General features: G+C 33.7%; 1 pseudogene; it reads left to right on the top strand.

The window, feature by feature from the left end:
• The first annotated feature begins 42,892 nt into the window (after positions 1-42,892).
• Positions 42,893-68,850, top strand: LOC120597842 (methyltransferase-like protein 9; annotated as a pseudogene).
• The last annotated feature ends 3,239 nt before the right edge of the window (positions 68,851-72,089 follow it).

The following is a 72,089-nucleotide window of genomic DNA, read 5'->3' as shown; positions in this document are numbered from 1 at the left end:
TAACATGTATTGCATGAAGTTATTTTTTCATGTTAAGTACATAGCACTGAAGTTGTAATAAAGATAAAATATCTGGTAATTTAAATTAAAGAATAATTTCAGTTGTTCATGAGTATTTCTTCCCTCAATAATTTGCATATGATCATATACAAGGAATTTTTTCCATAAGTCTCCCTAAAAACTCACTTTTACTTCATTTTGGGTTATCTAGCTTATGCAGGCCAAAGAAATATCAATAGATAAGTACTTCCAAAAAATTACTTTAGAAATGTGATGAGAGATAATTTTGCATTTTGCATGTATACTAGGCCTGGCCACTTCCAGACTAAATAGAAAGATAAAAAATCACACAAACGCTCTTACCTATGAGGAAAGTATTTTTCACTTTATTAATCCAAAAATAGGCCCTGTGTCAAAAACACTCCGTGATCAACCTACTAAGAAAAATTTTTAAGTTTTTTACATTCCCTGAACATGTTTATAAAGAGATCTTTTCACCTTATAATTTGATGGTACTCAGTTAAATCTTGAGATCTTTTGCTAAAAATGTCACTACATTTACATGAGAGCATAACAGGAATCTACTCTAAGAATATAAAACATTTTCCTAAGCACCATTGCTACTTTGTTACAGATGAAGTGATAGCCAGAATCCATTCTTAAACTAATATATACAAACAAATTGGAAGATTGTGAAATGACTGTGCTTATATATTGAAAAGATATTTTTTTCCAGAATAATAATGGAATAGTTTCTTTCTAAAACTTTATTTCTTTCTAAAACTTTAGAAAATTTGGAGAGAATTTCAAACAAAATAAATTCTACTATTCATTAAACAGAAGCAAAGAATGGGAAAGTTCTATTTTCCTTATTTTCTGTGAAAATGTGCTTAAAAGCTTATCCAGGAGTTTCTGGTAGACAATAGATTAGTGTGTGTGTGTGTGTGTGTGTGTGTGTGGGTGTAGGTGGTTTGGTTAGGCTGTTAAACAGATGGCTACTGCAACGCACCACGGCTCATACTACAGGCATGGCATATGGCGACTGAAAGATCTTTTCCTGTTATTGAATAGTTCTTATGTTGCATTTTAACCTAAAGTGGTTCTTCTGATAGTGTTATTGATATTTGTATAAAATTTTGAATTAGCATCAGTACACATTTTTGTAATGACCCAGAAAGTAAATATTTTTGGATTTGCAGGCCTCTTATGCTGTTATATATTACTCTTTGTTTTCTTAAAACCCCTTTCAAAAAGTGAAAAATGCCCTTAGCTCCTCAGCCACTCAAAAATAGGACACAAGCTGAATTAGACTCACAGGATAGAGTTTGCTGACCCACCTCCAGCCCATCCTTCCCATCCTTCTTTGAATTATCAATAGCCAGTAAAGCATGTCACAAGTTAAATAATAAGTGTCAGTAAATGTTTACCAAATACAAAATCTCTGTCTTTATGATTTTGAAACTGAGTAAAATCAGCAGACCTGGTGTTGCCTTAGGAAGGGTTTTCAAATTCTTCAGTGAGCTTCACTTTATTAGGTAGTCAGACATGAGCGATGTGGAAACAAAGGAACAAAGAAACAAAGTCCCAACTGGAGACCACCTAAAGAACACTCCATTTGTAGTGAAAGAATCACTCCTACATCCTGAAAAACAAAAGACTAGAGGGCTATAAACCTATAGCTGCTTGCACAGAAAGTACTACCCTGACCAGACTACAACCTTAATTTCATTATACCATTATTATAGTATCGTGCCTATGCCTAGAAGTTCATGAATCTAATTTTAACAGACTGAATTCTGGGTAAGCACATGTGCACTACACAGGGCATTATATAACAGTCAAATGTCAATCAAAATGACCTTACATGCCAATCACTTAGGAACGCCTTTATAATCACGCATCACGGCCCTGATATAATACAGAACTCCTCCTTCCACAGAGTTCAGCCCTCAAGTGGAATGCATTTTCATTTCCACAGGGTTAGCCAGTTTAGGCATGACCCATTTCTACCTCAAAATATGCCTTTAATAAATCTTATCTCTCATAACTCTTGCCGTGTTGGAATTATCTCTACGTCAGCAAAAAGAACCAAGAATCTCCACTGTAACCAGGGCAGCACCAGAATTTATATTGCCCCATATGATAACAATTTTTTTTTCATTTTTTTTTTAATTAAATTAGTGGAGTAACATTGGTTAATAAAATTATATAGGTTTCAAGTGTACAATTCAATAACATATTATGTGTATATTGCATTGTGTGTTCACCACCCAAAGTTAAATTTCCTTCCACCTCCATATATTTGACTCCTTTTACCTTTACCTAGCTCCTGCCTCTCCAGTTTTCCCCTGGTAATCACTAAACTGTTGTCTGTGTCTATGAATTTTTGCTTATCTTGTTCACTTGTTGATTTCAGTTTTATATTCCATACATGAGTGAAATCACATGGTTCTCAACTTTTTACATCTGACTTATTTTGCTTAGCATGATAATCTCAAGATCCATCCCCTTCAGATACTACTTACCCAATCACTTGTGAGCTGCTCCACAGTGCTCAGGTATCAGTTGAAGTTTAATCTATGCATATTTCAAAAGCTCATTAACTATATTTACTCTTCTCCCTCCTTCTCTCTTTCTCTCTCCCTCCATCCCCATCTCTCTCTGACACACCTGCATCATATAGACACAGAGCAACTGGATAGAAATTGTCCTCTACATGAGCAAAAAGCCTTCTCAGTTTGGTGGTACTTTTAAGTTGTGTCTTTCTGAATACATCACTCCAGTCTTAAGGCAATCTATCCCGTTTTCTCTCTCCTAACTGGATTATTTTAGTAGATAGGGGTTTTCTATTTCATTAAATAAATATTTATCAGGTTTCTAATATGACCACACCAAGATTCCCAATTTTAATGTGGATACAATCACTGTGGGATGTTGTTAAAATTCAAATTCTGACTTAGTGAGTTTAAAGTGGAGCCTAAGATTCTGTATTTCTAAGGAGCTCCCAGGAGATGTTGATGCTATGGGTATGCAAGCCATAATGTGAGGAGCAAGATACTGAGGAACACAGGTGAGTATACCGATGATTACATTACTATAGTTGTGAGTGGCATTTCAGGAAAATGTGCTATGGAAACATATAAATTTGAACATAACATATATTTCAAATTCAGGGAATATCTTGAGAGTACAGGAACAAAACTGATCTTAGGAAGAGTAGGGTTTATGCAGATAAAGGGGAGAGTGCAGGTAGGAAGACAAAAAAGGGGGAGGGGCTGGACTTCCTAGCAGAAGAAGAAGAGCCAATGCAAATGTTTAGTAGCTATCAGAAAACTTTGTGAAATACCAGGAGAGTGGATAATCTCGAAGACAAAGTAATATTTAAAGGAGAGAGTAAACAACATTGGTTTATTTCAGAAAAGAATTGAAAAATACCCATTTAATGTAACAAAGATGTATTTGGTGATCTTGGCAAAAATAATTTCAGTAACTGAGTGGACACAAAAGCCAGAATACAGAAGATTAAAGAGTGTTTAGGGGTAAGGAAAGCAGAGTTAACTATGTTGTGTTTTTATGATGTAAGAGAGTTGAAGAAGGAAGTAGGAAGAAATTGAAGAAAAAGGATAGGAAATAAATCAAGCTCCCTGAGGAGTCGGGAGAGGAGATCTAGAGCAAAACCGGGAAGATTATTTTAAGAGATTACTAGGTATATTTCACTGCATCAGGAAGGAAAAATTAAAATAAAAATAAAAAATAAAAAATCAGTGCAGATTTTGCCAAATCTGCCTTTGTTTATAGAAAGTTAAGAGTCCCTCCTGTGGCTTCTATAATCATTGGAAATTAGAAATTATATTTATATTCTGAGGGGAAAGGCAATAAAACCAGGAGTTTCAAAAGCATGGAAAAGGGTGTCAGTTAAGGAAATGGAAAAGAAATTCAGCTGATGAAAGGGTAAAGAATTTCCATTCTTATTTGATCCCTTAACTGTTTTGTGTTTTTTATGATGGTAAAGACCATGAATGTGACAGTAGTCTTAGTCTGACACAAGGAATACTGTTTTCCTTGTGTCAACATTTAACTTCTGAAACTCAGCCAGGTCCCGGGTGTCCCAGATGGATTTTATGCTACCTCACCTGTTCCAAATCCTGAGGCCTTACATTAGCATACTATTCTTTCAGCCTAGACTCCTAGGTTATTGCTACAGATCACATTTAACTCAGAGTTTATTGTATTCCATAGAACTTGTTTCTTATGTCTTCTCATTACTTTATGCTTATTCAGTTCTATATCTCTACACAAGAGCATGCAAGTGTGCGTACATTCAAACAAACTTGTCTGGGCTCAAAACTCTCCACTTAGATATCTACTAAATACTAACAGCTATCTATTACTATGCTAAATGTCTCCTAGAAGAATCTCTGAGAGTCATACTTCTAAATATGTTAAATATCCCTAGATGTCCTTGACATTTATATAAGGTCATACTTCTTATGTGCAGAATCCACATGTTTCCATTTACTCATTGGTGTTTGACTAGTGCAATCTCTAACCACCAACCTAACTCTGGAGAAGAATTACATAACATTGTATTTTCTTTACAATGCTTGCTTTTGATTTAAGACCACATCTGACAACGATCTAATAAAATCATTCAAAGACATATGAATGACTTTTCTTTCTGAAAATAAAAATCTGGAGCTTAATTCCTGTTCACAAATGCTGTTATAAAGCTACACAGGATGGAAAATTTTCTAGAACAAGGTTATCTGAAGGAAATTAACTTATGGAATGATCAGATTTCCTCTACCTAGATTAGCAGGAAAGGGTGGGAGAAGGGGAAAGTCGATATAGTTTAATATCCAAACTGTTTTGGAAAACAATATGGCATATTGATTAAAAGTGGTTCTTTGTAGCACCACCCTGACTAATTCTACTACCTAAGCAAATCAACTTCCGTAAGACTCAGATTCTTCCTCTGTAAAATGGAGAAATTAATAATATTTATCTCATAGCCTTATTGCAAGAATTAAATGAGATATCCTATAAACAGAAGCCTGAAAGCAGTCTACCCTGGAGGGAGGTGTATTTTATCATGGGCATTTAAAATTGCCCAAGTTCTTGGTGATAATAAATAGGAGACTGACTTTCACTTAATTTTGTAATTGTTTTTAAATTCTCTACAGACAAATCATACCCTTGCTGTTTGTTCCTTAGAGCAAACCACTCCCATGTCCTGTGTTTATAGGCCTTTATCTAGAAACAGTATTTGTTACCGACTTTGTTAATGACCTCCTTTTTCTTATCCAAAAAAATTAAATTTCTCAGGGCCATTAACTAAGTATAACGTCTACTGTCTACAGATGATGGTTGTTTTATTTTAATGAAATGTGTACAAATCCTAAAGTTGCATTCATAGAAGAATTAAAAGAATAAATAACATTAATGACATCACATTTTAAAATATAAATTTCTGAAAATTTCTGAAAAATACCTATATTTTATACTGCAATTTGTTTTACTTAATAATGAGTTAACTTAGGCCAGAAAAATGTGCTGCTATGAAATAGAATTGTGTTTATACCCTAAAGTACAAATATAACCTAATTCAAACTCAGATAATTTATTCATGTGGATCAAGGTCAATGTTACCTGGGGATAGGGAGAAAGCTTCTTACATTTTATACAAAATTGTAAAATCTCGACATCTCTTTCATCTGCATGTCTGTTTTGCATCTGGGCATTTCCCACATTCTAGGACACATAGATATCCAAAGTAAACAGTTGAGCCCATGCACAAGCTTCTCAATTCTACTCTTTCAGCAAAGGAATGTGAAACATCCCTTCTGACTATGAAATCATCACTCAAAAATCTGTGAGTCCTAAGCTTTTGCTCACCAAGATGGGCTTCTGCTTTCGGAGTAACATTTTTAAACCAAACTTTCTGGAAAGAAATCAATTTTTCTCTTCTCTCCTTCTCTCCTTCTCTTTCTTCCTTCCTTCATTTCTCTCTCCCTCTCTCCCTTTTCTTTTCTCGCTTCATTCACACACATAGGAACACACATAGACATACTTGTGAATGCAGTTTCTTTTCTTCTACTAAATATAAATTTCTTTAGCAAGTATCCAAGTTTAACAAGTAAAACATGAGAATAGTCCTCTGAAGTAACTTGTGGATAGTTGTGCTTTGCTTTTTTTTTTAACATGTGTTTTCTTGACATATCTATTGTTTTAGAAATCTATAATTAGCAAAACATAAACCCACTATTTTTATTTTCCATCTGCCAGATGCCAAGTTGTCTCTAGAGTCTCTCACAGAACAGAAGCCAACATGGCTCTTTTCATTTGCACTCTTGTTTACCAAAGTAGGTGACGATGACAGCTGAAATGAATAGCCACAGCTTAGGGAAATGGTTATGTTTCTTAATTGTTACTTGGCTGTAATCAGAAAAAGTCTATGGATAAAACATAAACCAGTTTCAAAATAACAGTGGCTCGCTATTCATTTTTTTTTTCAGACTCCACTATGATGAATTTTAATAGTGTTTTCTTCAGCAACTGAAGCAAACTCACCTGATCTTAAGCTATTTTCGGGCTACAACTGAGATGACTCTAAAGTTGAATATGCCCTTTCAACAATTAGAATTCCCTTTAATAAAAGAAGGTATTTGAAATGATAACTTGAAAAAAAATTATTCCTACAAGAGTTACTGAATGGACAGCAGTGTAACTGAAGTACAGGTAGAAGTGACGGAATTTTCTAATTTGGTAACTTATGCCTATATTGTAGAGGGTCAGCTAATCATTTAATTTTACCCGCTACCTCAGCTACCTGGAATGTTCTTGCACTTACCACCTAGGACAAGAATATTGTGAAGCAAAGTAAATTATTTTAAAATATATCTCTCATCAGTTAAAGATGGTAATATTAGAATACTAATCCAATATATTCTCTGGTTAACTTACCCACAATTCCTTCTGTCTTAATCCCTTCAGATAAGCTGCTGGATGGCAGTGAGGCATAGGGAAAACAACCAAGACAAGTTGTCAATAATAGCACAAGCTCACAAAAGCCACTATCTTCCAGGCTTGATTTCTAAGTGAAGCCTGCAGCTAAGCCATACCTCCAAAATTCATGAACTCACAGTTCAATATAATCTCTTTTATTTGTAAGATAGTCTCTTTTATTTATGCACCAATCTTTTTTTTATTTATTTATAGCCCTTGGGACCTCATTCTTTGCCCACAATAAAAGACCCTCCCAAACTTCCCTCTTTAATCATCCTCCATATATAAGCCAGCTGAAACACTTATTAGTCCACCCCTAATTACATTATTTGCTTGTCAAGTAGATTATTAGAACATCATTAATGTGATAACAATATCCTTTAGACAAATTATAAGAGCTTCCTCAGACCACTCTTAAGTGGACTATCTATCTCCTCCAATAGGTTAAAATCCCACAATACTCTTGGCTTTCTTTACTGCTGTAGTGGCGAGAATATAAACTACACATTCTATTCATTCAACATATATTTATTGAATCGAGTGCTATTTTAGATTCTTTGGATAAGACATTGATCAAGAGAGTAAAAATTATACCATTCCTTGAGAAGCTTACATGCTTTTTGGGAGCAGACAAATAATAAATATCAAAAATAATAAGTGAGAAAATTATATATACTATGAGAGAAGTAATAAATGCTCCAGAGGGGAATAAAAGCAGAGACTGATAATGGGGAGAAGAAATGGATAGAGCAGGGCACAGAAGAGAGCACTTGAATTTCACCTGTGGTGGTCAGATTAGGCTTCATTGAGAAAGTGACATTGAAGTAAAACGTCTATGTTTATCCTCAGTTTCTCCTGGTTCTCACAATATTATACCATGATTCACTAAATAAGCATGTACATTTGCTATTAACAAACTAACACATTTTCCTCTTTCAATATAGATTTTACTCTGATCTCCTTCTACAAAAGCAGATTATTTTAGCATGTAGGGTTTACCTCTAAAACAAGAACTAATCAGATACAGCATTATCTCTAAAACCTATCCTTAAAATACACATTGCATTACCACATTATGTGTAAAATGAAATGATAACACTTTCTTCAGTGCTCCTAGCAATAAATCAGCTGCAACAACTTTAAGAAAGACCTGTGCCTTACATACCGGTGGTTCTCAAACTTTATCCTACAACATAATCACCTAGAGAATTTATTAAAAAACAGATGGCTCGGCATCTACCCCAGAGTTTCTAATTGAATAGGCCTGGGGTTGAGCCTGAGAATTTGCATTTCTTACAATTTCTCAGATGATGCTGATCAGAACACATTGAGAACCACTGTTTTGCATTAATCTTAGTAAAATTATAATGATTTTCCAACTCTATTGTTGGATGTCAATAAAACTAATATTTTTGGTTCTAATTTCATATAACTGATGGAAAGAGAATTATTTAAACTTTATCATTTGAATACTTTCTTTCTGCCAGGCAAGAAACAGAAGAAATTGTATCTTTCCTAACTCTACTATCTGTCGGATATAATATCATTTATCAAAACAGATGAAACAAATCCTTTTTTCTAGGACCCAAACAATACTCCATTTGCCTGAAGATTACATCACATTCCTAAACTTGCAGTGTATATTTCTAAGATTCTTACAGTCACTCAAGCAGCTTAGCTCTAAGCTCAGCAAAAATTCACACTTCTCCTCACGTTTCTTATCAACTGTGGAAAATCCATTCTAAGTGCATCAAAAACTAAAATACTCTAAATGAATACAAATTGAGAGTTTATGGGTAGGAAATCACAAAGAACTCCTTCCTAAGCACAAAGACCCTGATTTCAAATCCTTCTGTTTTGATCTTTAACCAATCTGGTGTTCCATAAAAAAAAAAATTGTATCCCAAATTGATGGATGAATTGAGGAGATAACTAGAAGCAACAAGTGGTTCAGTGCTGCTTTCAGAAATGCAGTGAAATGAAGCAAGGACAGCAAGTTATGTTTTGAACAAGCTGTAAGATTGTCTCAGTTCATTTTTGTGGAACGGAAGACTTGCCTGTAAAGGTTTCTTAGGCAGAAGTGAAGCACCACTCCTATTACTACAGAAATAAACTTGATGTGCTGTACTTGTCAAGGTCTGCTGGATATGTCAGGAAGATAGCAACAGTGACAGAGAAAATGCTTTGCTTCCTTATAAATGAACATGGGCAGTTGTTGACCAGGTGGAACTAAAGTTTCTTTTTCCTTGGTAAAGTGATCATGCATACTTCATAAAGTCATCTGTATTCTCCAAGGATATAATAAGATATTCATTAAAATGTGTTAATTCATCATCCTCTTTACATCAGAAAAGATATTGGAACGAAGGCCAAAGGCCTATGTCAAAAGACACAGAAATCTACTTGCTAGTTAAATAAAATCATTAAGTGAATTACTCTACATTCTAATGCTCTGTAACCTAGATTATCTAAGCCACACTTGGATGTGTAAAAGGAGGTCATAATAAGAGTAATGGCTGATTTCACCGGCTTTGCTATTCAGTTGCTAACCCAGAGGATCTCCAATTTTCTGTAAAAAAATCTCAAATTATTTCAGAGACATTGGGAATGGTCTCACCTGTATTCCTGGACAGGTCCTGTCTGTTACCACTTGAATCTGCCATTTTCCTCCTCTTCCAGGCTGTCTACTTCTGTGACAGCTTGCCTCTTGACACTTCTGCCAAAGCCTCTGCTGCTGACTAAGTTGCATGAGATCGCTTCAATACTGCCTGTAGTGTCCATGTCAGTAAAGTTTAGGCTTAAATTGAGTCCCTCACTGTATGTAAAATACTTTTGTATGTGTAAACTTTGTGTATAACTGACACCAAAAATGATGGCTTGCCTGATGCATTTTATCATTTCACTTAAAAAGGATAAATAAGATTTATTATAAGCTGGGAAGTAGGAAAGAAACCAAACAAATTTCAGTGTGACACAGGGGTTCTGGGAAGTTATTGCCCAACTATACGTCTTTGCTCTCTTCCCCTCATTGGGAGCTAATGCTAATTAATTTTCCTTATTTTTGCATTAGAAAGAGAAAGAGAAAGAAAGGGAGAAAGAAGCCTGTATTCAATCTCTTGCGCATTATATTTGACCACAGTCGGAGGACAGAAAGTAGAGGGCCTTAGGGCAAATATAGAAGCTCTGTTCTAATGGCGAAAGCTTGGTTAGGGAACCCTACCCCTGAATAGATGGACTGTTTTCTTTCCACTCTTCCTATCTCAGAGTTTAAGAGAACTCTAGAGTTTGCAGCTTAGGAGACCTAGGAATGGGTGGTTTGAAAAAAGACTGACAACCTGCCATCTCTTACCCCTACTCTCCAAAAGTGTAAAAATTACCGTACAAGAATCGAATATTCAGCCAAGATATCATTCACTTAGGAGAGGGAATCAAAGATATTTGCATACTGGCAAAAATAAAAAATAAAAAAACCTCAGCAAAATATTAACAAACTGAATCCATCAATGTATAAAAAGAGCTATAAATCATGATGAAAATAGATTTATTACAGGTATGCAAGGCTAGTTCAACATTTGAAAATCAACTAATGTAATTTACCACATTAACAAGCTAAAGAAGAAAATGGATTTGATAGAATCCTACACATAGTCATGATAAAAATTCTCAGCAAATTAGGATAGAGGGGACCTTCCTCAGCTTAATAAGAACATCCATTAAAAACCTACAGTAACATTATACTTAATAGTGAGAAATTGAATATCCCCTTCCCAGGATAGGAAACAAGAGATATTTTACTGAAAGTCTTATCTAGTGCCATTTTTTAAAAAGTATACATATTGGGAAGGAAGAAATAAAATGGTTTTAGTTCACAGATGATATAATTGTCTACATAAAAAATTCCAAAGAATTAACAACAATAACAAAATTCTATAATAAGTGATTGTAGCAAGGTTTCAGGTTACAAAGTTAAAAACAAAAGTCAACTGATTGTTATATACTGGCAATCAGTAATTAGAATTTGAAATTTAAAATATAACACCATTTACATTAGCACCAAGAAAAAAATGAAGTACTTAAGTATAAATCTAACAAAATATGTATAAAATATACATGAGAAAATTTACAAAATTTTAATGAAATAAATAAAAGAAAATCTAAATAAATGGAGAGATCTAAATGAATAGCTCATGTTCATATATAGAAATCAAGTGTTAAGATGTGATTTCTTCCCAATTTGATCTATAGATTCAACACAATCCCCCCACCCCAAATCCTAGCAAGTTATTTTGTAGCTATCAGAAATCTGATTCTAAGGTTTACATAGAAAGGCAAAAGGCCCACAATAGCCAGAATAGTACTAAAGAAGAATAAAATTAGAGAACAGATACTATCTACTTTAAGATTTACTATATCAAGACAGTATAGTATTGGCAAAAGAATATACAAATAGATCAATGGAACACATTAGAAAGCTCAGAAATCAATTTACACAAATATTGTCAACTGGGCTTTAACAAAGGACAAAAGGCAAAATACAATGAAGAAAGAATAATCTTTTCAACAAACTGTGCTGTAACAATTGGATATCCATATGTAATAAATAATTCTAGACATAGACCTTATATCTTTCACAAAAATTAACTCAAAATGCTTTATAGAATTAAATATAAAATTCAATACTATAAATTATTGAGAAGGCAACATAGAAGAAAATTTATGTGACCTTGGGTTTAAAGAGATTATAAATACAATATCAAAAGCATCATCCATGAAATTTAAAAATTGATGTCAGACTTTATTAAAATTAAAAACTTCTGCTCTGTTCTCCAGAGTACATTGTTAAGAATATTAAAGACAATCCACAGACTCGGAGAAAATGTTTTCAAAAGAGATATCTGATAAAACCCTGGTATCCAAAATATACAAAAAACACTTAAAACTCAAGCATAATAAAAGCAAATGACCTAATTTTTAAATGCAAAAGATCTGAACAGATATCTCACCAGAGAAGATATACATATGAAAAATAAACACATGAAAAGATGGTTTTTTATCATTTGTCATTTGTCGTCAAGTAATTGCAATGTAAAACAACGAGATAATACTACACACCTACCCCCATGGGGCAAGCCTATGCTGCTTGTCCCAGTGTAAAAGTTTTTAAAGGCAGAGAACAAGTTTAACTGAGACACCCAATGGATAGCAGACATCTGCTTTGATAGCAGTGGCAAGTCTATTGGTTGCATTGTAATGGCCAGTGGTGTGACAGATGCGGGAGCTGTGCCATAGACTAAAGGAGCCCCAGAAAAAGTAGATCCTTGTTAGTGAATGACTAACCAAGATAACATCACTGTGAATTTGAATCCCTGGTTTCTTTTTATTGGGAAGGGAGCCTTTCTGAGCCCCAAAGAGGAAAGAGGATGGCATGGGATGAAACGAAGAGATGAAAACAGGAAGTGCTCCCCTCCAAGTCTCCGGTTTAGCGTTGACTTTTGAATACCCCAGAGATGACAGCTCTCAATACTTTTATTGTAGTCATTGAGGCAGCTGACCCCTTTTAATTTAAAACCCATTATTTTCATTGTGTTACAGGATGGTCGGAGGTACAGCAGTATAGAAACAAGAACTAGGCTCCCTCTAAGACTGCTGTCATTAGCATCTGCAGAAGAATATTTGAGGCTTGGTATTTGTTTGCATGATGAAGGGGCACTGTTGATATTATTTAATAAAAGAAAGTGGCAAGCATTAGAGGCAATATATATGACCCCATTTGACATAGTGGGTTCTATACATTGACTAATAATCCAGGAATTCCTCTCCCATTCTCAGACAGGATGTATGGTATATTTTACCACCAGAACAGAAATATGAAAAAGAATATCACCATTATGACTGTAGCCTCTTGAGATGGCTTGCTGTGTTTGCATGATTTTATGAAAAACTAAGTGTCAGGAAAGAACTTTTAATAACATTTTTATCTAGTAGACAGCCAAATATAAGCAGCTATCATTTCTATTGTAATCCATTGGATCCATGTTTTAGAGCTCCACTTATAATGGAACCATTATAAAAGACTGAGATGTCCAAGCAAAAAAAAATTTGGCACTCATAGAAGCCAATAGTAACCCACAAAACCTGTACTATTTGCCAACTTGCCAATCTCTTCTGTACAAACCTAGAGATGGCTAGCTGGTCTAGTAGTCTTAGGTAATTTACAAGTAGCATAGCCCATACTATTGTATTTTCCTCTGTCTTGGCTAAGCTGCTAGGTATCTATAAATCAGGGAAGTGGAACATGTGGAATTTAAGAAAGTTTTCAAATGATACAAATTTGAGGTTGAATAGTACAATACCCTCATTTGCCAATTTTCATTTGACCCTAGCAGATGGATAAACAGGTTAAACTGCTTAGAACAAGGACTTCTAAATGGATGCAAACTTGGAAACTGACTTGGTCTCTGATGGTTCTACAGTCATTCTTTTCTATTCCCAGAGATAACCATGATGACAAAATAGCAATTCCTGGCTCCTTCCTGAAAAAGGAAAGACAGTCTGCCTCATCCTCAAGGGGGAATGACAGACCTTGATTGCTTGTGCAGGAAACAATTCAAGTTCATAAAGTATGTTGATGGTTGAGGAGGAATTAATAACTCAGTCTCCTATTGTATCTCAGATTTAGACCAATCATTTTAGCAAAGCTTAGACTCTCCCAACCAGAAGCTTGCAGTGCAATTCATTTTCATGTTAGATCTGTCATTTATATCCCTCTTCCAAAGATTTTCACTAACAATCTCACCACTCCAACAAAAGAAAAATGCAGATTTTTTTGTTTTTGTTGATTTGTTCACATCCTTGGATTGTTAACACATCCACTGTACATGAAAGGCTTTCAATTTTTAAAGAAGGTATTTGTATCTGCCTAAGGAAATGCTATCACTATACTGAATGATATGTGAATATCACATGTTCCAGCACTGATGACAAGTTTTGTTCAATTACTTTATTTTGTAAAGTATTTTACTACAGCGTAGATCCCATATTATAGCTACTATTTTTCTCAGTAAAAATTTAAAACATTAGATATATAAACATTACTAAAAATAGTTTTACTCACTCTTTCCTTCAGTAAATATTTGTTGAGAATATGCTATGTGCCAAAGCTGATGATATTAGAATGTGAACTACAACAACAAAAAATTCTCCTACTCTTATGGGGCTTATATCCAGCAGGAGGAGATAATAAACAGGCAATAAACAAATATATTTGTAATATGTCAGGCAGTCACGAGGCAAGCATAGAGAGTGCTGGGGCAGATTTGGGGAGAGATTAAAAGAGCTGGGCTATTTTAGATCAAGAAGTGAGGAAAGACAACAATAATTGCACAGCATTTGACAGAGATATGAAGGAAGCAAGGGATCAGGCAGCTTGGATAGAGAAAGAGACAGCAGCACATGGGTCAGAGAGGTTACCATCAAGAGACAAGATCCTTAGGGGTTTGTAGGCAGTAGTAAGAACAGTGAATTTTATTCTGAGTGAATAGAAAATTTGAGCAGAGGAGTAATTTGATTGGACTTAGATTTTTCAAGGATCACCATGGCTATGGGAAGAGCATTTACTGTGGGGGGAGGGAAAGGCAAAATGGAAGTGGAGAAACCAGTTAGGAAACTCTAGAAACAAAAACGGTTCAGATGAAATATAGCTAGTATATATGAGACAATTGATAAAAAGTACTTATTTACAAATTTTGCTGTGCACAAATATTTTGTGCAGTGTTAGTGATTCATGGAAAAAAGAAAGGCAATGTAACACTTAAGTAGACCCACTTGATTTCTCTAATTTGAATAGAAAACGACGTGTTTCCAATTTTCTTTTTTAATGCAATAATGGCAAAAGGGCAGGTAAATAACAAAAGCTTCAAATCAAATCAAATCATTATTAGGAAGCCATGCTTCCACAACCTCTCGTCTCTCTCACAATGCATCAACAGAGGACACCTCCAACAGGATTGCCTTCTTTCATTTCCATATTTTAAAAAAAAGTCATTTCCGTGGCCGTTGCTTGACTTATGTTATTTCCTCTTTCTAGAACATATTTCTAACTATGTGTCTCTAATTAATGCCCATAACTTCATTCAAATCTCTTTGTAAGACTCATTTTAACTAGTACATTTTCTGTGATTAATGTTACCGCCTGCTGAGCATATCTCCCACTTTGCAAGTACTAAAAGAAAATGCAATTTGTACATTATATGTTAAATGAAAGGCAGTAGAGTCAAGTGACAAAACTCTAGGCTACACAATCTGACATCAGAATCTTAATCTACCTCAATTGGGTGACATTGTGTAAGAAGTCTAACCCTTCTGACTTTGTTTTCCTTGTTTATACAATGAGAATAATAATGCCTACTGCATGAGTTTGTTGTGAAAATCAATTAGATAATAATAATCACCATCTTGTACTAGACATTTATAATCTGGTTCCAGAGCCCAAACTCTTAATCATTACCCAATATTGCTTCTATAATAACATTTACAAAACACCCAGTCTAATATATGATAGATAGTGGACCTTAACACAAATAAGAGATATTTTTCATTTTTGCTTATCTTCCCTAATTGTTGTACTATTTATCATTTCCTTCTAAATAAATAGACAATTTTGTGGCAGGCAGGAACTGTGACTTTTCTAGGTTTTCTCACTGGAACTGATAAAGTACTGTATACATCGTAGAAAATGGCTAAGTATCTACAGAATAATAAAGAGAAAACATGTTTTTAATTAAGTGTAATATATTTAGTAAATTGACAAGGTTTGCCATGAAGTAAATGTTGACAATACCATGCTACAAAATATTCAACTTCATTTATAAAAACTTTGCTGAGTGCCCATGCTTCCTGAAACTCTCATTCTAAAATTGATTAGATTATTTAGCAGATATAAACTGACATTCACAATCAAAAATTGCCTGCTGAAGAGAAAGTCAAATGACTCTATTATGTAGATACTTCTAACCTCAACTAATACGTCAATGCTCCAGAAACCTTACAATTTTCTCTTCCTATGTTCCTCTTAATATTTCCAATATATTTTTAAAACTCCCACCACCTATGACTTTTGCTTTTATTTTTAGCAAAACATATTGCTTCCACATGGCAAGGAAAACCAAGTGGATCAGGTAATAACACTTCAATTCCTGCCCCCTTTATTGATGACCCTTCAGTCATTGGAAAAGGAATCACTCCCTCCCCCATCCTATGAAGGCTAAAGTTTCTTCCTCTGTACCATCATCCCAATTTCCCAATCCCACTTCAAGGACTTGGCCTCATCTGTTATTCCCTTTCTTACCTGGGTCACAACCTCTTCCTTTCTGTTTGTGCTTTCTACTGGGTCTGCAAACATTCAAATTGCTACCCTCATACCAAAAGCAAAAACAAAAATTGCTACCTTGACCCTCTCCATTTCTCTCTCTGGCAAATTTCTAGAAATATAGTCTACATGTGCTGTCTCTATTTTCTCCATTTAAAAATTATCGAAGCCGCTCCTGCCAAGGGAACTGACAGTGTTCTTGCTACTAAATCTTTTTGTCCTTCTAATTCCTTGACATTTATGTAGCATTTGACATTAACCATTCCTTCATTCTTTAACATTATCTGACTTCTATTACTTTTCTTTATTGTCATCATCTTTGATGACTGTTTTTCTCTCCCAAACTCTACATTTATGTCTTAAACCCTCTTTTCCCATCTGACATACTCCCTTCTGGTAACTTCATTTTTTCCATGCATGACTCTTCAACTATGCTTAGGATTGGCAAAATCATATCACTAACTCTCATCTCTGCTGAGCTCCAAACCACAGATCTGTCTGCCTATGAGATGAAGCATGTAACCAGGCAGCTCCAGCTCACTGTATTCAAAAGTGACCTCATTTTCTTCCAGTTCCAAACCTGTTCCACTTCTTCTATAACCAATCCTAATAATGGTGCCATATTCACCCCATAATCTATATCAGAAACCTCTAAGGCATCCTTGACTCACCTCATCACAATCCTAAGGTACATAGGAAGCATGAGGATTTCAGACTATCTAGGCCTCATCAAGATTGCTACAAACAGAGCCTCCTGAGACAGTCATGAGCTGGCCAAGTCAGAAGAAACTGCAGGAAACTCAGTAAACTCCCTTCAAAGACGAGACTTTCTTCTTATAAATTACCCTCTACTCTTCTCATCTTGCCTTCAAATTCCATGCCCTTAAGAATGATTGTCTATCCTTATTTATAGCATTTCCTTCGTGGCACTTGTCACAATTGTAATTATTTCCATAGCGATTTGTTTAATACCTGTCCCCTCTGTTTCATTAAAGGCTCATACAGGTAACATATCTGACTTACTTACACTTTATAAATTCTCAATATTTTTAAATAAATGTATAATTCTCTTTCAATTATCTGTATCTAACTATTGACTCCAACCAGTTAGTATTTTTTTTAATTTTTATTATTATGTTATTCAGTTCTATAATTTTCATTATTTTTTATAACTTTAATATCTTGGCTGAGATTTCTAATTTTTCATTTATCTCAGGAGAATTTGTAAGTAATTATCGAAGCATTTTCACGATAGCTGCTTTAAAATTCTTATCAGTAAATTCCAACATCTGGTTCACCTTGGTGTTGACATCAGTGCATTATCTTTTCTCATTCAAGTTATATTGAAATTGTGTTCTAGACAATTTGTCTACTATTTTAGGAGACTCTGAGTCCTATTTGGATTGTTTATTTAGCAATCACTCTGTTTACGTATAGTGTATGAGTCTTGGCCTATATCTGTGGGCTCTGGTTCCAATGGCAGTGTAATTTTCAGCACCTTAGAAGTGTTATTTTGCTTAGTTTGGTCTCTCTGGTACCACTAGGGCTCCCACTGGTGTTGGCTCGTGCTACTTGAGGAAGCTGAAGGATTTTCCTCAGGAAGGCCACTGGATGTCTCTCAGTGGGAGAAGACTGTACTGGGATACCCCTATTTGTGGCTCCTGGTTGTCCTGTGTCTCTGAGTAGAGAAGAGCCTTCCATGGAGGCAGAGGCTTCCTGGGACTAGGCTGCCTGCTATAGCTGAATCTTCCTTGCCCAATTCACCTGCCTGCTTCAGTATCTCCCTATAAAAAGAAGGGTCTTGGGCCCATGGGGAAGAAGTACCTCCCCGGAATGCTATTTCTAGAGGGGCTCACAACTGATCCCCTGTGGGTGGTGTCCCTCTCTCCTGATGTCATCCGAGGCACTCCCATTCCATCTGGGGACAGGGGAGGGAGAACGTCTGGGTTGCATTCTGTTGCCAGTTCTATGCCCTGGAATGCTGGACCGGAACACAATCTTCTGTTGGAGAAAGAGGCTCAAGACACCCTGCCATTGTGCTGTGCCTCAGATACCAGGGCACTCCTTCTTAACATCTATCAGAGTTATCCTTGCATTGTCTCTCATACCATTTCCAGGTTTAGCTGTGCCTAGCAGGAAAAAGTTAGGGAAAAATGGGTCTACACCATTTTGCATGCCGGAAGTCCTACCATTGCCCTAATTAACTATTAACTATTTTCTTATCTTTGAGGATAAATATCAAATACCATTGAGCATTCTGATCCTCTCAACTACATAATGTATATGCTAATCAGTGGCATGGTATTCTAATTCTCCACTTACTGTTATTTACCATAGATGTTCATCATGTTCCCCAAGAGAAGGTCTAAAATTTACTCATCAGAAATTTACTTTTCTGAATTAATCAGGGGCCTGATATTAAGCATTTAGTCATTATAGACTCTGAAGCTGTCTTTGCATCAACCTTAACTAAAACGTACAAACTTAGTGGTTAGGTTCTAGTCTTCCAGCTTGAATGAGATTTTAGTTAACCAAATGAATGATATAACTGCCATGTCTTTTACATGCTTAATTTCTTTTCATTCTGGCTCCCTCATTTACTGGGGAAAAAAATGAACTCAGTATTAGACCATAGACAATTCTGTAAATTAACCTCAACTCAAACAACCACTTAATTAAGTTTTTTTCTACAATATCTTCACTCTTAAAAAAAAATTTTGCGTGTGACTAATACAGTCTGTTTCAGCTACCCAATGTGGGCAGCACAATAAAAACTGAAATATACCCTAACATGATATTTTCTGATTGGAAAAGGGAAAAATCACATTTGAAAATACAAGAACATGTTAGTGAATATCCTAAAATCCCTGGATTTTTAATTTATAGATATTCTATTTATTTTTTTTCTAATGTGTAATCAACATGTCTTATAACTGTGGTTATTAATCCTTCTGAGTTTCACAGAACTCTTGGAGATATAAAAACTGTAGAACCTTTATAAGCAGGAAAAATGAGCAAATTCACATAAACATGACATTAAGATTGTATAGTTTTGGTGAGTTCACAAACATTGTGGAACCCTTTCATGAATTCTGTAGGAGCTAATGTTTCCAGGTTAAAAAAGCTTGTCTTAAACGTAGGGCAAGTTAACCACATCACCAAACATTAACGTGAAAAAAAACCACTTTCTGGTTATAACTTAATATTTAATTAAGGGAATGAACTGGACACCTATTAAAGTACCTAAACATAATAGACTTCTGAAATTTTTCTGCCATATTTGCCTTGCTGGATAGGTTAGATATATCTGTCTCTTTATATAAGAATTTTGAATTATATGTTGCAATACTAAGGTAGTAGCTCTAAATGTTTTAAATACACACTAAAGTATAGGTATTTCCAGGACAGACAAAGGCACACACATGCATCTGTTTCCATAATATAAGAATTTTGAATTATATGTTGCAATACTAAGGCAATATCTCTAAATGTTTTAAATATACACTAAAGTATAAGTGTTTCCTTAATAGACATAGGCACACACATAAACACACACATACACACTCATACACCCCTTGATCCAGAACCACATATATAAATTTTTCAATAGAATCTTTTATCATTTGTAGCCTTCAAAATGAAAAATAAACAAATTGGTAAAATAAGAATAAAAGATTTTTTAGCATGAATTATTTCTCATATATTAAATATTTGGGGCACAAATAAACTCAAACTACATTCCCAAAATGGAACTTAATTTAAATTTTATTGTATTTTTCAAATACGGTTCCTCAATTCAGACTTAGAAAGCTTTGAGTTGATAAGGAAGCTAATAAAACAAATATCTAAACTCAAAGAAAGTATATTTTTATGTGATATACTCTATATCATGTATATATATGTATTTATATATTTACTTCCTTTGCCATACATATGTCATATTTCACACATATACACACATACACACACAGAATATATAAGTACAGGGAACTGCAGATTTCAAATTTACAAAGCAACCAGATTCTGACATCACAATCAGAAAATATCATGTTAGGGCCTGAGACTAAACATCAGTATATAACGAATTTGACTGATCATATGAAAGAGTGATACTCTCTACTTGGCAATGTGTAAGGCAAAACTCTTCTTGAAATGGTTGCTAAGAAAATAATCAAAGATGCAAATAATCTATATTTAAACAGAGGCTTTCATTAGAACATTATCTATACCATTGAAATTTGGGGTAGAATCTAAAAGTCCACCAATAAATGTAGTAAATTATGACATCTCCATATATAGAATAATATTCAATTTAAAATAATTATAGGACATTTACTGTCATAGGAAAATATATTATTTAGAACATAATTAAAAATTAGTGCATAAAATGTGTTCAATGTATTAACATTTTTGTAATAGTCTCAATTATTATGTTTTAAACATTTAAAATTTTTAGTTTATTGTTTTCCTGTGTTCCTGAATCAGATTTTCATTATAATAGAAAAAAATTATATTTTATAAAATGTAATTGCATACTAAGAAATTGCATACTAAGAATAAAGCATATTTTTAAATATAAAGGATATCTCTTAAATGTCATCAAAATACCTAAAATTTAACTACTATTAATGTAAATTATGATATAATATCCAATTTGTCTAGAAAATATTTTTGTAACATAAATATGATAGTTTGTATAAAGCTGGAAAAAAAAAAAGAGAACTAGAGATTACCATTTTATAAGTGAATCACCAGGGGCATGAAAAAAAAAAAAAAAATGGTCTCTAAGAGGCCTGCGTAATTCAGGCAATAAGAAGGTGCATAATGGTGGAGGAAGATCATCAGCATCCCCATCAGCCAGTCCAGATTAAATGTCCTGCACAACTACACACATCCCTTCGCTCACTGAGCACACTTCTGATTAATTATTTGATTGCCTTAGTATCTAGATGGAAGAAAGCATGGGCCCATGAGATAAGAGAAAGACGATGGTCCCAGGGAAAGCAACACCCTCCCAGAGAGCCCCTCCCCTACCTCATACACCCCAGCTATAAATTTAAAAGCTGACATGCGTTTATAAATCATTTTCTTGTAAGTGTCTTTCGGGGTGCCACATAACCGTTCTGTGTACTCTGCTTATCCATAAGTGAACATGAAAAAAAAAAATGAGTTTCTGTGAAATTAACCACTTGGGTGTCATTACAAGTTATATCTAGATACCAGTAAATTTAACCTAGAAAGCCAGTTTCCAGGTCTTTCTTTACCAATGCCTCTAAACATTTCAACTAAAATGAAGGCAGCAGCTCAATTTATAAATTCCTAATATCTTAGCATTTTTTTCCAAAGCCTAAGTTGTCCTGTTTCTCTTAGTTTGACTGATGACAAGAACTATAAATGTAAATATTATACAGATTCAGCTGGATAAAATATGTAGAGCATGTATCTTAAGGCTTTGCGTGTAAGTCTCTTGGGTGTGATGACGTATGGGAGAGAAACTGACAACCTGTGAATGGAGGGTCTCCCCTATAACATGTCCTTATGAACCTCTTTATCCCTGTTAAAGAGACAACCAAGGCTTAATGCTTAAATTAGGAGATTATGTAAGCTTTGGCTTATATTTATAATAAAGAGATCTTAGAGAAATATTTTGATTTCTAGAATTACTACATCCTCACTCATTAATTAAAGAGCCTCACTCTCCACCTCTACTTTCAAAGTTGAAAGATAACCATTCTAGCATAGCTCTGATGTACAACTGGAGGAGGGAGGATGGTGGCACTTTGCTAAGTGCTGTTATGCAACTAGGAGTAAGATTTTCACAAATTCCATCTTGATCAGATAATACTCTTATTCAGTATTCATATCTTGGCACAAAAATCAAACCATTCAACTTAAAATTGGCACAACCTGAACAATTGCAATGGCCCTTTTACTGGTCTTTTGTTTCTATGCTTATATTCCTCCAACCCATCCTCCACACTGCCAACATCATCTTTTTTTTTTTATTACACACACCAAATATGTCCCTCTCCTTAAAATTTTTAACGGCTTTCCCACTGACTACAGAATACAACCTAAATTCCTTGATGTGGTATATAAAACTTTCTATAATCTGGCTCCTGTTTTACATAATCCTCCTAATCATCTTAATAACACACACACAATACAAATACACACACACACACACACACACAATATCACACACAATAACACACCACACACACACACACACACACACCTAGCTTACAGACCAAATGTTTTCTCTCCATTCTTTCCCATTTATTTACAGGCACATTCATTCTTCAACTTGGATTTTCTCTCCGTTTACTCCTCTGACTTCAGGAAGATTTAGGTGCAGCTTTTCTTATTTATCCCTTAACTTGGTAACTAATCAATCAAAGCAGCTTACATATTATAATTGTTTTCATATTTATTAACCTACTAAGTCCTTCTCTAAAAGTGATTCTTGGATCATCAGCATCAGCATCACCAGAAAACTTGTTAGAGATGCACATTTTGAGGATCTACCTCTAGATCTACCGAATCAGAAACTCTGGGAGTGGACCCAGAAATCTGAGTTTTGATAAGACCTCCAAGAATTCTAATGCTCATTAAAGTTTGAGAATCACTGTTTTAGGCAATATGTCAGGAATTGAGGCAAAGCTACTCATAATAGAAACTCAGCTAACAGTAGTTTAACCCAATGGGGGATTATTTTTGTCACAGAAGAGGAAGTATAGAGTTAGGTAGCCTAAAGTAATTTAAAGAAGTTAGTAAGGACCTAAATTCTGTGGAGCTTCCTCATCTACAATTATTAACATGTAGTGTCCATCTTTAGGCTCACAAAATGACTACTTGTCAAGTGAATCTTTTTCTTTTTTTCAATGAAACTATAACTTTTCTCAGAAGGCCACTCATTAGACTCCACCTACATCACAAAACTGCAAAGACTCTCGGAAAACCAAACTTTCTAGCTGGATACCTTGTTGACATTTGTAAAAATAGGGTTTTGATAGTACAAAAGTTTGGGTAGGCAACTGGCATGTCTTTCATAACCTGGAATAAATTATTTCTATCATTGACAACAAGAAAATAAAGAGGCAATTCATTTAAAAATGTGCTCCTAATTTTTGCTTTCTTTATAAGAACTTTAATCACTGTTTAGTCATTAACCTTATTAATTAGGTTAAGCTCAATATAATCACTGATGTGTGACCTTTTTTAACTTATAAAAATAACAGTTTTTATAAGGTTCTACTAAATATAAACACTTCATTTTGAAAACATATATTTAGTTATTATTGTACTTATACACTACAAAAAACAAAGACTTCTTTAGTTGTTTGTTCAATTAAAGGAGAGAAAAATGAATTCTCAACTGCACCCAGAAAATTAAAGTCTATGATTTGAACTCCTTGGGCAATAAGAACCTACATGTTGTACCCTTTGGGAGAACTAAGCTAGAAAAGGTGATGAATTAATGAAAGCCCTACTGCTCAGAAGACAAGTCAAAGCATACACTGACATTTGGTCAATCTGTATATTTATCTTCAAAATTGAAACTTAATTTTTAATAGTCAGGGCACCAAATTAAAAATTTGGCTTGTATCAATCGGCATGATTTTGAAGAAAGGCATTTCCAAAAGCGTTCTTTGTTTTCATCAGATTGCCATGTAGAATGACAATTCCAATTTGTTTAAAAGTTATACAAGGAATGATTCATGGAACTATTTTAGCACCAGATCTGTATATGTAGCCCATTTTACAAAGTAACACCTCAGATTTTCAGTGAAGTCAGGTTTTTGCTCTGCATTATGCAGCGATAATTGATAGTCAATTGGTATTTCTTCATTATCCCTGATTCTATATGTGGTCTTTGGTATTAATTATTTGTAAAGTGTATTCTTTATAGCTCTCCACATAGAGATGGAGAAAATAACACATTTATAGGAGCATTTGATTGAAATTTTTAAAAAACTAGAGAAAATAATCACACATTTCCTAAGTGGAATGATTCCTAACACTGTAAAACATTTATTTTAAGAACTGTGCATTTTCTTTCTTGCCCATCTGTGCTCAGCATTTGGACTAAGAGTACTTTCAGGGTTAGAATATGAATCGACTCAGGAAGCCACTAGTTGAGTAAATGGTCACTGTAGTGAAATCACTTGAAAAATGTCTGAAATTTCAGGATTCTCTGAATAACTTTTAGATTTTGTCAGTGGTGGCTCATTGTGGTCTCTGAATGTAAAAAATGACATGGTGGATATTTTTAACTTTGAAAAGAAAGATTCTAAAATAAATTCAAAAGGGACTGAATGTAAAAATTAAAATATAAAAAACTAAATAAAATGTGAGGAAATATATAACATCTCAATTTGAGTAATAACTTTCTAAATATGAAATAAAATTGTATGAATTATTTAATTAATGAAATTAATTAGTATGAAATGCAATTCCTCACTGGCTGTTAGCCACAGGATTTCCCAATTACCTGCCATATGGCATGCATCTGGCTTCACCAGAGTTCGCAGGCAAAAAGAACCAATGAGACAGATTTTGCACAAGACCTAAGTCACAGTCTTTTGTGATCTAATTATAAAAAGGAAATTCTATCATTTTTTGAGTATTTTACCGGTTAGAAGGAAGTCACTAGGTGCAGACTAAATTCAAGGGGAGAGAATTTCACAAGGGCCTAAATATCAAAGGGTATTATGGAGAGTCAGCTTGGAGACTTCCTACCAGAGAGCTCAAACTGGATTTGTTTATTAATACTTAAAATTATTCTTTTAATAATCCACTCAAAAAACTCATGTGTAAACTCAATATTCTACACCATTCTAAAATCGGTAACTACAATCATTCATCATCAACCATTAATCCAATGGGCAATCCCAGTTGCAAAATATTCTGTTAAATGGAGATCATTAAAATATTCATGCCATACATAATCTTTAATTTTGCAATGTAGTGCATGAAGTTGCTTTTATTGTATTCAACACAATGTTAAAGTTATTTGTACTTTCCAATCCCAAGATTCCATAAAATATTGGGATATTTTCTTACACTACAGCTGCTAGTTTACTTGCTTTCTTTCATCCTGTGATTATAGAACTTAGTGATTCACTATTTGTAGAAAGTTTCACACATTGTGAAGCTTTTCTAAATCTGTATGAAAGGATGTAGGTTATGTTACATGAGTTTCAGAATGGCTTCCAGGCGAGCACTTGAAAACCGCCCACTTGGGTGCTTTGGGCTGAATTCTGATAGTTCATTTTGCTGACCTTCAAAAGCACCTCCCCTTACTCTCAGTAGCAGAGTTCCAGATGCCCACTCCCCAATCACTTCCAGAAGTCCTACAATCTGTAAACACAAACCAGAATATAGAGTGGCTTCTGTTTTCTTGACTGAACTCTCACTGAAACGACAATGCTATACAGCTCTCTGCTCTCCCAGAGGACTAACTGGAAGCAAGCTTGAAGCACAACACCCTCATCAACGCATTACTCTTTTCTTTTGTACCAAAATTTTTCTGTCCCTGAAATAATCAGAATAGTAATGCTCTATCACTAGAAATAGTTTCATATTTTAAATTTCTATCTTTTTTGATCCCCTATGAATTATTATCTCCATTTTACAGACAGAAGAATTGAGATCTCAAGAGGTTACATGAATGACCAAAATGTCATGATTGTAAGTAAAAAAACAAGAATTTGAACTCAGGTCAGCTCACACTAAATCCAGGGTTCTTTCTGCCATATCATAGCAAATATTATAAAACATACACATACACATAATGCTTAATAATGTTTTCAAATGATGACAATTATGGACCCAAAAGTCAAGAATGAAGAACAAATTCCTTACCATGGACATACAAACCCCTCCAAAATCTGGCTCCTCCCTATCTCTTCACCTTCTTCCCATTCACTCCTCCCACCCCATCCTCCTAAGTTCTAACTTCACAGAAACACCTTTCATTCTCACTGCCATGCATTTTCTTCCTCTGCTGTCTCTGCCTGGAGTCCCTTATCCATGCTTCCTACTTCTATTCTTTCACCATCATCATCCTTTCGAGAGCATCTACACATTGTTCATAACTTAACATAGAGCTTATTGCCACCATGATGACTTTCTGTCTTCCTCTTTCCCACTTCCACTCCCTTTGTATCTACACAGTATAATTGTTACATAGATTTATGTACATATTTATAGCACTTATAGTGTTTAAATTGCATTTAATTAATTATTTTTTGACTATGTATACTATTATTTACAATTAACAGAGCACTTTAATGTTATTTCAATTAATCTTCAATGGATTAATTGAATATGAATGTTATCATCTTTATAAGCAAAGAATGGATCTTAATTCATCTTTGTATTCTAGATTCCCAGTATTGTGACAGGAACAAAGCACATTTTTAAGGAATATGTGTTAACCAAACAAGAGATAAAGGTATATAGATATGAAATAGCTACCTGGTGCATTTAGGGAACAAAAAATGACATGAAAAATGCATGCATAATCACCAATGTTGATATCACCTGGAAAATTTACTCACCAAGCTCAGTAAAGCAGTTGCACTTTTCTTTATCTACACAGCACCTTATACATCTAAGAGGGAAAAAATAAATAGATTCGGAGTTAAGAAGGAAGAGCTATGTATTTACTTAAAAGAACAATGTTAAAGCAGTTCTAATTTTTCTGCCAGAATTGAGAAAAATTTTGGCTATTTATAAGCACTGTTTTATAATGTAAAGCACATTAAACCCTGAGCCTTGAAACTTGAATTCTTTCTGCTTTGCCACTACTAATTAGCTAAGTGAAATCGAAAAACTCATTTAACCCCTCTGGCTTCAATTTTCTTTCATAGAAAATGAAGAGGTAAGATCAGATCATTTCTAAAATTATTTGTAGTTCAAAAATCTCACATTTTTACGTCTTCATCTTTTGATTAACATGATTATGTAAAATTGCTTTTGCCCGTCACTTAATGAGAATCACCAGCAAGACACAGGATCTAGAACAGGCCTGGGGACTAGTAACTTACAGAATCTTATTTTTCTATTCAAATTTCTAGGTACAGGTCACAATTGAATATAAATTTATTGCACATAATTTAAAGTTATTTCTTTATCTTTAGTTCTCAAATATAATCTTTGAGAAATTGCAGTTGGTTATGATTGGCATCTATTTTTATCCTTTGTACTTTATGAGAAACTTTCTCAGGCAAACACAGTCATACACTATCATGATGACTATTTACAAGTTTCATAAAGTTGCTGAGTACCTCGAATGTATAAAGCCCTAAATCTCTATCTTTTGAGGAACTGAAGTAATACAACAATTTCTGTTCTTATGCATGGAACATGTAATCTCTTTAACTGTGCCTTTTGATTCTAATTTGCTCATTAAAATTAGCTGACTATAATCCATGTAATTTGTTAAGAAGGTTGAAATGATTGGTGCCAGGTACTATCTTAAGAATAATATACATAAGTATACACTTACCTTCTGGTATTATTATGGTCTGATTTATATATTTTTATGTATTTGTATTATTTGGCATATTTGTATATATTTGTATATTTTGCTGTGTTTCTCCCTTAGTAGAATGTATACTATATACAGTAAACAGAATTTGAAGCCACGGGAGAAGATAAGTATGTCTAGAAGTGTGTGTATGCAGAGAAGAGAGAGGAAAAAGGAGAGCAAAAACAAAAGAAGTCATTCCGGAATCCTGAGATTTATGAAGTAGCCTCAGTTAGAGGTGCCTGTGAAGGTGCCTGAGAAGAAATATTCAGAGAGGTAGAAAGAACAGCAGGAGGGAATGGGAGCATGGAAGCCACAGGAGAAAAAAAAATTAATGAGTAGCTAGCTAGTATTACCAAGAGGGAAGGAATAAAAATACTTAAAATAGACCTTTTGATTAAAAAGTCATAAGTGATCCTGAGAACTGTCCCAGGAAAGAACTAGAATAGAACATCAAATTACAGTGAGTTGAGGTTTAACCTAATGGTGAGGAAATGGAAACAAAAATGTTGAATACTCAAGAAGTTTAATGGTAAAGGTAAACAGAGGTGAACTTAAAGTTGAGTGAAAGAATTTTCGTGGAAGCAAAATTAATGTTTTAGAAGGGAGAAACTTTAGCCTTGTTTTTAAACTGAGGTAAAGTAACTAATAAAAAGGAAAAGACTAAAGCTATAAGAAAGGAAATACTTACTGGAATAAAGCTTGAAAAAGAGAGATAACGTCCCTCTTGGAGATTAACAGATGTCTGAATCTGTAAATGCATTTAGAGACGGAAAGAATGCAGGATGGAGGACTCATAATTTATACTTGCTCAATAAAAAATATGGCTAGTGCTGAGAGTGAGGAATCCATTAGGGAATTTAAAAATTTCAAAAGAAATAAAGATTTAAAGTAGCTTCTATGGGGAATGGGGAAGGAAAAGAAATAAATAGAAACAAAGGAACAGCATAGCACTATTCTGAATGTATAACATGTCATGTTATATAAGAACATGTATATTCAAAAGTATATGCACAATAATTTACATCACTGAAAAACAGATTTCAATAGGTAACCAGGTGAGAGCTGTGGATCAACCAAAAAAGATGCAGATTAGGTTGTCAGGAGTTCAAGGAAAGCTATACAACACAACACAGACAGGGGATAAATGTACAATATGTTGTGGCAACTTTGGAAGATCTTATTTTTCATTTCGAGCAAGCAGTCTAGGGATAGATGAGAACTTTGCTTCCTAACCTCCCCCGAAGAGAAGAGTTAGGATTGAGAATAAAAAGAGCACTGGTTGAGATTAACTGTTTTGAAATTTATGGAGGCAGGCTTCTGGTTTTATCAAGAGATTGCAAGAACCAGAGATAAGAGAGAGTCATAGGACAAAACTAGAAAATCCTTTTCCAAGGACTGATTTCTCCAGCAAGAAATTCCAAAATATTTTCCAGGTGATTAGCTTCAGGCGGCCATTTAGTAGCCCCAGAAACTGTCAAGAAACTATTTTGTAGTGATACTTTAAGTCATATATTGGCAACATTTTGCTTTTAAAGTATACCAAGTTTTATTGATTTTAAGAGAATGTTTGCTTTAGGATGATGCAATAAATACCACTGTTGGGTTTGCTGCTTGAAACGCTCACCTCAAGAAAGGACGTACGTGTCTAAATTATTTGAATTGATTGTTAGAAGATATATTTAATATATATAAAATTGAGTAGCTCCCTCTGTAGCCATGATATAGCCTTCATTGCTACATGAAAAGGCATTAGTAACTATGATAAAAGACTCAGCTACTACAATAAAAGCTCTGATGGAGATAGTCTTGGTCTTCCATTCACAGAAGTTTGTCACTAAAAAGCTACAGTTCAAGGGCATCCATGATGCTCAAGAAGAGAGTAAATACCCAGCATTTCTGAGTCTCAGACCTCCAGAATCATCATTCTCTTTCTACCTATTGCTCAGACATCAATTATGTGATGAAAATGTGTTTTTTAAAAAGAAAAATGAAGATTGGCAAAAACATTTGAAAAATTAGTCTAACTAGGAGTAAAATAAAGGCACTTATAAAAATGCAGAAGTGTATCTCACCTATAACAATGGTAAAGATTCAAAAGTATAAATAAAACCAGTGTAGGTGAGTGTATAGTGACATGAAGTCTCTTTCAAGTTGGTGAGAGTGTAAATCTATATTCTAATTGAAAAAAAATTAGTAGAAGTTTATATCAAGAGCCTAAGATGACTGCACATATTAACTCAAACATTTCACTTTTAGAAATTATATTAAGGGAAAAAAATTGGCATACACAAGAAAGTGTTAAGAAGATATTTAATTATAGAGATAATTATAATAGGAAAAACATATAAACAACCCAAATACTTAACAACTGTAGTATTGTTCTACAAATTTTGGTGTGTCTATGTAATTGGTATATTAGACTAATTGTAATTGGCTATTTAATAATATTATGTTTTGTTTCATTTTTTAAAAAATCAATATCCTAAAAGTCTCCATGTTAAAATTTTCCTACAACTAGGCAGGAAATTCTACAAGATACTTGCATTAAGGGTTTTTGTTGTTTTTGTTGCTGTTGTTTTTGCAGGGTGAGAGGAGGTTAGCAATGCATGTAAAAGTTAGAACTAAGAAAAGTAAACTTTTACTTGTGTTTATCCCTGTGATAATATAAGGTATTTGTTGTCTGACTTGAAAGGCAAATCTGGGTAAATTTTAAACGACTTCACAAAACTTTATTCCTTATTTCAGTGAATCTGTCTTGGCCCCTTTACTTGGAAGATTAGAAAGTAGATTGTGTTGGCACATTGTAAATACAGGCATCTTTCAGAAGCTGAAATTCACATGAACTAGGTTCATCAGAATACAATATAAATCTAAATTAAAATTTATTAATTCACAAGAAATAACTGCCACAGAAGCCAGCATACTTGAAGTCCATGTGACAGGGCATATTTATGTGAAGCTGGTTGATAAGCAGAGAGTTGTTAGATGAGCTTGGAATCTGAAGAGAGAATTAGGTGAATAAAGTATTTAATGGTATTAGGGGAAAACAGCCTGGTACGAGCTAACCAGAAGGATAGTCTTTCCAATAGAACCAAAATATTCAACTGCAGTCCCCTTCCTTTATCTCCAAGCCACAAATGGCCTTACTGTATCATAATGTGACTGAGAGGTGAAATTAGCGGGGATTCCCATCCCCTAGATAAGGGGGCCTTCATACAAGACATAAGCATATAGAAAGGGATTAAACAAAGAGAGCTTTTGTGTAGTCTCCTAAGACCAAGTAGGAAAGAAAAGGATGCCTAGCTGAAGAGGAGAGATAAGGGTTATGGTTTGTCATCACTACAGAAAGGGTCTGGTATATGTTGACAGCTGAGTCTGGAAGGTGATTTATCCCCATGTCTACCAGTTTTGAGGAGGTTGAGTCCTTTTGTGTCTGGCAAGAGCAGTAGAGGCACTCACATTAACCACTCTAGCCTGTTACCAAGAGACTGCAAGGGCAGCATGTGTCCTGTTCGTTGCCTTTGCACTTGGCCTGCTGGCTGGAGTCTTTCGCTGATATGTGGCCAGTGGAGCACAGGCAGGCAGCTCAATTCTATTGAGCACTACCAGTTGCTTAACTTTGGCTGCCCAGGTTTTTGACTAAACCATGTGATACTGCCAATATCAGACCATATGACCTACAAAAATGGCAATTTCATATGGTTAAACCTATGTATCAAAGTTGGGCATAAGAATCAAAGACTCTGTACTCTCTTACTAAAAGTAAAAGAGCACTTTCTTTTAAGAATATAAGTCAAACAAACCCAAATTAGATTTTAAGTTTAGCAAAGGAAACTAAATCTCAACTGATCTATGAGAAGTTAATCAGCTAAGATCCCACTAAAAGCTTGAGCTGGTTTGGAGAACTTTTTGATGACCAGCAATAACAGGGGAAAAAGGATTTTCTCTTCAGGCATAAGTCTCCAGGGGATCTGTTTCTGAGACCCTGACCAAAACAAAGAGGAACACTGGGCTAAGTTGTCAGGCTAAGACCCTCTCCCTCTCAGGAGTATTTGGATAGGCAATACCAACATTTACCCTGTGGCTCCCCTTTCTTTACACCCCTATGACTAATAAAGCCTACATCTAATTGACATTTGAACTTTTTATATATATTAATTCATTCAAAAAGTTACAATACAGTTCTTTTGCCCTGGAAAATAATCCTTCATTTTCAAGACAATTTGTGTATGCCTACTCTGAAATATTGATTTTTCAGTTGAACGGTGAAAACAATCTTATTTCCAGGTTCTCAGAGGATTCATCAATTTAGTGACTGCCAAATAATAATAAAAGTAACATGTTACTGAGCTCTTACTATGAGCTGAGCTCTGTTATAAGTCCTTTCCATGTGCTAACTCGATTCCTTATTAGTATTCTAACTAGGAAAGGCAGGATTCAAAGCCAGGAAGTCTGGTTTTAGACTCTCTTAACCAGCTGTACTTAATTGTTTTTAATATTCTTATACTAATATAAAAGAGGAAAATAGCAAAAATCCTATGAATTTAGTTTTTTTCTGTAATGAATATATTTAATTTACATAAGAAGGAAAATTTGTTTTTCAGGTTAACTTTTTATTGCTTGTTATCTGTCTCTCCTTATTCCAAATGAAAGTTCCTTGAGGGCAGAAACTTTAACTGTTTTGGTCACTTCTGTATCTCCAGGGTCTGGAACAAAAATAGGAAACACTCATTGAATATAATGACCATCTTTTTAATTCTTCCTATTTTCCATTTTATTTCTTTTCAGAAAAAAAAGGGGGGGGCATGACTTATACAATAAATTATATGGCCAACTCATCTATCTATATTTTGTTGAACAAATAAATTACCTGAAAAGAAACTTTGACATTTTAATTTTTCGTATACTTAAATGTCTTGTACCATCTCCCAAAATGCCAGGGTCTCTATATAAATAGAAATCAGTGCTTACAAAAGGCAAAAATCATATGAAGAACAGGACCCCATGACTTAACTCCAACTCAGTGGGACAGAGTCCACAAAGAGCAAGACACAAGCTCTGGAACAGGAAGTTGTCCTGCCTCTCTCCAGGCTTTGATATTGATTATGGCCTTTGATCCCACCTGAAGAATGGCTAGTCCCTGGAAATCAGCATTTTATCACATCTAAGAAGTAGAAAAGTATGGCTGTACATATTACAAGATTAGCTGTGGTTGGTAGGATCTCATAAAACAAGGAAAGGAATGTATTAAATAAGAAAAATGTCCAACAAAAAGTATGTTACTCATATGGGATACAAGCAAAGAGGAGAGAGTACTTAAATGCTCTGGTCAGTAAAATAAGGAGAAAGAATCTAAATGGCTGCCAACATGAGTTTCCTCACCAATGTTATCATATTTAAAAAATCTCCATGCAAATGAAAGAAACAGGAAGCAGATACACATTGCATGGTTTTTAGCCATTTCAGACTTCAAAAAAAAAAAAATGTCTGGAAAGAAATTTGGAAGGTTTAAGAGATAGTGTAATATCAGAGGAGATGGTTTTGGGAGATTGTATATAATTTAATGACCCTTCATGCTGGGAATTCTTAAGTGACACAAACCTGTCATTTCATTCACTGCCTTCACCAGTTAAACTAAATAAACTAAATGTTTCATGTGGCCAATACCACAGAGTTAAAAGTCCCAGAAGTGGTAAAACTTATTCTTCTATCCTGGTGGCTTTGGGTATGGACTTAAACTTTTTAAGAAAAATGAAACAGCCTAATGCCTTAATTTCTTTCCCTGATTGCTGTCATCAAGAAAAGTCTAGCTAGCCAAATTAGGCCTGCCACTTGCTTTTGTAAATAAAGTTTTATTGAAACACCATTGCATCCATTTGTTTACATATTATCCATGCTATTTTCACACTACAAGGGCAAAATTAAGTAACAGTCAGATAGAAACAGTAGTATGGCCCACAAAACTAAAAATATTTACTATATATCCCTTCAAAGAAAAAGTTTGCTGACCTTGTAGAAAAAAACGAGGACAGCAGATTTATTATTAGATTCTTATAAAAGACTGTTGTGACATACTTAACGCATTCTCTTTTCAATATTTGAGTCACTTTTTGGTGATATGATTAATATTTTGAGAGATATTTTTAATTTTCCAAGACTTTAGACTCAGACATTCTTCTTGCTCATGTAAAGTAAGTGGTAGGCTAATGATTGAAAATCACTGAAGAACATCTAACTCATCTCAGAATAAAGTTCCAAAGTATCATGATTATCCTGTTTAGTATTCCATCAAACTGTTGAATTTTATAGGACTCTCATAAGAGTTTAATGTACTTCCAATGCTATAATCAAACAAAGGCATATATAAACACAAACACTCTGATTATATGACATAAGATTTTAAAAACGTATATTCAATCTACAACCTGAAAACAACAGAACGGTGTATCATTGCTGGCTGTAGTTAAATCTATCATAAACTACATTATTCTTTTTAAATCTGAATATAATTTTATTGACAGAAATGGTTTACACTAGGCCAGTAATGTGAACAGGCAGTATAAGTCAACTATAATGTATTAAACAAATCACAGCTGTGAACTATTTATTAAGTAATTGATTTCATGCCATGTTTATCTCTGTGACTCATCAAGACATTTTTACCTCATGAAGTGGTATTTTCTTTTATTCGAATGAAATAAACACAGATTTACAGTTTCATAATTTTTCATATCCTCCATGGAAGAAAAAAAGACTTTTTAATCTCACTAGATTGTTCAATATACTTAAAACATTTAGAAATATTTAAAAATTTGCATTTTTTATAGTAAGGAAAATATCATTTTTGAATAAGTTCTTCAAAGAACAATGACAAAACAAAGAAAGTGATTACTTTCAGGTAAACATTCTAATGTATTAGATTGAATGACAAAAATAGAGCTAGTCTTTGCACACCATTCAGCACAACCAGATTTTTTATAAAATAGTTTATTAAAGCAAGATTCTGAAAGGGATGGGTCTTATATAGTTTTAGTTTTCTTTAGTTCATCACAATCAAATTATAAGGATGGGAAAATGTGTCCAATATCTATTTTTAACAAAACTTGGAGGAGTTCTTTAGTTGATAAGGTTAAAAGAATTACAAAGGATTCATCCACAAGTAAGATATTACATATTTTTTTTTCTAAAACTAATAAGCACAAACTCTTTAAATATAACACATTGGAAGGAGGGAAAGATTTCATATAAACTTATGAAAATGTTTGAGCTGCTGTGACTACAAGAATACTCTAACTCTGGTTGGTTCCAGATGCTGTGCTCCTCTCATTATACTTCCTCTTCTGAGTATCCTACATAGGTTTTCTACTGCTATATTTTCTATAGAAAGCTGTTGGCCTCACTTCCCCATACCCTGCGTTGTTCAGGGCTGCAGCTTTATTCTCTTCCCTGTTGTATTCTGTAGGTGTTTTCTGCTGCTATGGAGAAAATTTTCCTAATTGGGGTCTTCATGTTTATAATACTAGAGAATTATACTGATATATGATGCAATTAAACATTTTCGAATTGCTAAGGCCATGGAGAGGGGAGGAACTTCTGTTGATCTCAGACTCAGGAATGTGAGACCTGCATTTGTACTCCAATAGTTCACATATGATAGAACAAAGAATTAAACTAAACCATTTTATTAGATGATTTTTGTTTCTTTTTTATTAAACTCTCTCCAGTAGGAGTGGACTTTAAATAAACCAAATAATCTTATTTTTCTAGAATAGAATTTCCAAAGGGAACTAGAAATATATTGTCTAAAAGGAACACTAGCAAAAAGTATATTTCTACTGTCTTACAGGAACACTTTTCATTAAAGTCTCTTTAAGACAATATATTTCTAGTTTTTATTGTAGCATGAGTCTAAACATGCTGCTGTTGTATTTTGAATGTCTTCTTTCATCAAATAGCTCATTATAATATCTGGTTCTTCTTATTTTGATATATTAAAACCAGTAACTCTATTAGTCATGTGTCCAACAGATTAAGTGAGGAGAATTTAATGAAGAGATGGTAGTGGGTTGAACAGTGGCCCCCAGAAAACATTTATACCTGGAACCTCAGAATGTGACCTTATTTGGAATAAGGGTCTTTGTACTTGTAATCAAGGCAAAGGTCTCAAGACGAGATCTTCCTAGATTAGGGTTGGTTCTAAATTCAATGAGAAACAGAAGTAAAAAAGTCACAGAGAAAGCCATGTGAAAGCCAAAGTAGTAATTGGAGTGATATATACACAAGCCAAACAACATGAAGGATTTCTGACAGCCACCAGAAGCTAAGAGAGAGGCATGGAATCCATCCTTCCTCCTATCCTTCATAAGAAACCAACCCTGTTGACAGCTTCCTTTTAGATCTCTCAACTTCAAAACTGTAAGAGAACTTCTGTTGTTTTAAGCTACTAAATTTATATTGATTTGTTATGGTGGCCTTAGGAAACTAATACAGAAACTATTCACTGATTTAGTAAGAGTTAAAAAAAGTACCCTGTTCAGAGAAAGAAGGGGAGGAGATCATTATCATACCTAAGTCTGAAAAGGCAAGGAGAAGTTATCACAATCCAGAGAAAAGCTGTAGCTATAGGAGAGGAACACCAGGGAAGTGTGACCTTAAAAAAAGGAAAGCAGCCACTGACAATCTATGACCCAGAAAGGAGAGAAAGGAGAAATAACCCTGCTCTCTCTCTCTTCTGTCCTCTGATCTCCTGCCAATAAATCCCTTTGGTCAAATAAAGGAAAATGAGAGGGCAAGGCCACAGAGCAGGGTGGAGAAGGGAGAGGCGTAGATTTAAAGGAGCAAATGAAGAATATCTAACATCCAATACAAGCAATACCATAGAATTATTTTTGCAGCAAATATTTATATATAATGTTTATTTCTGAGCATGAGCAGAAATAAAAGATATAAAATATAACAGCTTTTTAAATTGCCAAATGTCTTAATTCATGAAAAATAAATTTTCTCCGTACATTTCTGTCAAGGCCTATAGACTGATAAAGTATATTTAACTACGAATCCAAGAGATTTATGTTGTAAATTTTAAAAAAATAGTGTTTCCTCTCTAACTATTAAAATATATGTTTTTACAGGGTACTGACTTTCATTTTCAAATATAAAACTAACATTATGTGCAGATAATATGAAGAAATGGCCTTTACTTAAGTACTTACTATGTCAAAAATATTCAGTATTGTTCAGAAGTTTGTATAGTTATTCATTTTTAAGTTATGACACCTTGATCTTTTTCACTATACTGAAAATCTTACTTACTGGCAATTTTATTGAATTTGTGAAATTGGTGGATAATATGCCCTTTCATAATCAAGCTATGTTGAGAGCATTTCAAATTATCAACTCATTAGCCACCTGTTTAGCTAATATGTTGTTTATAATCTTTAAAATACCCCAGTAAAGCAATGATATTTCCTGGTTCATTAAGTTTATACAAACTTCACAATCTTTATTTTGTCCCCAAGTTAATAGCTGGTACTGTAGTCAAATGTGAACATATTTCTACCAGAATGACATTAATTGCTTTGAAACTTCATGTTAGCATCTGTAGTTCAATACAACTAGTGCTTTTACAATCAGCTGATATGAGGAGTTAGGACAATATAAAGTATGGATTAGGCAACACGTTACATCAATTTTGTTTCCAGTACTTCCCATCTCTAAGTTTAAAAACTTCCCCTGCAGTACAGAGTTTGAGTGAAACAAATAACATGAACTGTGAATAAGTGGAGGAGAACTACAAAGATATTTTCCAGAGATAGCTTCTCAGCTGCAGATCTGTGATGATGCAGAGCTCAGGTGGAGAAAGAGAAATATTGTACATAGGGGGCTTTGGCAGCCACAACGAGGAATTATGGTCCCTAGACCACTATCAAGTAAGAAGAACTGAAAAGAGAAAAAAAATGAAGATCAATGCTTCCAGCAGAGAACACAATGCAGAGACTGACTTCCTGCCAGACTAGATCTTGAACATTCTATTCCAAAAAGAAAGAGTTTTTATCAAGCCAGCAAGAAGAAAAGACACATCAGTGAACGCCATTCTTTTGGCTCATTTATCTTAGCTGAAAAATGTTTCAAATAAGAAAGGAAAATCTATTTGAAGTTTTTAAAGTGGGAAAAACGAACTCAACTTAGGAAAGTTAAATTAAACATATAAAAATTAGGCTTTCCTAAAACTTAGCAGGGAATAAATATCCATGAATAAATTTCTGAGAGTGACATAGAATGAATCATAATGAAAGCAGAGGATATAACTGGGCTCATGATCATTGCTGCTGCAGCACGATACTCCTCCAGGGACTACAAGAATTAGGGACTTATTACCATTCTTGCCCCTTGGCCTGTGCCATGGTTAGAGCAATAGAACACCTCCAGTCAAAAACTATGGGCATAAATAATTATATTCTCAATTTCAACTCAGAACAGAAGTTGAGCAACAGGAGGACTCTCATTAAGAAAACATTTTATAGTCTATGTTTTCTGTCCCTCACAGGAAAATTGACAATGTACCAGAGACCAATGAATCAATACTGTGTGCAATAAGGCACAATGTAGAGAACATGGTATCAAGAAAAATCAATCCAGGAGATCACAGTGAACACAAAAGATTTAGGATCTAAAAGGAGCACCTTTAATGGACACTTGGCAGAACCGATCAACTTTAAATAGGCCACATTTCCAAGTCAGAGTGTCCTCAGGCATAAAGACAATTACAAATCAGAAGGCTCAGGAGAGAGCCAAGAGCTATTCTGGTCTTCAGGATTAGGAAACAGATTTAAGGCACTAGTCCAGGTCCAGTGGAAATCAGATGTCCATTTTCTATTTTCCTCAATTCTAAGAAGCAATTAAACTCATCTGCAATTTGTTAGATATGAAATAGTCTCTATGACTCATTCTATTCTGTTTCTTTTTTTTTTTACCATTTTTGTTGCAGTATAATTTGATTTCAAATACTCAAAATTGAACTAATACATAAATTGTAAATTTCATTTTATAAGAATATGTAAGTCACAGTTCATACTGGAACTGATAAGATTTAGAAGTACTCCTATGAAATCAGTAGCTAATGATTAACCAAACTTTAAAACCAAATGAATGTAAAAATATCAGCTGCTTATTAATTTTTCTAATTCCAGAAGTTTCATTCAACTTAATTTTGTATAATTCAAAAAATTATTATTAGCCAAGGCCTTCAAATAAACCTGCATTTTCTGAATGCCAAATAAGTAATTATTTCAGTTTTTAGTGTCCAACTGTATTAGCTTCAAGAAAGGGTTTAAACTTATCCTCTTATGATAACATTGTTTTTTCTTTTTAAAAAATTATTTATTTTTATTAATCCAGTTTTATTTAATATTAAGTAAAATATGCTATCCTGTAATTCTGTGAGTTCTTTTTTTTTCATTTCAGGATTTAATTCTGCACTTCTCATTTTAGAACAAGTAGCCTTACCACTTTTACAATATAAAAATTGGCATCAGATTGAAATCAATTGTACGAACTATAATTAACCATAAACTTTGATTCTGATTACTGCATTTTTTTCACTGCGAAAAGAAAGGAGGGGACCTTGTTTTACTTAAATTAGTATTAGACTAGGCATCTCACAGTTTTATATATGATCCTACAATAATGTTATATATAATAATGTTACATATGTATAATATAATACCTAAAGGAAACAAAGAAAGATCTATACAAATATACACATTCAAAAACATTATAGATAAATCAAAATGGAATTCTAAAAAATGTTTAACCCCCAGGAAGACAGGAAAAAGATAATAGAGAACCAAAAACAAAGGGAAAAATAAAATGAGAGACTTAAGCCTTAACATATTAATAATTAAATTAGATGTAAATTTCCTAAATGTATCAATTAAAAGAAATTGACACGGTGGATTAGAGAAACATGACCCAGTATGTGCTATCTGTAAGAAATTCATTTCAAAAATAATGATATTATAAAGAATGGAAATAAATATACCAATCAAAAGAGACTTAAAAGAGTTATGAAAAATGTTTAAATGGGCAACGCTAAACCAGAGATCTGTATTTCGGTAATAAAACTGTAAAGAAATGCAAGAAAATGATTATTTTATATTTTTTACTTTTTTTAATTTTTCAATTGCAGCTAACATACAATATTATTAGTTTCTGGTGTACAACATAGTGATTAGACATTTATATAACCTACAAAGTGATCACCCCAATAAATCTAGTACCCATCTGACATCAAACATAGTTATTACAATATTATTGACTATATTCCTTATGCTATACTTTTTATCTCTATGACTATTTTGTAACTGCAAATCTGTACTTCTTAATTCCTTCTCCTTTTTCACCGCCCTTCCCCCAACCCTCCTCCTATCTGGCAACTATCAAAATGTTTTCTGTATTTATGTTTGTTTTTTTGTTTGTTCTTTCAATTCCACAAATGGTATTTGCCTTTGTCTGACTTACTCCATTCACCATAATACCTTCTAGCTCCATCAATGTTGTTAAAGATGTCAAGATTTTATTCTGTTTTATGGCTAAGTAATATTCTATTGCATATATTATGTACCACCTTTTCTTTCTCCATTCATCCATTGATGGACACCCAGATGCTTCCACATCTCGGCTGTTGTAAATAATGCTGCAATGAACATATGAATGCACATATCCTTTTGAAGTAGTATTTCTTCAGATAAATGCCCAGAAATGGGATAACTGAGTCCTTCTTTGTCTCTTGATTTAGCCTTTGTTTTAAAGTTTATTTTGTCTGGTATAAGTATTGTGATCCTGGCATTTTTATTTTCCATTTTTATGAAATACATTTTTTTTCTTTTGCTTTCCATCTGTGCCTCCTCTGATATGAAGTGAGTCTTCTGTAGGGTAGCATATGTAAGAGACTTGTTGTCTTATCCATTCAGCCACTCTATTCTTGGATTGAAGCATTTAATCCTTTTTCATTTGAAGTAATTGTTGATAGATATGTAATTATTGCCATTTTATTATTCATACTTTTGATATATATACGTATGTGTGTGTGTGTGTATATTCCTCTTTTATATATTATATATATTCCTCTTTTTAAAGAAGTGCCTCCAATATTTCCTGTAATACTGGCTTGGTAGTGATGTTCTCCTTAACTTTTTCTTGTATGAGAAACTCTTTACCTGTCCTTTGATTCTAAATGATACCTTTGCTGGGTAGAGAAATCTTGGTCATAGATACTTTCTTTTCACTTTGAATTTCACTTTCTTTTCACTTTGAATTTCATGCCAATTCTTTCTGGATTACAAAGTTCCTGTTGAGAAATCAGCTGACAGTCTTATGGGAGATCCCTTGTAGGTAACTAACAGCTTCCTCTTGCTGCTTTTAAGAGTCTCTTTTTGTCTTTAACTTCTGGCATTTTAACATTGATGTATGTTGGTGTGGGCCTCTTTGGGTTTATCTTGTTTGGGACTCTGAGCTTCCTGGGCTTGTATGTTTACTTCCTTTGCCAGTTTCCATCATTATTTCTTCACACAGGTTTTTAATTCCTTGCTTTCTCTCTTCTCCTTCTTGTACCCCTATGAAATATATATTGGTACATTTGATGGTGTCCCAGAGGTCCCTTAAACCATCATTTTTTTTTTTTGCAGATTATATATATATATATATTTTTTTTTCTTCCTTGTTCTTATTTGGTGTTTTCTGCTACCTTATCTTCCAAATCACTGATTCAATCATCTGCTTTATCTAATCTATTGTTGATTCCCTTTAATGTATTCTTCATTTCTGACTGGTTCTTTTTCATGTTTTCTGTTTTCATGTTTATGCTTCCTATCGCTTTGTTAAAATTCTCACTGAGATCACTGAGTATCCTTATAACCAGCATTTCAAACTCTGCATCTGGTTGATTGTTTTTCTCCATTTTGTTTAGTTCTTTTTCTGGAGTTCTTTTCTGTTCTTTCATTTGGAACATGTTTCTTAGTCTCCCCATTTCTCCTGCCTCCCTGTGCTTTTTTCTGTGGATTAGGTAGGGCTGCTATGTCTCCCAGTTTTAGTAGAGTGGCCTTATGTAGTAGGTTCCTTGGGGCCCAGTGGCCCAGTCTCTCTGGTCACCTGAGCTGGGTGCTCCAGGTTTGTTTCTTATATAGATTGTGTGTGTCCTCCTGTTGTAGTTGAGCCTTGTTTGATGTTTGCATGTTAATGAGAGAAGACTAATCTTCAGGCTGATTGGTTGTGAGGACTGGCCATGACTACAGTGGAGGAGTTGCTGTATAGGCACTGACCCAACAGAGAAAAATTTGCTTTAGCAGGACTCTGGTGCCTGCCCAGTCAGCCCTTTAGATGTGTCATCTTCAGAGGCAGACAGGTGATTTCCTAGCCACCACTTGTGCCTGTACCAGTAGCTTCTAGGAGGATTCCCACCACAGTTCAAGTTCAGCTAAAGCCTGTGCTCTGCTTGAGCTCACCTGGCATAAGCCAGAAAACAATTCCCAGACGGCCACCACTCATTCTGGGCTTGAATGTGCCTCAAGAGTCTAAGCCATGAACCAAGGCCGGCAGGTGCTAGTGCAAGGCTTGGGACAGCTTAGCAAGAGGTATGGAGCATGCCAACACCAGATGCTTTTGTTTGAAACTTGTGAACCTTTGAGAGATTTTAGGAAAGTCTGCTGCATGAGTCAAGACAGCCCATTTGTATGGAAAAGCTACTGGAAATGGTTTGAATGGGTTTGCAAGTTCAGTGTGGCTGGATCTCAGAATTACAAGAATGAGGTGAATGGTGTTAGTCAGGTTAATGGAGACTCAGATATGGTGGCCATATGAATCTGAAAGCTGAGATGAGAGAGGGCTCAATAAAGAAACAATAGCTTTTGCCAATACTTCTGCCTGGGAGAAAGGTGCCCCTCCAGCCCTCGCCCTGAAGCCAGACAATTTAGTTTCTCCCCATAATGTCCCTGGTGCCTTTCAAACTGCTAAGCCAGCACTGGAACTCAATCAGTGAGTCCATCAGCAAGTAAGTCCATAGAGGAAACTTCAGACTCCAGCAGCCCTCACTCATCCACAATCTCCTCTGCTTTTCATAGGCAGCAGTTGTGGGGACTACTCTTTCCAGCACTGAAACTCTGGGCCATGGAGCCTGGTATAGAGCTGAGACTCTTCCTCTTGGGAGACCTTTGAAGCCAAGATATCCTACCTGATTTTTAACCACAACATGCAGGTGTGGGACCAGCCAGTTCTGCATCTTCACCCCTCTACAAGTCTCAAGGTGCCTTCTTCTGCATGTATTTAATTGTAGGACTTTTTTGTTCAGCTACATTTCAGGTGATTCTCAATGATGGCTGTTCTGTAGTTTAGTCATGATATTGATGTGGTTGTGAGAGAAGTCGAGCACACTATTTACCTACTCTGCCATCTTGACTGGAAATCTCCAAGATATTGGTTAATTATGTTGTGAAGAAAAGGGTTGAACATGAAATGGGACACATGGTGGTAAATGGGACTTCCGGGATGGCAATTTTATTTCTTTCTTCTACAGAAGTTCTATTTCTTCCATTGGATGATGGTTATAAGGGTGTTTATTTTGTAGTAGTTTATGTAGCTTTGGAGGGGGGTGTGGCTTTCTGTATACTTGTTTTGTTTTCAAATATAAAGGTCAAATTAAAAAAATAAAAAATACAAAACACTAATTAGAAAAAAAAATATGTCCCCCTGTGTTCATCGCAGCACTATTTACAACAGTCAAGATACAGAAGCAACCCAAGTGTCCAACAACAGACAATTGGATAAAGAAGTTGTGGTACATATACACAATGGAATATTACTTGACCTCACTAAAAAAATAAAATAAAGTAAAATCTTACTATTTGCAACAATATAGACAAATCTAGAGGGTATTATGTTCAGAGACATAAGTCAGAGAAAGACGAATACCATATGATTTTACTAAATTTGGAATCTAAAAAAGTAAATTACTAAACGAAACAGAAACAAACTATAGATATAGAGAACAAACTGATACTTTCCAAGAGGAGAAGAATTAGTGGGCTAGGTGAAAATCACAAAGAGATTAAGAAGTACAATTTGGCAGGTACAAAACAGTCATGGAGATGTAAAGTACAGCATAGGGAATATTGTTAATAACATTATAATAACTATGTATTGTGTGAGATGGACACTAGATTTATCTGGGGGATCACTTCATAAGTTAAATAAATGTCTAACAACTATACTATAGACCTGAACTAATACAATATTGAATGTCAATTGTAATTTTAAAATTTTATATAAATAAATGAATCCCAGCTTTGAACGGATTCATTAAAATTTTTTTTTTAATTTAAAAAGAATGTGAGACAAGGAAAAGAACAGTTCACATAATCAGAAGAAAATATGAAACATCAGGCTTTTTAAAAGTAAGAACCACAGCAATGCTGGGAATCATAGTAGAAAAAGTACCGACACTTCCTTATTTTGTACCCCATAACAAATCATCTTCAACTATTTCTTGCCTTAACATTTTATGACTCAAAATTTAAATTCTTGAGAGAGAGATGCTGGTTGACTTATCTTAGGTAGAACGATCATTATTTTTTCAGGAGTATGGAGGACACTTTGTTAGTTCCACAAAGATTACACAAAATGAGGAATGGGTAAATCCTTAGAAAAACCAAGTTGCTCTTACCAGAATAAAAGAAAATAGAAATGAACTCCAAAGAATCTTATAGAATAAATTGCAGAAGTTAAATGTGAGTAAAATATTACCCAATCCTATAGGCATTTGTAATGTAAGATTTAAAAATCTATTAATAAGAACATTCTTTGTGTCATCTTAAAAAATATCAAAGACTATTAGAATTTGCAGGAGAAATTTTTTATTATTATTTTAAACTCTTGTATTTTATAGTTCCAGGCTAACTCTGGAACTATAGTAGTCTACATGGTAGTGGTGGTGGGGGAACAGTAAATAAATAGGCTGCATTTTCTAGAGCATCACTTGAAGATTTGCAAGCAGAGGCTGGTTTACATTCTTAATTTTTGTATTCTTAGAAATTTTTTATAGGCACACACAGGCAAAATCAAAATTCCTGTACCAACCATTTTTTTTATTCATGAAATGTTTATGTGCAAGGGGGGAAGTAGAAAATGTGGTACTTCTATTTCCTGATTCAAAGTCAAAGTATACACAGCAAAAATGAACAAATGATGTTCCTATCACTGCTTCTAATAACTATCACTAATCTTCTAATGAAAAGAGCTAGGCTGAAAACTCTTTCAATATTTTCTTTGATTATAAAACTAATATGTATTTATTATTTACAAATAAGAGAGTACAGCAAGTTTAAAAAGGAGAAAGTACCAGAGGGGAGGGAGGAGAAGGGAAAAGGGAGGTAGACGAGGTAAAGGGGGTCAAATAGGTGGTGATGGAAAGAAATCTAACTATGGGAGGTGAACATGCAGGGTAATATATATATATATATATATATATATATATATATATATATATATATATATATACACACACACACACACATATATACATGCAGGGTAATATATATATATATATATATACACATATATATATGTATATGTCTTACTGTTAAAATGTACAGTTGAAACTTATTGGATTTCATTAACCAATGTCACCATAAAAAAATAAGTTAATTAATTAATTAATTAAAAATAAAGGAAAGAAAAAATAAAAATAAAAATAAATAAAAAGGAGAAAGTGAAAATTAAACAGAATGTATAGCCCAAATTCTCTCATGTACGAATTCATTCCCCTAATCACTTTCTAATAAAAGTTAGAAAAAATTTTATTAGAAAAGTTTGAGATGCTAGTTCTAGATTGCCTGGAATCAAAATTCTCCTCTTGACTTTACCTCAAAGATGAAGCATGAGGGCATGTATTATCCTCTCTCCCCAGGAGAATGGAAATATAATTGAAAATTATTTGGAAATTTAGTCTATTCTTAATCTTAAGAAATAGCGAAGGTTGGGGAAAAGAAAAATCTTTGAGTGTAAAATATTATCAAAAATAGTACATTAATGTAATTCTCCTAAAATAAAATAATTAGTTCTAATATTTCTATAGAAATATGGACACAAAGACATCTTCCAAACTAATTAGTATAGTTACTTTACTCATTTATTTTTTTAAAAAATAAATTAAACTCTATTTCAAAAATTTTAATACAGAAAATATATTCACTGTAAAACTCACTGGCAAAAATTATCCAAAATTTTCTTTCAAAACCCACTTAGCAAATAAAACTCTTATCTACTCTTTTAACAAAGGAGACTAAATTTCTGTATTCCTTTCGCATTTGAAAACAGCTAATTGAGTGAGATTCAGAATGAGATTCTTTCACAGTGTATCTAAATATTTGGCTTTAGGCCAAAATGGTACAGTTGTATGGCCTTAGAAACTGAAAAATTAACCTTAAGTTAACCTTTTGAAATGTTTAAAAGTTATCTGAGATGCTTAATATTATTCTGTTCTCAAATTAAGTCACTTTCTGAAATATTAAAGAAACTTTAGGGTTGTGGAGTAGCCCCCAAATTCATGCTTTATGAAGAGAAAAAGGTACAGGCTAGAAATTCTTTCCAATATTAAATCATTGGACATGTCAGGACATCAAAGACTCCTTCCATGGAAAAAGTGCTTAAGTTGAAAATACAAGGTCCATCCAATAAAACCAAAAGCCATGAAAGAAGAAAAGACAAGACAGTCTGAAGAGATGTTATAACCTGCTGATAACTCTATAAAAACTACTGACTACTTAACCAGCAAAAACAGAATCTGACTCAGAAAATATCATCTTATTTGTTTGATTGTCTGAAGAGGGGATGAAGCACTTAGAAAAATAAAAATTTATGGAATTTAATTGGAAATAAAACTTGCTGGCCAATGTTAATAAAGAAGTAGTGGCATAGTCCATAGTATATTGAATAGTCAATGAGTAATTATATAGTCTACAAGATAGCATTTTACATCTGTGGATTAACTGAACTTTAATGACAGCAATGGAAAGATCTGCATGTCTATCTGTCAAGTCATTTTTAAATTCAAGGAAGAGAAATTTCAAATTGACTCTAAAAATATACCTATAAAGGGACAGAAATCTATCAAAATCTTAGAAGAATCTGAACAAACAGCCATGTAAATAGCACTACTTGGCCTATGAATTGATTTCTTTAGGGCAAGGTATCTATCCATATTCTAATCAGCTGTTGCCAGTTGTAGGCAGAGTTATGTGGTATAAATAGGAGTACAATAGCAGGAAGGAAAGGAAGTTAGAAGTGAATGAAGAATGGATTTATTAGAAGAGAAATGAAAATGATTATAATGTCCTTATGCTTGTCTTTCAAACATACCCTCTTTCAAATTTTCAATAATTCTCTCTTCTAATATGGTCTAGTGACTACATTTATAACTGTAAAGACTAGACTAGACCAGAAAAGAAAATATGTTGAATGGAGCATTACAAGTATTAGCACTTAAATTGGGATCCAATTGCAGTGTGTGTGTGTGCAGGGGGCCACACCAACAAACACTTGTCAGACACCAGCAGGGTATCCAAGAATTCAATGCAATTCTGATACAATCTATCTGAAGAAAGCATTTCATTCCATAGGATAAACATTCAGTCCTACAAGACTGTACCAACCCCTCGCTCACTCACACATGCACATGCACTTCAGACACCAGATGCAAACCTAGGTTACCTGTGCTTCTGACCAACTGGCCACATATTAAAGGTTCCACCCACTCCTCAAACTCAGAATGCCAATTGCAAATTCAGGTTCTCACCTGCACTTCTGACCAATCAGCAGAGGTTCCCCAAACCCCCTCCTTGGATCTGATTAATTTGCTAGAATGGCTGACAGAACTCAAAAGAAACATGTTATTTTTCTATCATTGGTTTATTGTAAAAAGGATATAACGCAGGAATAGCCAGATGAAAGAGATGCATAGGGCAAGGAACATGGGAAGAGTAGTGGAGTTTACATACCCTCTCCAGGTGTGCTATTCTCCAAATCTCCTGCACTACTCTCTCCAAATCTCTACTTATTCACCAACCTGAAAGCTCTCTAAACCCCATCCTCTTGAGTTTTTATGGAGACGACATTAAGTAGGCATGATTGGTTAAATTACTGGCCATTGGCAATTGATTCAATCTCCAGCCCCTCTCTTTTCCCAGGAAGTCAGGGATTTGGAACTGAAAGTTTCAACCCTCAAATCACAAGGTTGGTTCTCTAGGCAAACAGCATTTATCCTAAGGTTCTTTCTAAATGTCACCTCATTAACAAAATACACATTTTTCACTCTAAATACTCTAAAAGATACTTAGGAAATTCCATGAGTTCAGGGCACCATGAGCCAAGAACTGTAGATGAAGACTAAATATTTTATATATCATAATATTGCAGTATTGTTTCTGGAAACCTGAATAGAATAGAATAGAATAGAATAGAATAGAATAGAATAGAATAGAATAGAATAGAATAGAATAGAATAGAATAGAATAGAGTAGAATAGAGTAGAATAGAGTAGAATAGAATAGGAAATGTCATGGTGAATGGAACATTATCATGGTTAATATTGTTTCTGGAAACTTTTATTTCTGTTTACACATATATATACACACACAACTCATACATATATATTTGTTAAAATATAATGTAAAATATTCTTAAATATCAATTTTTGAAATTTCTTTTCAGCATTCTCAGGGCACCAACTGCAGGCAGAAAGGAATTCCTGCAACACAATTACATAATGTGTTTCCTTTTGCCCCCTGAGCTAGATATTTTGAGACCTGCGTTTGTCCTGTTCATGCTGTAAGTTAGTCAATGCTCCGAAAATAAACATTCAGTCTCACTATCCTTACATTTTCTATCCTTTTAAATCACCCTATGATAGTAAATTTCCAAGCACCCCAAATGAACCACAGGCAAAATAAAGTTTGTTAGCTTCCCATTTTCAGATACAGGGCATGTTTCATTGCCCTTTATCACAATGAAATCCAATAACGAATCCAAGTATTTCATATTTTCTATGTCCCTTACTCCCTAGGATCATTCTCTGCCTTAGTCTCTACTCATGTCAGGATATGAACTTCTCAGTAGCCTAGGGCAAACAGAACAACCAATCCTTAGTAAGAATAGGGCCTGAAAGGCTGTGGAGAAACAGAATCAAAATTTTGTGCTCATTCTCTTAAGAGACAGATTTAATATGTAAGATTTAGTATTTTTTAAATGCTGAATTTTATGTAGTGATTAATAAGAGAAGTCTCTGTAATTAATGTTAACCATTCCAGTGCCAAATAAGGTTAGGCAAAATTATAAAATGTAAAATCAAAATCAGTGAACACTTCCATCAGGAATTCCTAACCATATATTTCACCCACATCTTAGCAATCAGAGACTAAAAGATATTATCTGAAACACCAAGGATATAGAATATACGATCTACTGCCACTATCATAGCACTTAACTATATTATATAGAAATTCTCTGTGCACGCCTTAGTAACCCTCATTAAATTATAAGCTTATTGGGCAAGGTTATAACTTATTCAGCTTTTTTTTAATAGAATGCCAAGCACACAGTACGTGCTCTCTACTACTGTATGTTCCATATGCTGTATAATGTACTCAGTCTTAGGTAATCTGCTATATTTATAAGTCATTAAATAATTTTTCCAGATATTATTATATATACATGCCTGGACTAGGTGGAGTACAATCGACAATGAGTTAAGATTCTGAAGCCCAAAGACAAGTCAAACAAGAATACTCCCATAGAATGTCCTATAAAAGAACCATCCCCAATCTTTTTTGGCACTAAGAACTGGTTCTCCTATGGGAATCTAATGCCTGATGATCTGAGGTAGAGCTGAGGTGGTGATGCTAATGCTAGGGAGCGGCTGCAAATACTGATGAAGTTTGGCTCACTCGCCAGCTGTTTACTTCCTGCCTTGCAGGCAAACTGGTTCCTAACAGGCCACAGATTGGTACCAGTCCATGGCCTTTGGGTTGGAGACCCCTGCTATAAAACACTCTTGATACCCATTAGAGTGACTTATGCAAGTATAATAGCACAACTAATCATTTCATATTTCAAATTTTATGAGTTTGTGATGTCTAAAGCAGCACATTACAGTTAATAAAAGGCAGAAAAGGTGAGGTTTGGGTATCATATGAAGCTCCATGACTTCAGACAAATAACAACTTGCCCTTGTCTCAGCTTCCTCATTTATAAAATCAGGAATAATTAAGATTTATCTCATATAATATAATAATATAATGTATTTAAGCATGTAGCACATTATCTGAGACACAGTGAGCAATTAATAACTCAGTTTCGATGATGATGATGATTATGATGAATACTACTACAAGTAGTACTACTACTACTATTAGAAAAGAAAGAAAAAGGAAGAGGAGGAGGAAAAAAATCCCCATGTTATATTTTAAAGTAGGACAAACAGTTTGTTAAAGAACAGAACATGTGTAATAACTCTATAGAAATATTTTATAGACATTACATTAGAAAAAGTTGTAGGGTCTACAACCATGCCACCCTGAACATGTCCAATCTCGTCTGATCTCAGAAGCTAAGCAGGGTCGGGCCTGGTTAGTACCTGGATGGGAATACCAGGTACTGTAGGCATTAAAAAAAGAAAAGTTGTAGGTATCAACATACATTGATACAAGAAAAATTGTTGATACAAAAAAATTTATTGGTACAAATACCTTCTTTTTAGATTTAGCAGTAGCTCATTTACAATTATATATTTTTTCCCCCTAAAGGAACACATAATTATATTTTTTTCTAAATAAGATAAGCATTTTCGAAGGCCTAAAAACATGTCTTCAAAAGTGAAGTTATGGAACATTTGTATCCAAATTACCACCATGGTCAAAGACATAGTGTAACAGTTTTGGCAACTATAAATGAGACTGCAAAATCATCAGAAATTCCACAGATATGATAATATTCTTCCCTTTACTCATAACCTTGAAACTAGTAAGTTTATATTTATCTTAAAATTTAGGTGATTAGACAAATGTATTTCAAGTCAGACAATGAAATGGGAACTAAAATGGCTCTAGAAAAAAAAATTAAATATAGGCAATAATTTCAACAGATACTTCACAAAAGATATGCAAATGGACAATGAGCACATGGAAAGATATTCACAACCATTAATAATTAGGTAAATGCAAATTAAAACTATAATAAGATATAACTATACACCCAACATAGGGCTAAAATCAAAAAAGACTGATACTATATGTTGGTGAGCATGTGAAGTAACAAGAATTTTTATGTATTGTTGATGAGAATGTAAAACAGTTTAAGCAATTGGAAAAGGTTCTGACAATTTCTTACAAAAGTGAACATATACTTACACTGCTAGTCAGCAATTTCAATAAAAATGTTTTTAAAAAACTATATGTTTACAAAAGAAAACTTATACAAAATGCTCATAGTAATTTTATTCACGATATACAAAAATAGAAACAGCCAAGATGCCCAAATATCCATCAATATGAGAAAGAATAAACAAATTGCTATATATTCATACAATAGAATATTAGTCAAAAAAATAAAAATAAAAACAATCTTACCCATATAACATGAGTGAGTCTCAAAACATAATGCTGCGTTAATGAAGCATTACACAAAAGAGTACACACTGTGTGATTTCATTTATACTACAATCCAGCCAAGGTAAAACATTATTGTATGATGGAAAAAAAAATAATAGAGCAATTATAATTCTCTAGGCAGTAAGAGTGTAGATCGACTGGAAAAGACATAAGAGAACTTTATGGAGTAAAGTTAATGTTCTATACTCTGTAAGGGTTTTGGATTACATAAGTATATGCATTTGTCATGACTTTACTGATGTTCAATTAACACTTGTGCATTATATTTTACCTAACTTTTACATCAAAAGAAAGAGTATAAGCAAATAGTGAACTCTATTTTATGATACGCATGAAGTATTTAGGGAAAAAGCATACCGATACTGGCAATTTACTTTGAAATGTACCCAACAAAAAAGATGAATTGGTAGATGTTTACAGTGATAGATAGATGATAGATGATGGATAGATAGATAGATAGATAGATAGATAGATATAGGATAAAGCAAGTATTAGTACAACACTGATAAAAAAATTTTGGTGGTGAGTGTACAGATGTTTACAAAAACATTTTTTTAAGTTTGCTGTAAATTTGACATGTTTTATGCTGATATATTGACAAAAAAGTTACTGTTAATTTAAATTTAATTATTATTTCTATTAAAAATCAAGTATCAAATTCCTTGTTATTGGCAGCAAATCATCATAAATGCACATTATCTATAACTTTGTAGTTATAACCTTTAAAAGAGAAAACAAAATATATATTATTCATATATTAAACCTGGGTCACAATATCTCAGATAAAGTCAATGAAACTAACATAGAGATAATTAAAACAGAAAAAATAATTTTTCCAATTATTATGTCAAATATTATGTCAACTTTCAAATATTATGTCAACTTTCCCCTTGCCAATACATTTTTTTTTCTTTATCCAATATAGACACATATAGACCACAAGGAAATACAAAAGAACAACTTTAAAATTATTGTTATAGTTTAAAACTAAATTATGAAAATTAGAACAAAATTCTCATTTAAAACTTTGTTTTATGGAAATATAAAAATTACAATGTTTCCTCCTACAGTATAAAGATCTATATAACAATGCTGAGATTATAAAACTTTGCAAACACTGCCAAAGTTACATTTTAGAAAATGTGAGGAAATTTTATCTTCATATTGCATTGACGATTCTAATCTTGCTATGAATTTTTGCTCTTTCATAAACTAGGGTCATAATTTACTATTTATCTTTTCCCCTCTTTAATTCCACCCTCCCCACCTCTTTCACCCCTGACCAACAGATGCTGCCAAGGATTTTCTATATGTAAAGCAGATGTACTAACCACTACACTATAGAGCCACCCCCTTATAATTTACTATGTTGTGGGTCGGTTTCAGTTCCAGAATACAACATCAAAAGGTAAAATTGAACTCAGTTAAAAAAAATTTTAATTAAAAATAATTTAAAAGTGAAATTGTAAGGATTTGCTTCATCAAGAAAATAAAATACACAATTATTCCTTACAATCCAGATGCCTTTCCAAATCGCCATGCACAATATAAATTATTAATAGACAAAGTTTTACAATTTACATAAGAAAGATTTAAGATGTGATCAATGATTTTGGGAGAACCCTTCTTAAGCTTTGTCCTTCTTATCCAGATATTCAAAGAAACCAGTTGAGAGACTTGTGCAATAACTGGATATCTGTCATCAATAATAAGTCATTTAGAATTCTGAGTTTATCCTCCTTACTCAGATATTTTCAAAGGTTAAGGTCTAAATATGACCCATGTATTAGTCAGTTTTGCTGAAGTGACAAACAACAATCCCCAATTCTCAGTGGTTGACAATAATATTTATTTTTCACGTGCATTGTGCATATGTTATAAATTAGCTGCGGCTCTGCTAAATGGGTCTTCTCATTCTTATACCCTGTCTTAAGCAATCTGCTCTCATCGCAAAAAAGTAAGAGCAAGAGAAGTGGCCAAAAACTTGTGCCCTCTTAAAGCTTCTTCCCAGGAGCTTTGGAATATTACATCTGTTCATCTGCAACATAAAGAGAGCAATAAAAGACTCAAAAGCAAAAGTCTTGAAGCCAATTGAAATCTAAGGAATAGGCAACCAAGAGCTTTTAAAGTAAAACAAATTTGCTGGATTTAGAAAGAAATTTATGATATAAAAAGAATTACCATAGCATGAAATTATTATTTTGGGGGGGATAAGGGGATTATTTTCCTATTTCCTCTCTGCTAGAGTGCCAGTACTTTCCTATTTAAAATTAAAAAAAATACTATAAGAAAAAATTAATATCTTCTTGCCTATAACATCAATCAGAAAGCAAAACATTAATGGAAATGAAAGTAGAGATGAAAGAAAAAAAAGAAAGAAAGAAAGAAAGAAAGAAAGAAAGAAAGAAAGAAAAGAAACAAAAAGGAAGGAAAAGGAAAAAAGGAAGGAAGGAAAAAGGAAGAAGAAGGAAAAGGAAAAAGAGAAGGAAAAAAAGGAAGGAAGGAAGGAGGATGGAGGGAGGGAGGAAGAGGAAGGAAGAGGAAGAAAAAGAAAATACAGTATACAACAGAAAGTATACAAGAAAAACAAGCTATATGAGACAATATATGGAAGAAATGTCATTTTCTCAAGCGTTGGGAGATATCCAGTAAACTAGGTCTTTGAAAACTGAAGGAAATGAGCCCAATTAATAGAGAGAAAGAATAGTGTAAAATAAATTGTGTATTATGAAACTCCAGCCCTGTTACATATAAAACCAAAATTTTAGACCAAAAAAAAAAAAACACAGAGAAATGATCAAATTAAAAATCAGTTGTTGGAATATATACCACACAGAAAAGTTACTAACTTTCAGAACCGTTCTCAAAAATCTATAAGACATTAACTTTGCTTTCAGTTAATTATCAGAAAATTAATATTAATTCTATATTTTTCCTTTTTTTAGTAAAAATGTTAACACAACAATAAAATTCAACTTTCCTTTTATTCTGAATTTCCATGTTTGTTAAAGGAAAATTTCCTTCATTGAATTGAAGAATTGAAGGACAGATTTGCTCAATATTTGAAACACAAAGAAGAAATTGAATATATATACTCATTGAACCTAAAGCTTTAAAGAGTAGCTGCTAGCATCATTGCTCAATATAATGTACTTGAATAATTCATCCTTAAAGTCAGTTATACATACAGCAAATTAATGCAAAACTCATCTTCACTTGACTTAATGAAACTCTTAAAACATAAGAGCTTTCAAACTGATTTCAAGGAAAAACACCAAACATCATGCAAGTTAAATTCAAAATCCCATTGAGAAATTTGAAAAAAATTGTCTCCTTACTGATATTCATTTTTTACTGAAAAGTTCTCCAAGAGAAGTCTGAAAAAGTAAAATTAGATTTAATTACCTAAGATATCTTTCATAAAATCACTTTGGAGAATCTGAGAGTAATATTTTCTGATTATTATCCAGATAAATAATGACTTATCTATTTTTCAAAGTGATCTTTACAGAAATCTTACCTATGGAAAGAAATTAAAAATAATTTATCTTCTACACTACTTAGGTACCAAAAGCAAAATCAAGCCCCCCCACACACAAAATAATAAATAAATAAATAAATAAATAAATAAGTAAATATATACATATATGTGTATATATGTATATATGTGTATATATATAGTGCGTGACGATAAAAAAACAATCTTTTAAAGAAGAATTTTTCTCCTAAAATTACTATTTATTTGGTTACTTAAAAAAAAATTCACAGTGGACTAGTGGTTACCAGAGAAGAGGGGGAAGCGGGGAGGTAGATGGGGAAAAAAGAAAATTTAAATCATTTCTTCAATTTAATTAATTAATTATTTTTAAAAATTCAAACATCACGTAATGACTCCTCTGGTTCAAGATGGCATCCTGAGAAAACAGATTTATTTCTCTTCCTAATCTAATTATAATAACAAGGAACAAAAGAGAAGAAATATACACAAGTTCTGAAAACAGGGAACTAATTATTTCTGGAATACCCGCCATAAATTCAAAACCTGTTCTAAGGTCTATGGACACAATAGAAAACAGTTTGGACCTGGTATCTGCTCTCACAGAACTTTTATTCAGGTGTGAAAGTTATAAAGACATTTATAAATGAATAGGAAAAATATCAGGATCACAATAGGGGCCACACACAGAATTACTAAGTGAGTGCAAGGTACTTGGAAGCTATGTCAGATGAGGTACTCTGAAAAATAGAGACACCAAAAGCTTTAGCACCAAAACCGATGCCTGGATAACCATGAGTTGAACAAAAGGAGTGCACACTAGGCAGAGGTCCTCACCTACCTAGATTCCTAGGGTCAGGATCAGATGGGTGTGCTTGAGTAACAAGAAGAAGGCTACTGTGCCTGGATTATACTCTATGAGGGGAAGAGAGGTACGAGTGCGATCAAAGTGGAAGCAAGAGCCAGATAATGTTTGCTCTTTAGGTCAGAGAAGAGTTTAGCTTTATTCTAAATGTAAAGCGAAACTACTGAAGGTTTTAAACATTGGCACAATTGCTATTTAAAGTCATAGGAACGCCTGAGATCACCTGGGGAACGTGTACAGATGAAAAGCGGAGAACTGAGCCCACCAGTACTAGGTGTACTTGTAAAGCAACAGAGGAGGAAGGGGCTGAGAAAGAAGCTGAAAAGGAACTGGCAAGAAGAGAAAAAGTGCTAGTGATGTCAATCCAGTCACAGTCCTACAATTACAAATTGGGAAGGACAACCGAAAATAACCTATTAGAATAACAACAACAACAACAAAATGGACAAGAATAAACAAGAACAAATGATTTTAGAGGCAACATATAATTCAGAAAATTAGAGGAAAACGTAAAAACAGAAAAACCCTCTAATCAAGGGGGTTTAGATTATCTCTATTATACCTTGCACTCAGAAAATAACTGTTATGGTTAAAATAAAATGATTGATGAACTAATTTTTTTTTAAGTAAATAAAAAGCTAAAACAAAAAGTCAAGGAGATATTCCAGAACAGAGAACAGAATCATCTTATAAACAAAGCATAGACCATTGAATGATAATTACAGAATAAAACTAAGTACTGAATAAAACAAAGCATAGACCATTGAATGATAATTACAGAATAAAACTAAGGGACAAACTCAGGTGCTTACAGGGGAAAGAAGGTAAAGTAAATGCATCAAAGCAACTGGGAAGAAATGAACAGAAGCTTCATCTAAAGAAGGAAGTTATTACACTGCTGCAATCAATTACAAACACACAGAAATGTGGTCCCAATAGTACCAGCTCTTCCATTTTTCTAGAAAAACAAAGGTGAATATTCATATGAAATCTCTATTTTCACATATTAGCTATTAATTCAGTTTCCTTTAAAAATAAAGAGTCGCCATGTGGGTCAGACCTAATACTTCTGAATATCTAGCTATGGTCCTCTGGCCACCAGTTTCCAACTTTTATAATTTGAACACAAATTATGTAAAAGTAAGGTGGAACTGGCAGAATTGGAGAAAGAAGACGGGGAAAGAGAAGGAAGGAAGTGTAAGGGCATTGATTTCCTCTTCTTTACTAGGATTCAAGTGATACTGTCTCAAGACTATGGGTCAGGAAATACAAACAAGTACAATTTAAACTTTTACTCAATAAGAGAATTAAAATATAATAACATGACTTAAAAATTGAGAGAAAGAGTGAGGAGAAAAATGTTGGCAAAGTAAATGAACTCCATTCCTAATCAATAGTAGAAAGTCTATCACTACTGCTTAATTTGATAATCAAGAAATAAAGTGTAACCATATAATTTTTCTAGTTCAGTTAGTTTCTTTTATCTTTTTTTTTTCTTTTTTCTTTTTTGTAACCATATTATTTAGAGTCACAGAGACAACCACCGCAGGAGCTTAAATCAGAATGTCAAAAATGCTAAAAGAGGAGGAGGTAGGAAAAAGTTAAGACACTAAAGATACTTTAGCTTTTAATTATATGTCATTTTGGAAAGTTTAATTTTTTTTTTCCATACACATGTATTACTTTCCAAATAGAACAACATAAGAAAGCATTGAATATAGATATGGATTTTTATAATTATCTTTGAACAGAATGAGTATGTTTGTCTTAAATGAAGCAATAATACCTATTCTGTTTCTAATGTAATGTCTCTTAGACAAGTTATCAAAATTCAACCTAGATCAACTTAAAAAAAAAAATCCTAATGTCTAAATGTTTTCTCTAGTCAGAAATTAAAATTCTACAATCTCATGAGATTTTCCTCTTTGTCCTGGCTGATAGGAAAGTTAGAGCCAAGTTCAGTGCTCCAGTTCTAACATTCACCTACCTTGGGTGTCTGTTCACTTCATTCCCTCTGCTATATTTAAATGATGTCTTTTCATTTCTCTCCCTAATTCCCTTATTTTGCATTATGTGTAATTTCACAAGCCACTGCAAATCTTTTCAGAAATAGGCAGGATGTAAATTCTAAGTAGAGAAGATAAAACAAAAAGTTATAAAATGAGAAAATTTAAGAATTTCTCTGGTGACCTAAATGTAGCCTTTTTAGTTAAAAAATTTGTAAAACAGAGAAATTTTTAACGAAAACCACAAAATATAAAACCTTTCTAAGATATGTACTATTTAAAAACCCACAAAATGAAAAATAGTAACAGTGTTCATGTGTAATTCTATATTCATTAGTAAAAAGATTATAAATAAGCAAAATCAATATAATAATTCCAAATACTTTCTCAAAGTCACAATAAATTCTACATGTTTATTATTTTTAAAATCATAAAAATGTGTTAAAATTCATTAATACTATTATACATTTTTATATATAACATGTATTACACATATGCACACATATCCTCTTCATTTTTGAGGACCATTTTTTATATTTGAGTTAACTAGGGTTTATTTCTTTGGCATGCACACTCTTAATAGGTTCAATACCTAAATAAGTTATTTTATTGTTTTTCACTAAGGTAAGAAACATGCTATAAGTATTTTGTGAATCATTTTATTCTTAATTACTCGTGCTGTTTCTTATATAAAAAGCTTAACAGGGAGAAGGTTGGATTTAGTTTTCTGTCCTCAGGTTATAAAACCAGAACTTTTTACTAACAATATTCTAATTAATAAAATATTAGCTAATGATTCACATGATTGAAAAAAAGAATTATCCAAATGCAACTGCTATTCTTTAAAAGTCTATAGCCACTTAATGCTATTGCCATTTTTCTCAGAAGGCCTGATTTGATTCTCATTCACTATGTTACAACTAAAAATAGATTAGCTGAGCTTAGAAAAACTCATCATTATTCAACACTTCTCTAGCTAGAACAATTCCAATCCTATTCTGGCAAGTTCAGGAAGCACTTCCTCTGTAGAAATTTGAAACTTTGGCGTGGGTTTAAATTCAGAAACTAAATTGCCCTTATATTTCTTCTGATTAATCTCACAAACAATGGTATAAAAGTCAACCAGACTATGCAATGATATATCATATCATTGTTTAACAAGATGATAAAATCATCAAATTAAATCAACTATACCTAAGTTCAATTTTTTTAGGTAATATAGAGTGGTTCTATTATAAGCTATAGTAGTAGAAAAAAAATAATGCAATCCAGGATACTCACAAATGTATATATTATTCACAGTATTTCCACATGTAAAACTTATTTCTTAGAAAATTCAGATTACTAGAAACTAAAGAATGTATGAATAAAACAATAAAATATATTTATACTTTTACATTCTACTGTTTAGCCTATCAAAATTATGTGGTATCATCTATAAAAATATTCTATGAATAAAACATCCTATGAATTCTATATTTTTCAGGTACTTAAAATGATTGATAACTGTTTTCAATCTTTCTTTGACAATAACAAATCAGTCATCAATGGCTATAAAAGTTGCAAGTTAGAAAAATCAATAATCAAAAGATATCAGTTCCTCCCTGGCATCCTTTCTGGCCTCTCCTCCTAGCTGGGGCTACCAAAATCCTACCATTATCTCAACTCTAACCCAACATCTTGAACCAATTCTGATCTTAAGCACAGTCAGGCCTATCCTAACATTCTGAAATTTATATGATTATTGGTACTATTAATCTTGCAAGTCATAATTTTTTAGGTTTTCCTACCTACCCCTGAATTTTAGTCCTTACTACCCTGCATGGTTTTCTGTTTCTATCTGTTTGTCCCTTAATTTGGTTGACCATGATACTGTGGGTTTGACTTGGATTCCACGCCAGGATACTAGCTCTTGACTGTACACCTAGCCTCGGTTCCTGTGCTCAGCTTCCTCTAAGAGAGAAGGATTAGATAATAAGGGAAGCAGACCAATTAAGGATTTTTGTCCATTACTGATAGACTCCAAGAGATATCCATTCAAGATTCTTTGCCCAGCCTTCTCTGAGCAGGAAGGACTGGATAATAGAAGACTAATTAGAAATTTTGACCACTCTTGTTAGACTCCCAAAAATTTATGACCTTGAATGTAAGTAAGTCACTTGGCTGGCAAGTGAAGTCTAGGAATCTATGTAGCAGACACATCTCAATATATTTGTGTTATTCTCTTTCCTTGTTATCATGTGCAAAGTCTGTCTGGGTGCTATAGATCTTGCAGCAGATCATATTTCTCAAAAATGTCTATAATGATAGATCCCATTTCACATGTTCTTGGTACTTTCCCATTAAGATGTGGAATCTACAATCCACCTTCTGAATCCGATCTGAATCCTAAACTACTTTAACCAATAGATACAGTGGAAGTGATTCCATAACAGTTTCAGCATAGTTTTCAATTGGTCTGAAAGAGCACACTTTGTACATCTTGAAAGTCAGCCACTACATTAGACATATGAGTACTTTGTACCACCATGCAATAACAAGCCCACGCCATGTGGAAGCTGGAAAATAAGGCATAGGCTGGACAGAGAGAAGCCAGAGAGCTCAAAATCACTAGATGTGGAAGAAAAAAGAAAGCTTTATTGAGCTTTAAAATGATCGAGTCCAGTTGCTATCTGAATGCAACGACACAAGAGACCCTAAGTGAGAATTTATCACTTGAATCCAGTCAATCACAGAATCATGGAAATTGGTAATAAATTCTTGTTTTAAGTCACTATTTTCGGGGATAGTTGTTACATAGATAAGCAAAACTGTGGTATTCATGAATTTAAGTTTTAAAAAGTCTTCGTTGTCAGCTTCTACAAGGCTTTATTGTATATGTATGAATTAAAAGACAAAATTGCAACTTCCCAAACAATGCTCTAAATATAATGCCGCTAAGCAATATATAAATGTCATCAAAAGATTATTTAGAAAAATAACATGGAACAATAAATTTCTAAATAATCAAAAGATTATTTAGAAAAATAACATGGAATAATAAATTTCAGTGGCTTTCAACCTTCCTCAGCTGAAATACATCCAAGGGTTATAGCATACTACTGTCAATTCCATTTGATTCACTACTCTGGTAAAAACTACATGTGAGAAAAGAAACATTATGGAATGGGGGAAAGGGGTCAAAAACAAGATTTTTAGCTTGAAAATACTCCCCAACTTTGATATCAGCTTCTCCATCATTGAATCGTCATATTAATAACAATTAAAGCATATTCACATTTCCTTATCCATAGTGAGCAATGCTTAGTGAGTTTGAAAAGGAACTTATCAGTGATACTCATTTATATAATTTCTTAATAAGGTGGTAGTCATTTTTAAATCAAATTTTGAGACTTTCTCTAGCTCCATATATTATGAAATATAGTTTATGAAACTGATATTAATAATCCTAGTTCTACTACTCATAAAGTTCTACAATCTTGTACAAATTATTTAATCTTTGTGCCTCAGTTCCTTCATCTGGAAAAATAGGAATAATAATGGTAACTACTTCTTAGAGTGGTAAGGAAGATTAAGTGAAGTAATAAAGCACTATACCAACTTCTGGAAATAGTAAGTATCATTAAAAATATTCTACAGATTATTTAAAATATTTACCACTCTCTTAATAATAATAGAAAATGTGTTTTTTTTTTTTAAATATGTATTTCTCAACCAGCCTATCATAGCTCTTTGATCTCAGTGTTTAAAGAAAAACAACTCCCTGAGGAAAAATTGTATGCCTTTATCTCTAGGATGACATTCAGTTATCAGTCACTGTGATGTGTTGAATTGCATACCCTAAAAACTCATATGTTGAGGTTCTAACACCCAGAACCTCAGAATGTGACCTCATTTGGAAATAGAGTCATTGTAGATGTAATTAGTTAAGATGAAGTCATGCTGAAGTAGGATGGGCCCCTCATTTAATATGACTGGTTTCCTTATAAAAAAGGGGCGAATTTAGAGATAGACACACAAAGGAAGAACATTATGTGAACAGGCAGAGATGGAGGCGATGCAACAAGACAAAGAACACCAAAGATTGCAACCAAACCACGAGAGGCTAAGAGAGAGAGTGGAACAGATTCTCCCCTTTGACCCTCAGAAGCATTCAATTCTGCTAAAATCTTAATCTCAGACCTGTTGTCTCCAGAACTGAGACAACAAAATTCTATTGTTTAAGCCACCCAGCTTGTGGTACTTTGTTACGGCAACCCAAAAAAACTAATACAGTCACTCTCTGGACCAGTTTATCCTTAGGTTACAGTCATGTTAAACTTAAATTTGATTCCATTTGGTTTCTATTTATTTTCCCTTTCCACTCTTCATATTCGTTACATCTCCTTAATAGATGAAGTATCCTCTTGTCTTAATGTTTCTTCTTGTGATACTCTTTCAAGTTCTTTCACTACCTTGGTTTCTTTTCCCCTAATATATTCCTAAATATAGCCTGGTGCCTAAAACTGAAAATGGCATATGGTCTGGCTAATGCAAAGTAGAGCAAAGCATGAATCACCCGTGTTCCAGACACGATTCTTTCAAATGACACAGCTCAAGGTGGCAATTTTGGCAGCCACGTTAAACTGCTTACCCACATTAAATGAAAATCTTAGTTTCCACATATGCTTCTCCTAAGTCATATATTCTGTATTTTGTTCTTGTTGCAGCTGATATTTTCTTTGATCCAATGATAAAACTTTAATGTTTATTTCTGAAGAACATTTTGTTGCTCTGCCATATCACTTTAGCATATCAAGTATGACTTTGACCTAATTCATCATTTAAGTCACTAGTAAAATTGTTGAAATGCACAGGGCAAGAACAGATCCCTAAGCCACATTACCAGAAACTTTCTCCAAGCCAAACTTTATCTGTTAAGTATTAAACTGGGATATATCCTATCAATCAGTTACCAAGAAACATAGCTGTACTAACACCAAGCCCATAATCTCGTCACAAGCTTAAAGAAACTTTCAATTACTTTAATAAAATCCAGATAAGCTTTATATCTACAATTCCTCTGATCTACCAGCCTAGCAATTCTGTCAAAAAAAAAAAAAAATGAAGCTACTCTAACATCACCTGTTCTTGGAGAAACCAGGCTGACTCTGTGTGATCCCTGCTAAGTAATGTAACACACTTCTTCATTTCTTGAGAAATTGGCTTTCAAATTTAGCTGAAATCATATCCAAATTCATTATGTGGCTTTCTCTTCATAAATCTAAATGAGCTGCAAAGTTTAATATATTTAATATAATCATGATAAAATTAAATCTTAGTTCATTTTAGAAAATCAACCTGAAATTGCCTAAAAGATGAAAAAATGTTTTTCAATGAAAAATAGATTTCTGGTTTACAGTACTGCAGTTGTTTCAATCATGTAATAAGAAGCTATCAAACATGCTTTTGAAAAAATAAAGTGATTTATCTCAGAATTGAATGAGTGACTTAAAACTTCAGTGCTGCTTTCCTACTAGATAAATAGAGTGTTTTATCTTGATCTTACTTCTAATCTTTCATTTACAACTTTTCCTTGGATGTTACTTGGCTCAGTCTCTCAGCTCCTCCTAAGATTTTGTTTCAAAGCTCCCCTGCCCCCTCTCTGAAAAAAAAGAAGACACTCCATCACTTTCTATACCCTTCTTTTATTTTCTTTATAACACATCACTGCATTGTTTTTTTATATTTGCTTGTTTATTTATGTGTATTCTGTCTCTTTTGCTAGAAGATAAACTGCACAAAAGTAGGAAATTTATCTTATTTTCACAGCTATATACCCAAGGTTTAGAAGAGTGCCTGGCACATAGCAAGCTCTCAACAAATATTTGTTGAATGATGAATGAAAGAATGCACAGACATCCCAATGATATTTGTTAAATAAACACTTGACAACAAGTGTAGTAAGAGAAGAGGGTGGAAAAGATAAGACAGTCAAAAACCATATCACAACTGAAAGAAAACTCTTTGAAACATATTACAAAATTAATTAAATATAAAATAGTTTAGTTAAAAATAATTTCAAAAACTTTTTAGTTTGATGTAGTCCCATTTATTTTTTCTTTTGCTTCCCTTGCCTAAGGAAATAAATCAGAAAAAAAAATTACAAATAGCAATATCAGAGAGTTTATTGCCTATATTTTCTTCTAGAAGTTTTATGATTTCAGGTTTTAACACGTAAGTCTTATTCCATTTTGAGTTTATTCTTATAATACATCGGATAAGGGATTATTATGCAAAATTTATAAAGAACTCATATAACTCAACAACAAAAAACAATTTAATATAAAAAATGGGCAGAAGACCTGAATAGATATTTCTCCAAACTGGTTATACACATGGCCAATAGACATATCAAAAGATGCTCAAGATGACTAATCATCAGAGAAATGCAAATTAAAACCACAATGATATATTACCTAACACCTGTCAAAGTGGCTATCATCAATAAATAATAATTTTTTTAAAAAAGTGTTGGTGAGGATGTGAAGAAAAGAGAACACTTATACCCTGTTGGTGGGATTATAAAATGGTACATCCACTATGGAAAACAGTTTGGAGGTTTTTGAAAAAATTAAAAATAAAACTACCTTTTGACCCAGCAATTTCACTTTCTAGGTATTCATGCCAAGAAAATCAAAACACTAATTCATAAAAATCTATGCACCCCTGCATTTACAGCAACACTATTCACACTAGCCGAGATGTGGAAGCAACCTAAATGCTCATCAATAGACAATTGGGTAAAGAAGTTATAGTACATATATACAATGGACTATTAGACACACACACACACACACACACACACACACACACACACACACACACAAAATGAAATCCTGCCATTTGGGATGCCATGGATGGACCTAGAGGGTATTATATGGAGTGAAATAAGTCAGACAGAGAAAGATAAATATCATATGATTTCACTTATATGTGGAATTTAAGGAACGAAAGAAACAAACTAAATGAAAACAGACTCACAGATACAGAAGACAATCTGGTAGTAGCCAGAGGGAAAGGGGTTTGGAGGGCTGGGTGAAAAAGGTGAAGGGATGAAGTAAAAATGAGTGGTTATAAAATAGTCAAGGGGATGTAGAGTACAGCATAGGGAATATAGTCAATAGTATAGTGGCTATATGTAGAGACAGATGAGAGCAAGAGTAATCAGGGGGATCACTTTATAAACTATATAAATGTCTAATCAATGTACTAATACTTGAAACTAATATAAAATAAAAATTTCTTAAATTAATTTCAATATTTTAAAATTATTTTTCAATTACAGTTGGCATGTGATATTATATTAGTTTTAGGTGTACAACATAGAAATTAGAAATTTACATAATTTATGAAGTGATCACCCTGACAAATCTAGTACCCATCTGACACCGTACATAGTTATTACAATATTATTGACTATATTCCTTATGCTATAGTTTACATTCCCATGAGTATTTTGTAACTACCAATTTGTACTTCTTAATCTCTTCCTCTTTTGCACCCACTCCCTCAAAACCCTCCCATCTGGCAACCATCAAAACGTGCTCTGTATCTGTAAGCCTGTTTCTGTTTTGTTTGTTTTGTTCTTTAGATTCACATGTAAGTGAATCTTTTTTCTCTCTCTATCTAACTTACCCCATTTAGCATAGCACCCTCTAGGACCATCCATGTTGTTGCAGATGGCAAGATTCCTTTTTTTTCTTTAATGGTTGAGAAATATTCCATTGTATATATGTACCACCTCTTCTTTCCCTATTCATCCACTGATGGACACTCAGATTGCCTCCATATCTTGGTTATTGTAAGTAATGCTGCAGTGAATATATGGATCCACATGTGCCTTAAAAGTAGTAATATATTGAGTTTCTTTAGATAAATATCCAGAAGTGGGATCACTGGCTCCTTCTTTGTCTCTTGTTTTAGCCTTTGTTGCAAAGTCTGTTTTGTTTGGTATAAGTATTACTATCTCAACTTTGTTTTGTTTTGTTGGCATTTTTATGAAATATCTTTTTCTATCTCTTTACTTTCAATCTGTGTGTGTCTTTCAATCTGAAGTGAGTCTCTTATAGGCAGTATATGTATGGGTCTTGTTTTCTTATTCAGCCACCCTATCTGTGACTGGAGCATTTAATTCATTTTCATTTAATTATAGATAGATATGTAGTTTTTGCCATTTTATCATTAATATATTTGATCTCTTCTTCTCCTTGTTCTATTTCAGCATTCTTCATAGTAGTAGTTTGTTGTCGATGAACTTCTTTAGGTCTTCTTGTCTGGGAAGCTCTTTTCTGTCCTTTGATTCTAAATGATAGCTTTGCTTGGTGGAGTAATCTTGGTTGTAGGCCCTTACTTTTCATCACTTTGAATATTTCATGTCAGTCTCTTCTGGCCTGAAAACTTTCTGCTGAGAAATCAGCTAACAGTCAATGGGAGCTCCCTTGTAGGTACTTTTTTCTTCAACTGCTGTCTCTTGCTACTTTTAAGAGTCTCTCTTTGTCTTTAAGCTTTAATATTTTAATTATGATGTGTCTTGCTGTGAGCCTCTTTGAGTTCACCTTGCTTGGGACTCTGTGCTTCCTGGGCTTGTATATCGATTTCCTTTGCCAGGTTAGGGAAGTTTTCCATCATTATTTCTTCAAATAGGTTTTCAATTCCTTGTTCTCTCTCTTCTTTTTCTGGTACCTCTATGATGTGAATATTGGTATACCTGATGTCCCAGAGGTCTCTTAAACTAGGATTCCCCTACCTCCGCACCACGGAGCAATACCAGTCTGCGACCTGTTAGGAACCGGGACACACAGCCAGAGGTGAGCAGTGGATGAGCAAGTGAAGCTCCATCTGTATTTGCAGCTGCTCCCCAGCACTAGCATCACTGCCTCAGCTCCGCCTCAGATCATCAGGCATTAGATTCTCATAGTAGTATTGGTCCTTGGTGCCAAAAAGGATGGGGACCACTGCCTTAAATCATCCTCATTTTTTTTGGATTCTGTTTTCTTGTCACTGTTCTGATTTGGTGTTTTCTGCCACCTTATCTTTCCAATAGCCAATTTGATCCTCTGCTTCATCTAATCTACTGGTTCTCTCTAATGTATTCATTTCAGGTTTTATATTCTTCATTTCTGACTGATTCTTTTTTATGTTTTCTATCTCTGTTTTTATGTTTTCAATCTTTCTTAAAGATTACGCTGAATTCATCTACTCTTCCTCTAAGTTTATTGAGCAACCTTAAATCAGTGTTTTGAAGTCTGCATCTAGTAGAGTGCTTGTCTCCATTTTGTTTAGTTTTTTTTTTTCTGCAGCTTTGTTCTGTTCTTTCATTTAGAACATGTTTCTCTCCCTTTTGCCTCTGAGTTTCTATCTTTGCCTTGTTGAAATGTATTCCCATACATATATCTTTATTGCTTATGCTATGAATTATCTTTTATAATCAGAAGAACAAAAAAATTATTTAAATGAGTAATTTAAATAAACACCTATTTAAGTTTAATTTTAGTTTCGAACTTCTTTCTTGGTTTATATTATTAGCACTTGGGTTATATTATTAGCATTTATTAGAAATACATAATGCCAGCCCCCCTCCCCACCTGTCAGTAAATGCTTAGGGTGGAAACTCGCGTCACAGGTGGTGGCATTCTAGCAGCAGAAAGGAAGGGGGAGGTGGAGGCTGTGCTGGTGGCCTGGTCCCATCTGTGCACCTTGTCCCTGCAGGGTCTGGATAGGCAAGTTGGGCACAACAGGTCTTGCGGGGCGGCAGTGATTCCAATGAGCAACCGCGGTCCCGCATGAGACTCCTGGTAGCTGACTGTGCCTGAGCCTGGAGTTGGTATGGCTGCCTCAGAGGATGTCTCTGCAGAGCCTGTTCATGCTCCCCGTAGGTGAACAAGATGCACGGCCTGGGCAGGCAGTTGGTGCGTGGGTGGCAGGAAGGAGAACCACCAGTGGTGTATGTGCAATGTAGAGAGAAATTGTTTAAATTCCAGGCTGTATTCAGAGTTACCCCGATTAAGGAATACAGATCTTTTTAAACAACAGCATTGAGAAATCAGGCTAGCTACTTATTGTTATATCTTTTTCTGTATGTTATCTGTTTTTAGCCTGTTTATGCCTAGAACATCTATCAATGGGTGGCTAGGAAGAGACTCAATGTTTGTGTTTTCACCAGATCAGATTCAGGGACTGCTTAAAATTAATCCAGACTGGAAAACCCATATACTTCTTGATTTAGGTGGTAGAGATGGAGAAGGCACAAAAATTATGAGCCCTCATTTTGAAGAAATTTATGCCACTGAGCTGTCTGAAACTATGATATGATAGCGTCAGAAAAAATAGAGTGCTTCATATAAGTGAATGGCAGAATACTAGGTTCCCATATGATAACATCAGCTGCTTGAATTTGCTGTGATTGGCCCCTGACTTTGTTAAAAGACATCAGAAATGTCTTGGAACCAACTGGAGGAAGGGTCATCCTCTGCCTAGTCTTACCCTTTCATCCCTGTGTGGAGAATGTAGGTAGCAAGTGGGTGAAACCATCAGAAATTTTGGAACTCAAGGGACAGAATTAGGAAGAACAAAATGAACAACTGAAGTTTTCAGAAAAGCTGGTTTTTTTATCGAAGCTTTCACCAGACTGCTGTACCTGTGTGAAAGAGACATGTACAATGACTACTATGTTCTAGGTGATGCCATCTTTGTTCTCAAACCAATATAAGCCCTCAGAGACCAGAGTCTTCACAGCCTACCCAAGAGTGTACCCTTTGGAAAAAGGCCTGCATTCTCCACTAAATTAAGGGAGGGCCTTTGGGGACTTTCATTCCAAGCAACAAGCAAGAAGTTGAAAAACCAAAATACTAATAATTTCTTTGTACTGTATAAAAAGAATAATTTTGAAAATCGAAAACTCAACTCTTTGAGCATTTTTATCAACTCTTACTCAGTAATGCCGGTCTCACTCCAATTATGGAAAATATTTTTTATACTTAATTGCAGTGGGGACTCACTCCCAGTCAAAGCAATAGTCATGACTTCATACAGAACCAAAAAATATGGATTGTTTTTAATAAAATGAAGACTGGCAAAAAAAATAAAGATGTCTATTCGGTTGCAAAAATTGGTTATAAGGTATAACCACTGCTACCCTTTCATGTTCAGAAATTCTGTCATTATTCAAGAAAATCTTTTTAATCATGCTAATAAGTGTTTTTGATAATAAAAAAAAAGAAATACATAGTGCCTTTGAACAAGTAGATACTTAATCACTATCACTCTCCTAGACAAGACCTGAAAGTTCCATGGTCATTCGAAGAAAAAGAAAATGTACTATTAAAGATTTGTACAAACTCTAAAAAAAATTAAACTCTTCTCAAAGAAATGTGGAAGAACACACAGAATTTACTTTAATGCACTGTTGAAATTGAACTAACCACCAAATTAATGACTAAATAAGCAGCTGATGAATATATATAATATTTATTAATCAAATTATTCTTAGTGTCAAGTAAACAACTAACTAATACATTACAATGTAAATGTACTTTACCACTTACGAAATACTTCCACATAGTTTAAACTCCAATATACATCAGTAGTTGCCATTTTTAGAATTTAAATTTCTCCAGAATGCCTTTGGCCTTTGCATTAGCAAAAGAGTTCATAAAAAGTTGATCTTTAAAATCAGCTCTCCAAGACAGTAGAGCACTCTCATTCTTTGTCATTTACAATTCACAGAGAAAAGAGATGGCAAGAAGAGCATATGGTGTGGAAGAAGAGATATGAGGTCCAGAGTACTAGGGCAGTCAACTAGTTGCTATGAGACAAAATCTACTGCTGTCCCACTTCTAATCTCTTTTCTCCTCATCTTCACTGGGAATTTCAAAAAGATATTGGCTGATCCTTGCATTTTAGACAATTCTGTAGGAGGCCTGAAGGACTCTAGTTGTTCACAGATCTCACTTCAAAAGACATTGTGATATAATGATACTGAATAGTGACTGCTTTAGAATTAAAGAGCATGTAGGGATATGAATATAAAAATGCTTTCACCCTCAGACTCCTTTATAAACTAGGTCATAACTCTAAAACTCAGTACAGAATGAAGCTCGCATTTTCTATGCTGCAGCAAAAAGTAAACATGTGGGAGAGTTTATAGCTATTTAGTTCCTTCTGAGCATCACTTTGATTGATGTTAGTACATTAGCACAGGTAAGTAAGTTCTAAAGTAAGAAAAAAAATCATAATAATGGTTCTGCTATTGGCTATTTTACTCAACTACAGCGGAAAAGAGAGGGAAAATTATTTGGATTGAAAAGTGCTGAGGAGAAAACATATTTACTCACCTATAAAGTCTGTTTCAAAGTTTTCTTATTTTAAGACATCGTTATTGATCAGTCTGTGCTGACTTTGCCTTTTGGCAACTTATTTAAAGAAAGACATTTCAGTTGCTGTAATCTAAAGTAACGTTTACCACTGTAGTTTACATTTAACATATTGTAGTTATTTTTAAAGTTAATTTTATTTTGTCATGTTGAGATACTGGGTTTTTTTTCCTTTTCATTTGGTCTTGTCAATTCTAAAAGTCCCTTACTTAAGCTTTACAGAACAAACCATTCTTTTTTTGAGAGCCTATAAAATAGTAACATAAGAATAAAATAATGAGCTCAAAGGGAGATGAGGAAATAAACATTAGAGAAGTTTGAACTGATACCACACATGAAATAAAACAGCAATTTTTTTTTAAAAAACGGCAAATTTTAATTTCTCAGCCTCCTAAAGAAATTGATATGCACCTATTTTAACTGATCTTTGCGATTCTGAATCAGGATTCCTCAGAATACTCTAGAGAAAATTCAAACCAAATGTTATCACAAAAGTAAAAAGTAATAATAATTAGTAAAAGATTTGCCAAAGATAATAGTACAATCTCTTCTTGGAAAGGGGAGAGGCTTATGGTGCATTTTAATTATGCTTTCCTTACTATCAGACTGTATCTCACTTGTTTGAAAATTATGTAGATTGTATGGATTTTTTTTTCATGAATAAGACTTTTTTGATGGAAAGTGAAGTCATAATGGTATAAGGGTCTCCGTGAGGATATCACGATTATCTCCAGGTAGCATTCGTTTTTTATATTTCTTTAAAATTTAGGCTCAAATATTTCCGGAAATAGATATTTCACATTAGCGACAAACTCCCTTGCAATCAGTGCAACACAGGAGAAGAACACAGACTTTATAATCAAAGCGATCTGAGTGACTAGAAGGAAAAAATATTCAAAGAGGAGAGAAAAGTGAAAGTAGTAGTTGGTAAGAATTTAAAGCAGAGAAGTGAAAGAAGAGGAGCTAGAGCACATGGTAAAAGACATATAAAATTAAACAGCATTTAATTTCAATACTTATTTTATATCCCACCTTTTTTTCTGAAAGTTCTGATTGGATGAGAATATTTAGTATTAATAATGCTTAATTTTCTTTTAGGAAAAAAATAACCCATTGAGATAATTACTGACATTTCAAATAACAATAAACATACATCCCATCATATCTAAAAATATTTTTTTCAAAATCATTGTCAACGTCACCTTTATAATACATCTACATTATTTTGAAACCAAATTGCATATGGGTGAAGAAGTGCCTTACCATGTAGTGTTCTTGGAAGAAGTAAGCCAAACCTAATGTCTTACTAAAATGATGTTCTCAACAAAATTAGTTGCTAATTTTCCAATCTCACACATAACTTTCCAATCTCACACATTAGAAGTTTTCACAAACTCAGTAAATTAAAAATCATCTAGCATATGTCTATCATATTCCAAAAATGATCTCATAGAAATATGAGAAGGAAACAGTATTCTATAAGAAAAATTCTATAGCATATTTTATCCACCTTGGGTAAACTTCTGCTTTTCTACTAAAGAGAGAATGAAAAATTATTTTGCTTCAAATATCACCTGTAGTCATTCAACTTCACAAAACTAATTCCTGGAAGAGATATATTTATTCAGCTTTTCGGCATACTGCACTGAGTTAAGATTAGGATTAAGAGTTCTACAGAAACTTCAAT

The sequence above is a fragment of the Pteropus medius genome, unplaced genomic scaffold (genome assembly GCF_902729225.1).
Source record: "Pteropus medius unplaced genomic scaffold, Ma_sr-lr_union100, whole genome shotgun sequence".
In the NCBI taxonomy this organism is placed as follows: domain Eukaryota; kingdom Metazoa; phylum Chordata; class Mammalia; order Chiroptera; family Pteropodidae; genus Pteropus; species Pteropus medius.
This window is presented reverse-complemented; position numbering and strand designations above follow the sequence as displayed.